The sequence below is a fragment of the Eleginops maclovinus genome, chromosome 13 (genome assembly GCF_036324505.1).
Source record: "Eleginops maclovinus isolate JMC-PN-2008 ecotype Puerto Natales chromosome 13, JC_Emac_rtc_rv5, whole genome shotgun sequence".
Taxonomy (NCBI): domain Eukaryota; kingdom Metazoa; phylum Chordata; class Actinopteri; order Perciformes; family Eleginopidae; genus Eleginops; species Eleginops maclovinus.
Genome location: NC_086361.1, coordinates 16,299,610 through 16,370,929, shown reverse-complemented (window position 1 = coordinate 16,370,929; position 71,320 = coordinate 16,299,610). Strand labels below are relative to the sequence as shown.

The following is a 71,320-nucleotide window of genomic DNA, read 5'->3' as shown; positions in this document are numbered from 1 at the left end:
AAAAGCCAAAGTTTGAGTAACAACTGAGTGTGAACTCTCACCATCCAGATGACAAACTGATTGATGTAGTCTGGGTCACTAAGCTGGTTGATCAGAGGAAGCAGCACACCACGTGCCAGCACCTCCTAAAAAGAGACATCACAGAGCATTTTCAGGTTCACTCTTTTGAATTTACACTACTAACGTGCCGTCACATGGTCCTGTTTAACAGCATAGTATATTCAGGAGCCCATTGTTGGAAAATAACTGGCTGCAGGCCAAAGTGGCAGCATTGGCCTGCAGCTTGATCATGATTCATTAACAACCCAGGTTTTGTGACATATTGTGTGACTGAATATGTGATTTTACGCCTCATATTTGCTTCTCAGATCATTGAAGTCACATGTAATTTGACCCTGTGACAGACTGTGTAAGTGAGAGTGAGATTTCGTGTTTGTTTGTGTGCGCTCACCCTAAGGAAGTATCTCATGTTCTTGTTGTGGAAATCTCCAGGAGGTAGTAACAGATACAGAAGCAACTCACACAAGTCCCTAAGAAAACCTGGCACACACAGACAACGGAGTATGTTCAGTTTTTCCGAGTTACAGCATCAAAGTGCAACACATTTCTATGAAGAGTTGGTCATGACAGTGTGAACCTTAGGAGTAGACACGTTACAAAAGTGTGTTAACCTTCTTCGTCTTTGATTGAAGTGCACACCACGTCTCGACAAATCTTCCTTTCCATCTCTACCTCGGCCTCAAAGAAAGAGTCCACCAGCTCCTCGGTTATGTCCCCTGTTGACACATCACTCCTTGTCATGTTCATTATCCAACATTATGAATCATCACCATCGGACTTAATCAAAACTTAATGGAAGAATTGTTCTGCAGCACGATTATAATCAAATCGGATCGAGTACAATCGCCACACTCAGACTGTTAATCATCGTTAAAGACAAGCTGAATAAACTCAGGCAGACAGACTAAACCGAGAAAGTGTGTGCTTACTTTGCTTGTCCTCCCTGTCTGCGAGGCGGTCCTGGGCTTTTCTGAAGACACGTAAATGGGTGGCAAAGTCGTCCACCAGGCGAGTAGTGAAGTAAGGCTGCCAGTCCACCTCTTTGGACCTTGGCACACAAGTAATACATTTTACAGGAGCTCAAAGATGCTTTAAAAAGATGAAAAGCATGAAAGTCTAAATGAAATCGAGCACACACACAACAACATCTAACACTGGGACACCACATTAATCACAGGGATTATGTAGGAGACACAAAAGAACCAATTGTGTGTTTCGAATAAAACATATGGTCAGAAACTGTATCCATTTCTTACCGTGTAGAGAACTGGACGAGGGCATTCTGCAGCGTCTGTCTGATCTCCAATAGGAAGGACTCGTCCTCGCTCAGAGTGTAGTACCAGTACTGGATATAATCTCTCAGAGCAAACTGGATCACCTTATAAAGAAGAGAAGCAAAGACATTTATCAAAGACAACCCAATGACCTGGTTCAAGCGGGTGGACAGTCAGGGAATTAGCAGGGGTTAGAGGGGTGAATAAGGGTTCCTTCAGCTACAGGAAAATTAGATTTGTTAAGACTTTTTAATACCATACAATAAAACTCTATGATTGGTGACGGTTCTTTTATCCTAATTGTAAACGCTAGAGGCATTCTGTACATTTTTAAGACTTCTGAAACACAGATTTAAGACATGCTAATTAAATGCTGCAGAAGATTTGAGTGTCAGATGGGTACATTAAGAATGTTCGTTGTCAGTGCATAACTAAAACCAAGACGACCGATTACTGGGATATTAGCTCACAGGAAACTTGGGTAAATCACTATTTAGTTGTACTGCACTGAATACAGTAGAGATAGATCTGAGTAGTATGATTTCATCAAGCAAACACATGAACTTAGCAACCGTCCGGAAAGGCTGATTATATGAGCTGACTGTGTCTATAAAGTAAATTGCGCATAAGAGAATAGAAAGTGCCATAAATGTCTTTCAGAGAGCACGGGTTTAAATGACGTCATGTTCAACAGTGCTGAAGATCTCAAGGTTTGCGTGTTGCAGAGATGATTAGTGTGCATTCCCAGGAAGGAATGGAGAACAGAAGCACCACAGTAGAGCAGCCAGTGTCATCTGACCATCACAAACTGCTGTGTCTGCACTTAACTCTAACGGGCCACGCTGCTTTACGCACGACTGCATGCTAAAAAGCTCCTTTTCTACTGGAAGTGTTGTAGCCACAAGACAGGGTGTAAAGAAATACTGTGACCAACGGACAAAAGCCACTGAGCTCATCTTCCCCGTCTGCAGCACTGATGGACCGCCTAACCATCAGTCAGAGGATTTATTTAGAGTATGTTCGGCTCAAAGATTCAATTACCAACACACTCAAGAGTGGAAATACAGTCAACAGTGTTTTACTTTAGCCACATGATGAATACAGCGCTGGGGCAACACTGACCCTGACGGTGTAACAGTACAGAGATTCTATGTTCCACTTCCTGTCATTTATTTCTGATGATCTAACACACATGTAAATATTGTTTTGTAGACAGTCAGTAATTAGAAATACTCTGAAGCATTTTATCAAACATTAAATGGAAACCGAGATGGTATGACCCTTTTGATGGCGAAGTTATCAGAGGTAAAATTAGCAAACGTAAAACAATCGATCTTGGAAGAACCAGTAATAAGTGACCCATCTCTCAACCCCATAAAGATATAAAAGCAGAACTTTAAAATGTTACATATTAAGTCCAGCAGGAGAACATGTACCAGCGAAACATGTTGTCAGTCCCCGTCATAACCCAATAAAGCTATTTATTTACTTATTTCTCTCATTTTGTTTGAAGCTTTTGTTGTAAAATGCTTATTATTTTTGATAGACATAAAGGCAGGTTCACTCAGAAGACAGATATCCTGCTCAAGACAAATCTAGTGACACGAAACCAACTGTTGTCACATTAGCATTGGTGCAATTCAATTTGCTGAACACAATGACGTCCATGAAGGATTTATTCCCGGACTTCCGTATTAGTTTTAGCTAGGGATCATTTATAAAGTGGCGATTAAATGTTTATGAATACATGACTGTTGGTTGAGCTGTTGAAACTATACAAGGGGCACTAAATATTTTACAATTAATCCGTAAAAGAACTTATGAAGCACAGAGAATTGGTAACATATATATTTCCTAATCGTGATACTTTAAAATGTAAAGGACGCAAACATGTTGCTGGTGAAGCTTTGACACAGGTGAAAAGGAAGTCACACACACACACACACCTGTTGTAATGGTTCATCTATGAAACTGGAGCCAGTCAGTCTCCTGTCTATCTTTATAGGCTTCATCTCCAACTTCATCTCATCCAATGTCTGAAGGAAACAAACAAAGAGAGACAATCAATAAAAAAGCTTATTTTATGAACTTCATGGCGACTGGCTGGCAGACTTCATCAACAAAGGAACTTGATTTACATATAATCAATACCGGCCGAAATGTGTGTGTTCTTAAGCGTGCCCTTACCTTTAGTATACCAATTTGTGTGGGAGGCAAGTAGGAGTGCTCGCACTTTTCCAGATGTTTCTCTGAGTTGATCTTTCCATAGAGCAGAGTGACCGCAAAGCCCCTGGAAGCAGAAGTGAGAATGAGGGAAAGCTAGAAACGGATCTGTCAGGTGTTGTGGTTAAAGAGAGAGAGACACAGAGAGAGAGAGAGAGAGAGAGAGAGAGAGAGAGAGAGAGAGAGAATGCTTATGTAGACGGACGGTTTAGGGGTCTTCCTGCTTACCCTACAATGAAGCAGAAGATATAAAAGGCCAGGTAGAATATGGCAAAGGGTCCAAAGGTGACCAGGAACAGCACGACTCCAAGACCCCCCCATCCCCAGATGGACAGACTGGCCTGAAAGACACGCAGAAGAAAAAAACCACAAGCTGAACATCCATGTTCTTCAGTTTATTCTTTAACCCCTCTTGATATAAAAACACTCCCTCGGTAAAGCCTGATCAAGTCTTTCACATCTTCAAATGATAACAGACTGAATGACAGATATTTTAATATGCAAACTAAGACTACACTCCATACACAGTTTTGGTTTTTGTACAATTTGTGTCTGATTTTACTGTGTGCTACAAACAGTACTATATTTTCATCATATGTTGGTTTTAAGTTTTACAATTCCCCGCATAAAATTGTTTAGGCTGGACTTCTTTAGTCCGTTGTGAAGGAAAAGCAACAGTAAATCAGCAGCATCCCCATACAGATTGAATCAGAAGGACCTTGTTACACTTTAAATGACGTCATCCACAGAAAACCCTTTGCTATACTTTGGATGTTGGCATGGGAAATAAGTATTTAAGAAGATACACACTTTGTTGTATCATAGTGAGTATCAGGCATAGGCTGTGTGTGTGTGTGTGTGTGTGTGTGTGTGTGTGTGTGTGTGTGTGTGTGTGTGTGTGTGTGTGTGTGTGTGTGTGTGTGTGTGTGTGTGTGTGTGTGTGTGTGTGTGTGTGTGTGTGTGTGCATACTAGTGTCACATCCTATGGTTTTCCTGTTATTGTCAGTTCAGGAAACCAAGCTGTCTTTTCCAGCTAGCAACTCGGTGTCACAGTTTTTTACAGGTTACTCTGGTATGTACAGGTTTTCTGTCCCATATTATGTCAAAGCTACAGATGCAACTATTGCAATTAAAAAACACCAGATTCTACATTTAATTCCCACACTTTAAAGTCACTATCGGCCTGAAAAAATCTAGTATCAGTCAGGCTACGCAGGGTTTGTGCGTGTGCACGGTGGGGGCTGTTATGTGAAGGATAAGCTGCCATAGAGCTGCATCAAGTGCAAGCTGGACAAATGAAACCAGGACATGCAGACCTTAGCAAAGTGCTAGACCTAACAGTGTCGTGAATAAATCTGGAAGATACAGTTATCTACAAAATAGTGGTTCCATGAGTAAAACTCTGACACGGTCACACGCTGTATGAAGCCCACACTCTGACCGTGGAGGCTTCAGATAGAGTTGCTGACAGACACCATGATGATCAGCCGTGATGATCTTCGGCTGCCCTACATTCACACTGGACTTCCTTAGATAAGCAGCTCCACTGATGGAGCCCAAGAGGGACAGTCAGAATGTCCTAAGGACACTGAGACACTGTTCCCTCTGCCACAGCCAGCGAGGGACAATCAGATTACACACATGCTGCCAACTGGGCCAGCCGGTTTATAATGTTTAGCATGATACAGCAGGGTCCTGACAATCAATGCACTTATAATTGACATTACTGAACCAGGCTTAGGCAAAAGAAAATGCCTTGGTACACATGGTGCTGCATAAACAGTGTTTTGGAATTTCATTTCTAATATATATATAAGTATAATTAGTAGGTAATATCCAATGTATTATCAGGCTTATAACAAATACGTAATGGCGAATATGATAAAAAACAAACTCAGTAAAATGTGTTCAACTTAAATTTTAACATATCCCAACTCCTGAGAATATGGCACATGGTACGGGTATGACATTTCTTCATATGAGGGTTCATCATGTTAAAATGAACAGTCATAAACGTGTTTCAGCTACAAAGGAGGCCTAATGGATTTTAAAGTATCGAGATGTATATCCCCTGTCAGTAGTTGCCTCACTCTTGGCATTTGTAGTCGTTGTTGTTGTGCTAGCTTGGCTGTCAGTGTGTACATCCCTATTCAAAGTGGCCACTATTGTTGGTGGTGCTTCGTGTTGTTTCTAGAGCTTTATTCTGTAGGTCTCACTGACAGAGCATCTCAGTTGCATCAGGCTTTATAGAGCCGGTACCACTTATCTAAAAAAATTGAATTGACTGGCTCCACGTCAGATCTTGCAGATTAGCTTGTGACATATCTGATTACACACTGGAGATATTACGACATGATGCTGATGGCTGTCAGTGGTGACCCTTTGACCCTGACATTTTACTCAATGCAAACCAAAGGAATAATATACAGGCTGTCAGAGTGTAGGCTGAGACAAGACAGCCCAACTGGTTTTACACATGTCAATATTACATATGTAGAACAACAGTCTCTCTGTGCAGGCCTGAAATATATGATGCACAGCAGACAGTATCATTCATTAACCTGGTTATGAGGTAAATCAGGTTACGGCAGGAACTGTTTGATCATTTATCTACATGTGCTGCAATTACTCTCAAATCCTACATTACATTTCACTGGTCATTAATCAGTTATTTTCCTCACTGTCTGCCCTATCCTCGACCAAGGCTGACATCTTTGAATTGTTTTAGTCATGAAAGACATTTCAAAGCTTTCCTTCTTTGTCAAAGCTAGGATCATTTCTTCCATTTTAGTCTTAGAAATTAAGTATGTTGGATAAAAGGAAGCACAGCTAATGTTTCATTTGATCCCTCTGTGCAGCTTTTCCTATCTGATGCATTCCTCTGACCACCTGTCTAATATACAGGGAACATATGGGAAAGGTCAAGTCTCCTAGCAGAAATTTAGCAGTGTTAACCAAGTTTCTTGAAATCCTATACCAATATTAAGACAACCGGGATTCTTGTGTACATGATGTTTAAGAAACGAGGTTATCACCTGATTTAAACCGAGTGAACTGAAGGCAGGTAAACGCACAGGTGTATGGGCTGCAGAATGTGTCCAAACTGGCTCGACTACCCCCTCTTTCACAAGTCATAACTGGCTGGGACTTAGTCGCTAATAGCAGGGTAAGGACTCTGGGAACAGAAAAGGGCTGCCCGAAGAAGAGGCCTATTGTGACAGTTTAGCTAGGAGTGGTGGAAATTCAAAGAAACACCTACTCACATTGCGGTTCATACCCTGAAACAAATCTGAACTGAACTTCAGTGTCCTTACCTCTAACACTTCTAAGTATAACTCAGCCACAATGTTGTCTCAATTGCCAAGAAAAACAAAGTAAACTAAGTAAAGACTTTCATCTAAACCTCAATGAACAGCTTGACCTGTAGTAACACATCCATTTTGTTTACCTTTCACCCACACGGTATTCACAGAGAAGGAAGTTGCTCCTTTGTTGGTTCAGAGGCTTTCAGCAGCCCACTGCAGTCATCACTGACACCTTTATTACCTGAAGACCTCAGCTACACGCTAACAAGTATTATACACACAGACTGTACACACACACTCTCAAAACTGTGGCTAGACCTGAAGCTGCAACTACTCATTTCAGTGGGAAAAGGGGTGTCAAAACCTCTCTACAGAATAACATAAACATTGGTTAGAAGGCCCGAACAGCGTACAGCCAGAAACATCATTGGGAGCCAGCTGCATTATTTGGGAGAAATATAAGAATTCCTTTAGGCTGATTCAGTGGATGTTGGCCGGGTTGGGATTGCGCAAACAAGCTGAAAGCAATGTTTTGCAAGGGATTTTTGTAAGAAAAACAACAACAAAAGAGCTGGAGAAGCTTGAATGCTTGTACGAGGTTACAAAGGACCAGTATCAGTTATATAATAAAGAACCTTTTACAAAGCTCTCTTGTCTAAACAATATTATCAGGAAAAGTCTTTTTGTTCGACGTTACAGAAATATGTTTCTAGTATACCCTACAATGAAACCATTCTCTGATGAACTCTCTGAATGTAGCTCAATGGGTAATGTCAGTCTGTTGTGATGTCCACGGTGTGAGCGAGCAGCAGTGAAGCGTCAGTGCGGCTGGCCAGGCTGCAGAGGCTGGGCTTTGTAAGAGAGACACGATAACCGACACTCTTGAGTCATTACAGCTTACACAGGGTTTTAAACATGAACCATCTGCTCTAGTGATTAACACCCAAGCCCATCGGGAATGCACACATCTAAAGATCCAGGCAATTCCTTACGCAACCCCCTCGCTGAATAGAAACACGTAAGAGTGAGCAGAACAAACAGGGACACATGCAGATAGAAACAAATGTGCTTGTGTCTTTTCTGTGGTTCAAATCTGACCACCCAACCAATGATAAGACTAAAAAATATATGTACACGTGTTAACAAAATAGCAAAGGGTCAACTATAGATGTTCTCTCTCAACATACCTTAATAACTACACTAACATAACTTCATAAATGTGTTCACATATTGACTCATGTCCTAGCTTTACTTTCTCCTTCCAGTTCCTCTCCTTCTTGCTTTCTCCCTCAAGCACAAATGAACGATTACTAGTAGCAAACTTCAATAGAGAATAATCTCAATGTTTAAAAGCGCTGCTGCGTCCTTGACTGCACACACATTCAGACATGCACACAGAGATTCTTATCAGTGACGGAGATTATTTTTTCCCAGATTTCCTGGCACGACTTGAAAACACATCCACGCACAAACTACGATGTAGAAACACACACACACATACTAGGGAGGAAAAACTCCTCAAAGGCTAAATAGTGCTATTTTTGCTATGTTGAAAGGCCATAAGTGCTTAGCTACAAACCTTAAGTGTGGGTGAGTGAGGTTAACTCAGCCCATTAAAGCTCTCCTGTGGGAGATCCATGGTTAATGCCTCAGAGGGGGAGAAAGGGAATGGGGCGGACTGATCATGTTGGTTTAATCCACCGAGACCACCATAACACAAAGAGCTACAATATAAGCTTCAGGATTAAATATCAAGAATAGACAGAATATACAAAAAAAAAAGTGTCTATTTTTGTCATTCGTTTAAAGACAGAGTGCAAATGGTCAGGATAATAAAAAGATGTAGACAAAACATTTGTAATAAATGTAATTGTCTTTAAAAAGTCTTCTCAATCAAATGATGGCAGTGTTTTGTGCTGGGGTCTATATTTTTGTTTAAACTGAGATAGATAAGATATAGCAGCATTTTCATTTTTGCAACATGTAAGTCCGTAATGTTATACACAGTAACACGTTTAATAGAAACGTTACTGTAAAATGCGCCCTGGAATGTTGTTTAGTTCACAGCATGTCAAACCTAATATGTCATCTGAAGGTGGGCAGCCTTACGTGGACAAATCACTGACAGCCCACACTAAAAAAAACCAGCACTGAGCAGTAGAGCAGATACTGGAGAATTCTATCTCCAGGGTAATTCCAAACCTGTGCTGTGCAATCTACCACTAACAAGCCTTTGGTTATTATCTGAAATAAATTAACATAAGGTGGAGCAACAAGTTCAGCAGTAGAGCCAACAGGGTCATATTTTCCACTCTTCTACAGGCCAACAAACTCATGAACCCAACAATTAAAAGTACCTACCGACATGGATAAAGAGTTCTTCTTTTGCATAGAGAAGCTGGTGTTTGACCAGCAGAAGGACTTCCCTTCCCGCAGAATGAAGTGCTGGTTAAAGTGTAACAAGTGAACTATATACTGAGTAATTACAACCATTTAAAGTTGGTGTACAGCCACCAGGGGTGATAAAATGTCAGAGATACGAACCTTGAGTAAACTATGATGGGAAACTTTACACTGTAATGCATCTTGAATCATCTCATCACTGCACAAGGAAGTACAGAACTTTCTCAATCAATGATAGATAAATGTGAGCACATATAGAGCGACAAATTAAAGAGAAATTCAAAATGATTGAGTGCAGATGTATTAAACACATTGGCTTTGGACTGGGGGGTTGAATGCTCGATCATCAAGCCACCAAACAATCTTTTCTAAGAATAACGTATGTCCAGTTGAGTCCCGAAAACTGCTAGCTGGCCCTCGGTAGGGTGATATCAGCCACATTCCTTCTATAATACATACTCCCAGTGCCCAGATTTCTCTTTGTCCTTTTCTAGTTAGAAGCTCTTCCAGGAGAAGTATCTGTACGAGGTTTACGGTGTTCACCCAGGATTCAAACCAACTAGTAAGAATCCCTAGGCCAGTAGCTGAAAAACACAAATGCCAGAGGCACACCTACTGGGAAGTTAATGGCGGCCACTGCAGAAGGAGAAGTTTGCATCACCTTGTGCTGCCCCAATTTGTGGTTTTGTACAAGTTAGCAGTTTAAAATAAATGGATACACATTATAAAGCAAAATCCAATTACCACTTGTGACAGAAGTCTAACTGTGAGGCCAAAACTGCACTGTAAGTCTCAGCATTACCTAGAAACTCTCTGGATATATCTGGATACAAATCACAGGTCTGGATGTGGCTTAATTCTTGAAAGGTGTTCGCTTGTTTGGCAGGGCAACGGCTTGTATTTACTGAAGGAAGGAGGGAGCGGTGTACTGGGTGAAATGCAGGCCTGATGTGAGAACGTGCTGGCCTTAATGTATACCAAGCTTTGATTAAGACGCCTTAACGAGATCAAGCCAGTGGTGAAAGCTCTTAGATAACTTTGTGTGATTGTGGATGAACTCACACTGCACCACATCCCCTTACAACAAGATAACCCAGTGTAACAAGGTGGTAATCAAGGTATGCCATCTGTTCAGAGAAGGAATCAAGTCAGAAAAAATAAAGTCAATGCTAATGTCTACAGTTAAACTTGATCTTACTATCAAAATAACTACAAAAAGCACATTTTGCGTTACAACTTATGAGCAACATGCATTTAATATAAAAAAACAATGATTGCATGAAGCTAACTATAATCGGAAATGTCACTAAAAGTCAAACCAAGGAGGTGATGTCAGAAGGTAGTTGAATACACTGAAGCGGGTGACTTATGATAGGTACAAAGGTAAGACGTCTAATTTGTATTTAAGCTTCTACATATTTTATAATACACTACAAAGCTAATGTGAAGCCAAACCTCATCACAGGACGATCCAATACGAGTTCAAACTCAGGTTTAACAAGGGGGAACATTTTTGCAGAGAGTTACTAAGCTACAGTTTAACACCTGACTGCACATTACACAAAAGTCCGTACTCTGTGTCAGACATGCAGGACAGTGCTAAAGCCTTATTACCAGGGCTAAACCTGTACTTAAACTGCTGGAGATGTGCCTGGATGTAGTCATCCCTCAGCTCAGGTGTGGTGGACAGTGTTTTTCTGTTTGCTTGTGAGCAGATGCCATGGTCAGTGACACATCCATCAAAAACCAGGAAACCAGTGTGCATTGAGAAACTGCATCATGTGAGCAAAACTACACCGTCATCACATACTCAAAAAGGCATTGTCAGGCTAAGCAAAGGCGTAATCTCCATAATCACTGAGCAGCAACAAAGGACTGAAGATATCATATTAATATTTGAAGAGAAGCCTGTGTTAGGCCAGTAGTTTGTGTTTGACAAAAGCAGGGAGCTTTTCTGACTGACAGTTTGTCTAAAAGCCACTGGAAACATCTCGATTGGACAGCTGTGAAGTCTCACACTTTCCCTCCAGTAAAAGTGAATAAGAAGGAACTGTCATAACACACTTTTCAAATGTGAGCTAATCCTAGAGAAAACAGTTTTGCAAGCAGTGTCAACACCTGTGCTTTTAATCAACCTTTAGTAAAGTAAGATAAACTAGCTGCACCTCTACCAGCTTTGATAAACACATTAACACGTCAATAAATATGATCACAACATATATAATCTGTTATTCTGAAATGGGTCACACAGCATAATGAGTACTGTTACATTTGGACTTTAAGTATATTTTGGTGCTGATACTTTTGTACTTTTACAGAGTATTCCTGGTAGTTCTATTTTGACTTAAGTACACGATCTGAATACTTGTCCCACCTTTGCACATAGGTACCTTTCTCTAACCTTTAATATACGTTTTTTATCCTTCTATATTTCATACAGCTACCGATCAGCTCACCTGTATTTGTTGTGATGTAGAAATTCGTTGTTGAGGGACGTTACTCATAATTTACTATGGACATTGCCTGTGTTGAGCTAATTCCAGCACGGTGTTGACAGTGAAGATATCCTGAGCTCATCGTATTAACTTAGCTTTAACTGTGTAATCCACAGGCTGCCTGCCACTTATAGCAGACAACCTTTCTGAGAGTACAAGCAGCTGTGTGTGAGCCGTTCACTCCCTGTCAGCCTGTGTGTTTACCTGAGGGGCTGATGCTAATAGCTGCTAAATGCTAACTAGCCGTGTCTATGACTGGAAAACAAAACACCACGCGTCTGTTTCTGACTTACCTCTGCAAACATCGTCTAAAAGGCTGTGCGTGCGGTGGCTCTGGCTAACCCCACCACATTGTAACATGCACAGAGGGAGGTTATAGTCTCGGTTAAAAACGGTCGTATTTCCAATCTCCGTACTCTCTTCGGAGCGTCGCCATGTTTGCAAGGTTTACGTCTCGGGTGCCCCGTTTCTGGACGCCGCCCTGTGATTGGCTGCGAGGCTATGACGCAGTAACACACCCGTGACTGATTGACAGACACAAATGCGACGATAATCACGACTGACTGACCCAAATTCAAGAACATTTCTTAACAATGTATGACATGTGAAAATTCCGTGTGCAGTGAACATCCAAAAAAGAGAAAATTCTCTTTGAGATCTTTTGTCCGTTTGTTAAAAGAAGGCTTGGCTGTGATTACCTACCGCCCATAGGCAGTTTTAGTCTTATGAAGGTGAAACAAGTTAAATTTGCGATTATTCAAATGATATTGCAAATCCATTTAGCTAAATCACTTTTACTTCTTACTTTTAGAAATGTGTAAAGCCACTTTTATCCTAATTCTAAGTAGACCTACAGTATAATGCAATCTATCATATTGTAATTGATGCAATTTATTCCATATTGCCTGTATTCACACGATGCTGGTCATGCAGAAATCTATGTCGATTCATTTTTGCAAAAACAACACCTATGGTACATTCCTGAGAATTTGAACAAGTGCAATATTAGAAGACTGCACCAGCAACATCAAAGTGCAGTCTGATCACATGTTACACCATGGGTACCTGCACACCTGGGTATTATGCATTATTTATTGCCCCAGGGGCACCATCAATAACCTGAGCTATACCTTTCGCTGCCTGGCAAAAAGAGAGATGTGAGGTGAGGATGGAACAAAGAAGAAGAAAGAAAAGAAATCCTAGAGTGAGCGAAAAAGAGTGTTAGCTACAAGAGAATCCGTTTTGTTTTAGGTCATGATACCTGTCTCCATGTGTATAGAGCACCAAAAGGATCACACAGCAGCAAGGGATGAAGCAAAAACCAGTCTGTGGCTCCTCCATGTCCAGGAGAGCGGAGCGCACATACCAGGCTGCTCATTTTTCTAACACACCAGTGCATATAAAAGATATCTCCCCTGCCCTCTCATGTTGCTTTTACCTCTACTTCCCTCTTTCTCTTTCAGACTGTCACACACCCACAGTAACCCACATGCAAGTTGTAAACGTAGACTTTATACCCACACTTTAAGAGTTACAAGCCTGTTATCAGCAAAACATGTGACAAGATTGTTGGTGTTTTTGCATCCAGTTCTGTAAGGTTAAGTGGTTTTCCATTTGATGGAATCAAGATGACTGTGGCATGTTGATCAACCTGTTTTGCAGGTGTGTTCATCATTGCACTATGAGCAAAAGCAAATACAAAAAGGATATGTGATTTGATGTCATGTATTCAAACATCTGAATTGCTTCAAAAAAAGGTCTCCAAAGACCTTTTAACTGTGTTTTTAAAGATTGCACAGACATTGCATCTCCTGACTTGCCGCGTTGTATCTTTACCGCTAGAGGTCGCTATCACTCTGTCACAATCTCCTGTAAAAGTGGTCGGAAGGTCTAAAACGAGGAATTTGTGGAAAGTCTCAAATTAATAACATTGTGCATGCCAATCTTAGTTTCACAAACATCCAACAATCCCCTTGGAGGGAGAGCACAGAAGCACAGCAAAAATTAACATACATAATTCACTTAGAGGAATTTGAGGTCTATTATTAAGTGACGTTTTGTTATATGGATAAAAGTTTGGCATCAAAGTGCAAATTGAGAATTTTGGAAGAAGAAAGCATAAATAAAGACTGCTACTACATGAGACAAAAAAGAAAGATGCTTGACGCTCAAAATAGTTTGGATCCAGACAGCTTAACAGTTGTTCAACTCTGTCTTAAAATTAAAGTCGGGTAACCATATGAACAGTAAAAATAGATTTGTATCATATCATTAGTCCCGATCACATTTGCTATTAAGACATCACTTTTCTTATTCTGTACAAAATGTATTCAAAACTTTCTTTGAATCGTCCATGTCCTCTCAGTTCTAAGAAATGAAATCAAGTGAAAACCAAAACACCTTTTTGTTGACAGCTTTCCACTGTTTTCAACTGAGGCTGTTACTTTAATAATTGTGTTATATTTCCAAAACTCAGACAGCTTAACTATACAAACTTCCTTAAGTGTATTTCTACAAAGTGCAGGAACATCATTTAAATGAAAAATGCACAGAAAAGTGTCTCTCAATGTGTAGTATGAATTTAATAATTGAATAATTAAAGCAAACAAAAACATGCCAAAGCTAATATGAGAGTCATATTATTATTTAAGAGAGACCAGTGGCTTATCTACTCCATAACCTTCAAGAGTGAGACCAAAGTTGGTGTGTGTAAACCCCTATAGCAGCACATTAAGTCATATTAAGAGAACCATTCAACTGTTAGCTTGTAATGCATTGATGGGAACATTTGGATAGTAGGACACATTAACCTGTTTCACAACTGATGGATGACTATGTCAAAAGAGTTGCTTGACTACTCAAAATGTATGCCACCTAATAGAGTAATTTACTTATTTCCAGACGTAACACACTGTTTTGCTCTGCTTAGTAAGCCCACGAGTGACCTGAGGCACGGTGTCCACGGTGGTTTGGCCTGGAGGAGGAGGACCTGTGTGTCAGAGGTCAGGGGTCAGGAGGTGGAATGTGACAGCCAATCGTAATTTAATGACAAAGGAAATGCACGTTATAGGTACATGTCATTTGTTGTTCAACCTTCAAAATGATACCGATTACAATACAGGAAAAACTGCCTTAGTTTTAAGCTTGGCATTTTGGGATTTTGAGAAAATGTACTAAAACTATTAATTGCTAAACTGTTTAACTGTAGTTAGTTCAAAATCTGGCAACAAGATAGATAAATAGTTAACTCACAGGGCTTTTTTCATTACTTTATAGAGCAGAACTGCTCTGACAAATAACTACATTCCAACAAAAGGTGTGTCTCAAGCCAGATCTTGGCACAACATGAGTGTGGAAACATATATGGACAGTGTGGAAATAAATGATGCTAAGGGAAGCCATTGGGTGTACACTCAGCACTCAGGACTTTTTTCTGTCGAAGTGTATAACCGTTTTCCAATTTCCTTGGGTAAGAGCTGGTTACTCAAAATATATTTTAGGCAGACTCATATCATTTTAGCTCATAAAAATAGATCAGTGTTTGAAGGTTTTCACCTCACAGCATCAGCAGAGAGATGAGATGTGTTCATTTGTCAGTTGTAAATTATGTGCCACAATGTGTGTGCTCAGCTGCATGTTTGTGTGTTTTTGCTGCTGCGGTGGCAGGGTGACAGAATTAGATTAAGGGTGACACTGGCTAAATGTTTGCAGATGAAGCCTCCCTATATCTAATCACCAAGGTAACAAGGGTCACCACGGTAGGCCAGTGGGCCAAGAAGCCAGAGGCACTGTGGGTATTAATGGGGCAAGATGTTTACCTCAGAATAAACCGCTCGAGGGTATGTGTGCATGAGGTTGAGTGTGTGTGCCCTCAGTTGTCCCTTGACCACTCGCCTGAGGGGAAAGTGTGTTTGCCCGCTGCGCCTCCAAACTCCACTTAACACAACCTTCTCCCCCCTGACCTCCCAATAATCCACACAGTCACAGAGCTGGCAGGAGGAGCAGAGTGGACACTTCCTGGTGCACGGCGACTATGTCATTTTAGCGCTGTGTGCACATCCCTGTGGGCCCGTACTAACCGCTGAAGCTGGAAAGCTAACTGTCCTTGTGGGTAACATATTTTTCAGTGAATAACATTTGGTATGAAATTGCAAAAAAGACATAATAACAAGCCTCATGACTCGCAGTTACATCACAGCACAAGGGAAGTTGCATGCTTATTACAATGCATTATTAAATAATATAAGAAGTGACAAAAAGAAAAACCAGTAGAAGGACATTCACTTATTTTTGAGCTATAAAAGAGGTCAAGCATTTTTAAATGTGAGTATATTATAAAACATAAGTTGAATTGACTGCATTTACATAAGATTATAAACCAGGACAAAGAAAGACTCTCATTCACATTTAAGTACACATAAACCCTGATTGGCAAGTTTTGAGGTTCAGTTTTCTTTGCTTAAGGACGCTTTACTTGTGGAGGACCTGTCCTATCAAATGAACCATATCCACTTCAAGATGACAGGTACAAGTCCCAAAAAGGAAGTATAATAAATGCACAACAGGCACAGTCCTGTAAATTATTGAAGCAATGGGTCAATGCAAGTTAAACACTAATGTTAAAATGGTGTTATGACCTGGAGATTGGCAGTCTTAAGTTGAATGTCCTCTAATGTCTTTCATTGGATATTTACATTATTTCAGTCAGTTCTCTTGATTAAGTACTGCTAAAGAAGACAATCAAACAAGGGATAATAGTAATAAAAGCTCAAAAGAAAGTTCTGCTGTTCGCTGGCTATAGTTTAAACGTATTTTTTAATGCATTTATTCTGTTGTCAAACCGAAAACACTTCTTTTGTTGACAAATTCTGAGCATGGACTTCACATGCATGGGCAGTTTTAGATCCAATGTTGAGGTGCATATTATTTTGGGTTGGAATGGTTAAAAAAAAAAAACAGTTATTAAAAAGGGTATAAAGAGCATCGTGTTATTAATATCCAAAAAGTGAACCAGAAGAATAATACCTTTTTCTGGCTTAATTCATGCTTCCAACTCAGTTTATGGTCATGACTAAACACACAGATTCGTCATTTAAATGTAAAATCTTCTTCTTTAACACCAATTATCCATAGATCACGTTTTATTAAATACAATTCTAAAAATACTTTGTTTTATCTTGTTTTGATGAGCAGACTCGTTTAACCAATTAAAGTTGCTGCTGAGGTCACTGGAAGCAGGTTTTACAGATTTGATCGCCCACATTATGTTAACTGGGTGGTTTTATTGTTTGTTCACTCTATTGCTTATAAAACCAACACTGAATCATTCCTTTTATTCTCTCCCTCAGCCTTCTCACAATTGTGTTTATACAGTAAAACAATACAGCCATGGAAAGATAAGGAAGATATGTGTTTCACTTTTCAAAAGAGTCCAAATAAAACCTGCTTTTCATCCATTTAGGAAATTCCACAATAGAGTTGTGGGGATACTGTGGGCAGGAATACCGCAAGTCTTCAGGGAACACCGCTGGAGAATATTTCCCGGAATTTGGGGCCTGAGCAACCACAGCAGCAGCTCATTTTGAGTCTGAAAGTAGCTCCTTTTGAGATAACGCAGGTAGCAGAGCTTTTTGTCTCCTTGACTGTTCCTCTCTGGAGAACCTGAAATGAAAACAATAAATGGAGAGAAGAAGAAAAGGAGTAGAGGGGGAGGAAGAAAATATAGGAGAAGAGAAAAAAGTGCATTTTTTCAAATGGTGAATAATTAATCTGCCCTGACATGATGCTGCACAGGACCACTTCCTGTAGCTCAGGTTTCAGTGTGTGAGTGTAAATGTGCTATGGGGGGAGGGTCCACTTCCTGCTCCAACTCCTGATTTTGGCGGCCTTACATTTTTGGCAAACTTGGAAAGAAGATACAGTGAAAGCAGGACTTTGTAAGATATACAAATAAACCAACTCCCTTTGGCTATAAAGAGCAGTTATGAATTTTGGAGGTGCAAATCCCTGTCTGTAAACAGCCATTTAAAACAAATACAGGTAATAAATGTAAAAGAGTTGATGACTTTGTGAGTCAGGATTTTAGGTGATTAAGTATAATGAAGGTTTTAATAGCAACATGTGGGGCCTTTTACTCACTCTGGGCAAAACAACCTGTAATACTTAACCTTCCCTACTTATTTGTGTGTGGATCTGTGCATTAGTGTTTATCTTAAAGCTGCTGAGTGGTAAGGTTGTGTTATAATATATAAAGCCTTTTCTCACATAACTCTCACCATGTCTCTCTGTTCATAACTTAAAGTTCTGTTTTGATTGTTTTCTTATTTATTTTCCCCTCCCTGTTTGTGTGTGATATGTGTATGTATGTGTGTGTGTGTGTGTGTGTGTGTGTGTGTGTGTGTGTGTGTGTGTGTGTGTGTGTGTGTGTGTGTGTGTGTGTGTATGTGTGTGTGTGTGTGTGTGTGTGTGTGTGTGCCGAGTTGGAGGCTTGGCAGTGTCTGCTCTGAGGTTTCTGTGGCTGCAGGTAACGGACCTGTTCACTTAAACACTATACCTCTAATGTACTCCAGATGATCCAACTATTTATAACCCTACCACATGTGTGTGCTCACTCTGCCACACAGACAAGCATGCACACACACACACACACACACACACACACACACACACACACACACACACACACACACACACACACACACACACACACACACACACACACACACACACATTAAACTGAGCAATTTCTCAGGCATTATTAATTGTGTATTTGAGAAGCATTATCACCACACACACACACACACACACACACACACACACACACACTTCCCATCCCTCTTTTCTGTTAAAGTCTCCGTTCCTTGCATTTTTATGTGCTTTTGGTCGAAAATGTATAGACCTTTTGCCAGTTTTTTCTTTGCTTTTAAAAGAGGTGGTGTTACTTTACACCTTTCCTGTTAGATGTGTGCCATGGCTGAGTGTGTATGTGTAGTGTGTGTGTGTGTGTGTGTGTGGGGGGGGGGGGGGTGACTTTGGAAGTTGCCAAGTAAAGCAGCCATGGGAAGAGAATTATGAGGCATTTCGGCCTGTTTTACAGGATCTTTAAAAAAAACATGCAAATGGTTCACGTGACACCAAACGCCAGGCCATTAAAATCACACAACTAACACCTTCTGAGAGAGAGAGAGAGGGGAAAGGGAGACAGACAGAAAAGCAAACATCATGTTCTAATATTAAACTCCAAAGTAAAGAAAACCCCTAAAAACACATTGGTTTAGAGGACAATTGGCTTAAAAAATGCAGGCCAGCGATAATCACTGCATCAGCAGGACTTTGTTTTCTTACAGTCCCAGCATCTTTGTTTTCGTCTCAACTTGGTTTTCTTCACTTTCTGGCACAGCAAACACACACATTTGGCACAAATTATTGAGTAAATTGTGAGTCATGATGAGTGTTTTTGTATTTGTGTGTGGAGGTAAACACAAAGCGTAAAAAAAGGATGGAGTTTGAAAAAGAGGAGGAAATGAGTGGGGAATTATTAAACAGAGCAGAGGAGATTATGTGACAGATAAGAGAAAACGTGATGAAGAGCTAGGAGATTTGAGATGGGAAAAAGGAAGAAACTAAGAGGTGGAGAGACAGAAACAGACCACCTCAAAGTAATGAGAGAAGTACAGGGGATGGAGAAATAAAGAAGGTGGAGGAAGAAAGAGAGAGAGAGACCACCCCATAGTGAAGACCAGAGTAAGGGCTGCAGATTTCAACGGCTATTTCTCTCCCAGCGCAGCTCCCCCTTAGACCAACACTGAGGCTGGACTAAGTCTTACTGCCAAGCCATCCCTCACTTTACCCTTGTGTGTGAGTGTGTGTGTGTGTGTGTGTGTGTGTGTGTGTGTGTGTGTGTGTGTGTGTGTGTGTGTGTGTGTGTGTGTGTGTGTGTGTGTGTGTGTGTGTGTGTGTGTGAGCATACTCACTTATGACAAGGGCCCTCAGATCGCCAGTAAACTACGGCTGTGCTAGGGTTATTGCTTTCAACAGAGAAAAGCTCCAAAACTTTATATAATCCAGGATGATGCAACACTGTGTGTGTGTGTGTGTGTGTGTGTGTGTGTGTGTGTGTGTGTGTGTGTGTGTGTGTGTGTGTGTGTGTGTGTGTGTGTGTGTGTGTGTGTGTGTGTGTGTGTGTGTGTGTGTGTGTGTCAGAAGCATCTCTGAGCTCTGAGACTCCATAGACTTTGTATAAGTAGTGGATGTCAGTATGATGTAACCCATTTTTTTATGTACCAACGTCTTAATAACTTTGGGCTGGACGTTTAGGACGTTGCCTTCTTAGTTTTTTGTAACTACAAGCTACACAAGAGAGTAGGAAAAATAGATTCTCTGGGCAACACAAATAATTTGCATGAACTTCAAACACTTTGAAAGTGTTGAAGGCTAGTCAACACAGTAGTAGCAAACTGTCAATCATACGCTTTCAGGCATACACTGCTATCTTTACACTAAATGGTACAATAATTAACAAAGAAACATCATGCTGTATTGATAAACTACAGTAATAAATCAGATATGAAGAAGGGTCGTTTTCTCATTTACTTCAATACAATCTGACATGTTTTTGCAGACAAAGATTAACCCCTGATGGCCATTTAAAAAAAATGCAGGCTATAGGAGAATCCGCATAGGCTTCACTTTTCAGACCCGGAGGTGCCGACTGGCAGAGTCAGGACAATTCTCTCTTCTTTTAACACAACAAGGAAACATACATTTCCCCATTGACAGACACACTCCTATCATTGTGAATGGACCTATATTCAGTCAAACAATGGTCTCTCTCTGTGGAAAAAACACAGTGTGTTGTGTGTGTGACCTCAGGGTTTTACACAATGATAGTCCATAGATGTGTGCATGATAAGAGACCACTGTGATTTCGTAAGGTAAACATGGAGAAAACCTTTCAATCTCCATCAACAGACCCCCTAAAGTTCCAGCATTTTAAGCCAAAGTTAGAAAACTCAAATCCAATAAAAGAACTTTGTAGAAGGCGAGGTAAATTAAGTTAGGAGAAAGAGACTATGTGTTTGAATGAGCCGTGCCCTGTCTTTGATAAAGTGCGTATGTTTATGTTCGTAAAACGGGGTCACTGTGATATTGTCTGGTATGTGGAGAGTTATAAGAGGCTTGCGCTTAACTCAATCTGAAAGATAAACAGCCTCTGGCAGGAGCGCTGAGAGGATTCCTATAAGTTATTCCCTCCTTCCTGCTCCTATTTCTTTGAGTTTGCTTCTTCTTTTTCTTACTTTACGTTCATTTCGAAACTTGGACATTTACCTTCCTACCCCACAATCCATTCCCCAGCTCCCTGTACTCTTCTGTCCATCCATCTGAGAGGTATTAGTGAACTGAGTGGCTGCTTTGTGGAGGTGAACGCAGTGGCTCGTGGTCCAGCTGGGGGTCACTGTTGTCTGGGTACAGGGTCACTTTGAGAGGTCAGAGGTCGGGAGTGATGGGTGAAGTTGGCACCGTCCTCAGGGAATGTGTGAGAGCTCATTATGTTACAGCGCTGCTCTGCCCCGACTTCCTTTCTGTCACTTCTGTCACTCTATTACTTCCTGCTTACTTTAACATAACCCCTAACTCTAAAAAGCAAGGCTATCTCTTTCAAAGTGTTTTATACTCTGCTAAATGCCCCCCTTACTAACTCTCTAATGATATCTTATATTTAAAGGAGGACAAATTATGCTTTTAAAACATGTTTGGATTTAAGACGCTTAAAGTATTTGTCATAAATGTACTGTAAATATGAAATAATAATGAAAGCATTTTGCTGGATTGTGATTGTTTTGCAGGATTTGTTTTGTTGCTATTTGTGCTAGTTGAGCCATTAACTTCCAAAAATCCAAATAGTTTGGATATGTTCCTTTCTTCATGCATTACAACATACTGATAAAGTGCCCCCTGTAACCAACCATTTCATATTTAATACTGCAAGCATTATAGACAAAAAGACAAAAAATGCTTGGAAAATAAGAATTCAACCCTATGTGACCTGTTTAAATATTCTCAAAAGTTCTGCTGTACGCCAAAAACAAATTAGTATCTGTGCCGTCTCTTCTCCAAGATTACTGTCATGGATGACTTAAGATGGAGATGCTGCAGTGATATGCAAAGCACTATTTAATTACATTTAACAAAATGTCCTCAGGTATGATTGGAAAACAACAGCAGACCATAAATAAAAGACTAACGCACACACACAAGACACATATACACTTGCACATACACACACTAACGGCTTTAGGTTGAGATGAAACACAGATAATTAGCTCTAATGGAAACCAGACCTGCTAATGTAGTCTCTTTTCCTCTGTGTGTGTGTGTGTGTGTGTGTGTGTGTGTGTGTGTGTGTGTGTGTGTGTGTGTGTGTGTGTGTGTGTGTGTGTGTGTGTGTGTGTGTGTGTGTGTGTGTGTGTGTGTGTGTGTGTGTGTGTGTGTGTTTGTCAGTTCAGCTTCCTCTCCCCCCTGTCTTTTGTGGTGTTGAGGGTTAATGTAAACCAGCTCTTGTTAGCCCATAATGGGAACTTCAGAGAGGGAACGAAATGAGAAAGAAGGCAAGCTGAATAAGTTTAAACAAGCAAACAAACAACGATGTAGGCCTACTATCTGTGTGGATGCATGTGAAATCAACTTTTCCAAAGATGTACAGCTCCTGGTGTTATTAAAACACACACACACAGGCCTGCACCTTTGACTTTAAGATCCGCGTGAGGACTGCAGGCCCAGAGCAGTGATATGTAAACGGTGATTAATGATCGGGAGAGAGTGTGTGTGTCAGTCATCAAAGAGTTTATCATAGCACACTTATATCCAGAGAGCCAGATGCCTTCACGCTGATAACAAGCGGTCATCCCATTACCTAAAAACATCAAAGGGGGGGCAGAAGCTGTGTTGCAGGAGTCCTCTTCTTCCCTCTCTCTCTGTGGAATTTATTTCCCTGTTTGGTAGGCGTGAGAAATCTCTCTCCTTGTGTGTATAACCTATATATGTGTGCGTGTGTGTGTGTGTGTGTGTGTGTGAGTGTATGTTTCGAAGCCTCAGAGGTGACATTCCTCCATGTCAGAGCAACAGCCTCAAGTTTAAGATAACACGGCCACGGTGATCTAAGGGTGGGAATCGATTCCCCCCCGATTGCAGACGAGGACCTCGGGTCAGAGCTGATGGCTTTACCTTCCGCACGCAACCCGTGAAGCAAAAACACAGTAATTCTTCCAAAAATCCTCCCTCAACAACCCTATGGAGAGATATGAAACGCACTATGATAAAGAGTGTGTCGGTTTCTTTTATCTGTGTGAAAGCACAAAGTGTAATAGCCAGCTCCTTAGGGACTTCACAGCATTTCACTGTGTCATCTTTAAACTTTTTTACGTGACATTTAAGTGATGGACACTTTTGGATTAAAGGAAAACTTTACTCTCAAAATTAACATTTGTACATTTATTCCTAATATTTTTTTTACTCTGAACTTTTGAAGTAAACTTTAACCCTTTTTCTCAAACTAGGAACCCCAAAACAGAGGAAAGTCTTGATGAATTGAAGTCAACGGGGCCCGAATATGACAAAAGCCAGACTATATCAAGACATCGGTTTACAAACACATGCATATGCAAAAGCTTACAATATACAGTCTCAGGCTTGATTAGATTTTGGGTCTTAGGCATGCGGGTTTGCTTAAAAATTCAAGGAAAACAATCAGTGAAATGTCGTGAAGATCTAGGGTCTAATCTATTACCCTAGTTATACAGTCCTAGACTCCTTAAAGGATCAAGTTTACGTGTGATGGATGTATGGTGATTGATATATGGTGATTGATATAATTTTGTCAGGAAGGTACACACTCCGCTTTAACTTACTAATTGTTTAAGCAGTTCTAATTTTGCTAAAGAAGACTTTTTTTCTGCAGCTTGATATGTGTGGCCTCTAAAGTCTACACAAACCTTAATTTTCCTACTTAAAATAATACTCATAATTACTTGCTCTCGGGGTACTTGTCACCGTTGTGTCTCAGGTTGGTTGTTTGGATAGAAAATGCTTTTAGTGAAACAACCTGATTGCATGTCATTCAATGCAACATGCTATGAAAGTTAAAGGAATAACAGAAAAAACAGAAAAAAGAACATTGATCATTTGTATAATTTTGAATATTTAGAAATAACCTCATAACTTAAGACCGCTGTGAATAAAAAAAAAATAGTTTTTGCATTGTAGCACTATTATAAGAAGTGTTGTTCATCAGAATTGCAGAAATAAGTAATTTCACAGGCTATTCATTTTGCTTTATGACCCGTATCCAACCCTGTTATCTGTTAGAGCTCTTGGGTTAGCTGCTGCTGCACCTGCAGAGACTCCCATGCTGACCTGTGGCTCAGAGGACATCTGGGAATATGGAGCATGCGTCCCACAGCTCCACATCCACACTGTTCAAACAGACCACCAGCTAATTATGGCTTCCCCAGATCCCTGAGCTCAAGAAATCACTACAGAATAAGCCCCGGGTATGAGATGTTTTCTTTTGCCCCCTCCACTGTGGTTCAGTTAACAGGGGATTCAGCAACAACCAATGAAAACAAACTCTCTGCATAGTCTCAAAGTGCTGAGACTATGGGACATGAGTTTGTTTCTAAAAATGTCAGGTATTTAATTATGTGTGTCGAACAACCACCCTCGGTTTATTATTTTTGTGATTAAGCTTAAGTTAAATTCTACAATTGATATCCAGACAATTGAGAGGTAATACTTTCATTTGTTTTATTCAAGATATTACCAAATATTTACAACACTCAAAAAGCGCAGATTTCTGATCCATTCGGGATTCTGGGATATCCCAAAAATAAATAACTTTTATTTGAGTGGAAGAAAAGGAATGTTGAGCCTGTGTAGAAAAATAAATACCAAATACTTCATTTGCTGTGAAACCCTGAATGAATTGTCAGTCTTTTCTCATGTTTCAAAATGGAGTGGTTCCTCAGAAATCACTTTGTTTTTACAACATTCATGGTCGCAGTGGTCTTTCTTTCTTCATATCTGTCCTGTCTGTCCTAAGTGCTCCCTTGCAAGCATTACAGTCCTTGCAGCAGAGAATATGAAAAGCCAACTCTCCTCCGAGGCCCACAGCGACTAGCCCCTCATCTGTGTTTCGCCTGTTTCAGTTTATCTGAGGGGCCTGATCCACTGGTTCTGCACTCTGGATATTCTGTAAAACAAAACAAAACATGATTTTGATTAATAAAACATCCAACACAGAAAATGGAATTAAATCTGATGTATTTAAACACAGAATGTGCAGCAGTAAACTGGTTGTGGCCTATGAGGTAGGCAATGTAAACATATCTCTTTTCTTTTCTACTGTAAAGGAAAAAAAAAGCGTATTTCCCATCTTTCAAACTGGATTGTGCAATCTTGAGGTTGTCTTACAAATATTGTGAGAAATATCTTTCACATCCTTCAGGGACCCTTTTATTATAATATAAAAACTGTTTTGGGGGGATTCCATGGAAACATTACAGCAATAGTATCCCTGCAGGGACATTCAAATAATATTACTTTAAGCTTGGTGATGCGTAAAATGTGCATTGGAACATTTTGGCACAGTGTATCTCCCTGCAGGATGAAAAGCCGCTCATCTTACCGTGCTGCACCATCCACAGCAGCCCTGCTAGTGGGACGTAGTAGTTGTAGTAGTAGTAGTAGTAGTAGTAGTAGACAAGGACCAAGAGCCCCCCATTCTCCAGACCGAGAACGCGTAGCTCAAGCGCTCGTGCGCCACGTAGCTGCAGCTGGTCCCTCGCGCGTCCAGCTCATCGCTCTGCAGAACTTGGCACAGGAAGTCGATGTACCGGGACGCCAGCTTTAGCGTCTGGATCTTGCTGAGTTTGTCCGACGGGAGGGTGGGAACGATCTTACGCAACGACGTGAAAGCCTCGTTCAGGGATTGCGTTCGTTGCCGCTCGCGGATGTTGGCCACCACGCGCTGTGTGTGTAGGTCATCGAAGGAGGGCGCGGGGCTGCTGCTGCTGCTGGCCTCACTGTCTCCGCTCCCCGCACTGCCACCTCCTCCTTCGCAGCTCTTTCTGCTTTTCTTCTTCCCGGTGCTCGGACTCTCCAAGTCTCCCTCCTCTTCAACCTCGTCATCTGCACGCCTCCGTGTCGCTCGCCGCTTCCTCGCGCCTCTCCTGGGCGGCTCACGGTCGGTCTCCTCATCGCTGTTCCCCGCACTGTCCATTGGAGAAGAGTCCTCTTCCCGCATCTTCCTTTCCAAAACTTTGCTATGGTCTGTGGGAGCGTAATAACCCCTGACCCAAATTCAGAGAACTGGCTACAACATCAACAAACACGACAGGTAAAAAGAAATGTGGCCTGAAAAGAGAGGTGGGCTGCTATTACGGTAAATCTCGTGCGCCAAAGAGAGGGAGAGGTGTCTGCCAGACTGGGACGACCGGGGCTCTTATAGAGGGGAGCGGGCAGGAGGATTTTGGGGAGCGCTGTGATTGGGTGAGGAGGGGTGTAACATAATACTGCAGGCAGTGCCGCTGCTAGCCATTTTGGTGCCCTAAGCATAATTCCTTCATGATGCCCCCCCCCCCCCCCCCCCCAATAAAAAAACATTATGAGTTGTGATGAGTGAGTGGGGAGGGGAGGGGGGAGGGGAAAGGGGGGGCACCATCGGTACCTTTGAGTAGTATGCCTAAAAAGTGCCTCATATTTCTATAGTCTACTGAAATCATTTCGGCCTTATAATTATTATGACGATTTTTCATTAGGCTATTTTTGGTGGTGCCCCCTCGACACTTGGTGCCCTACGCACAGCGCGTAATGCGCGTTATGGGAGCGGCGGCACTGACTGCAGGGGAAGGAGAGTTCTAGCTATAATATCAGAAATGCTCTTTAAGACTCCTTGAGGCTCCCTTACACAAGATTGCGAAAGAGGGTGTGGGGCGTAGTGTTATTGAATCATATTTATAGGTTTGTGCAAGGAAAGCAAGAACTGTTCCTGTTTTAGGGGATTCAATATTTCTCCATTATCTAACAGTGTTTACTTCTGCCTGTAATACACATTGTTCATTTCCCTTTAACTGTTGAATTAGTGTAAATTAAAAAGAACAACTATTTCATATCATAGCTGGAACTGTTTAACATCTTCCAAAATAACCTGAATAATATGTATTTTTAAAGAAAATCATCATAGACAAGATAGTGTATAGGAATAAGAATTTTGCACCAGCAACTTTTAACACCAATAAGTATGTTAGGATGGTAAAGCCTATTCACAATATGTATTTTGAACATAAATGGACGCATTTCACGTTTTTTGATTTCATTTTCTACTATTTTCCAAGTTCTATTCAACAGTTGCCATGCCTCTTTAGACAAGTTGAATGACATTTATTTCTTATTACAAATACATTTAGTCTGTTCTCGGCTTTTAAGTCTCCCTGCACAGGTCTAGACACTGAGATGGGAGCAGTGGTGGCTGCGAAAAATATCAGACCTACTGAAACACAGGAGGTTGTCACAGTAGGAGGGCTCAGCTCGTAAGCAGACCGAGGTGTTTATTTTCCCGTCAGCAGCCCCGCGTTGAGGTATGCGCTGAAATGGGTCTGACTCCCGCAGGGATCTGGACACCGAGGCTCAGGTTTAAAAGACGGGCTGTCCCAGGGAGCTCTCAGGGCGGATCCGAGCTCACAGCGGGGTCGCTAAAGGCGGTGTAGAGTTAGAGAGCAATGCAAACACCGGGGGTGATGAGAGAGAGAGAGAGAGAGAGAGAGAGAGAGAGAGAGAGAGAGAGAGAGAGAGAGAGAGAGAGAGAGAGAGAGAGAGAGAGAGAGAGAGAGAGAGAGACACACACACACAAAAAGACAGAGAGAGAGAGACACACACACACAAAAAGACAGAGAGAGAGAGACTTGCACACACAAAGTCTAAACATGCACACATGACCACCCAGCTGTGGGGCCTGCACGCTATAACATCAAAAACCAGCATCTAGATGTGGCTGAAACTAAATCGGGTAACTTTTGGAGGTGGTCTGTGGTGTGAATTATCCACAGGGAGGCCTCAGCTCTGATGAAGGGGAGGAGGTTCACCGCAGGCCAGGTCTGGTCCCTTTATATAAGGAGAACCCGCCACAAACGCCTGTCGGGCCTGGATCTCCCTGCACTGACTCAATTTACACCTCAGTGCTAAAGATAACATCCAGCGACACGCAGTCAGACTTGACTTTGCGATTCAAATCCGATGAATATTTGCTCATTTGCACTTGACAAGGTTGATAATGTTTAAGTAAATCTTGTTTTTGTTGTTATATCTTCTGAGCAAATCTTTAAGCTACCCTTGAAATCAGTCTTGGCTCCCATGTCTGCATCAGGACAGGTGAGGATGTGTTGCTCTCCAAGGTGCTGAAATAAATAGCACACCTGAAGCGTGTAGCCTTGCATGGCAACGTAAATATGTGATGCCAACTTTTATTGCCACACTTTTTTTTTTAATTAACCTGTAAGATTTACACGTTTTCTGATTCTACAGAATAATCGCAAATCACATTCTAATACGCCATACTGTAGGCTTGAATGATTTAAAAACAAATGTATGTTTATGTTGCAGAGCAAAGAACACTGAAGTTATAAGAGCATTTAGATTTATTTTTAAGCAGCAAAAAGTCACACATATTAGGCTTACTCAAATATTTGTAATTGTTGCTCGTAAGTTGTGCTGATTTTCAAATGTTAGTGCTTGAAAAAACAATAGATGTCACATGAACGCTTTTGAGATAGGGGATATTTTTTGAGACGTTGTAAATATGTAAATAGTTTTAAAATGTATTTGTTGTATTATAGTTATATCTTGTTTGAATAAGGCTGAAACGAATAGATCAGTTCACCACAATTTCCGTGTTAAACTCAACTTAATCTCCAGGAAAGGTTCCAGTTCATATTGGACTCTTTTAAATCAGGTGTTCTCCAGTAGGTCCGTCATGAAGGAGATGTAGACGATGGCCAGCCGGAGTGTGTCTATACGGGACAGTCTCTTCTCGTAGGCGAATGTGGGAACTTTCCTCCTCAATTCATCAAACGCCTCATTCAGGCTAAACATCCGCTTTCTTTCCCGCACATTGGCCGCTTGCCGCTGGACCACGTTGATGATCCGCCTCCGTTTGGACTTGCTGTGATGGCCGTGAGCGCCGCAGTATCTCTGTGAGTGCACGTCGTCCTCCATGTCGCTCCAGGGTGAGTCGCTCAGCCGCGTCTGTGTGTCCGGGCTGGATGCGTCATCATCCACCTGCCGTTTGGACTCCAATGCGAACTTTTGCGGAAACTCCGTCATGTTCATGTCATTGACAAAATCTATTAAAGTGGAGTCTACTAAACAGTCCTGCATGTCCACATTCAGTCTCAAACAGCAGTCTCACAGAGGATATGCAACTTTTATAGGTCTGCTATTAAGTCAAGCATACAAACTGACGCCAATCAAAGGTTTCAGGACTGGCTGAAGTCACTCACCAGACACAGAGATCAAAAGGGGAAAGCATCTCAAGTAAATCCAAATTTCTCCAAATCCGGTTTACAGGGTGAGATCCTATTTGGCTCAAGTCCAAGGGTTTTAACATGCTGTTTTAATAAGTCGCCTATGCCTCCTCACAGCGAGACATCTTTCATGTCCCCTCTCCCTCTAAATTGAGTCCATTTCTAAAGTAAGTCAGCCGGTGACTGGGTTGAATCCGAGGAGAGAGGCTTAAAAAACCAAAAGGAAGCTGGAGGTCCCTGCCAATTGATGCTCTGTCCTCCTGGAGGCCCTTAATGAGCTTCTGAAGAACGGAGGCTCTTGACAGAGGGTCATACAGTCTTGTTTGCACTCTCCCTTCTGCTTCAGAGGCTAAATAATGACACTTTTATCACTTAAACAGGCCGAGAGAAGACCAAATAGAACATTCCCTAACAGTCACTATACACCACAAGCTTTTCTGTTGCAAATTAAAGCAAATAGCTGTCCGTTCCCATGGCAGGACAGAGTCCACACTGTAGGAACTGCTGAGAGAGACACTGCTGTAACTGTGGGCTCTTTGCCTCAGTGCTAGGACACTTTAAACGTTCTGTATGACTGAGAACAAAACGTTGTAATATTGTTGGTGATAACAAAGATGTTGAGAAAGTGACATGGATACTATTAGCTTTCTAGGTAAAAAATAAGGCCTATAAAAATGCTTCACTGAAAATATTTATGAACCCAGTCACCCTTTCCCATTGTTCATGATTTTCTGAAAGCCAATAATGCTATACACAATTTGTGTTAGGGTGGAAGTAATAGTGTCTATCTCAGTTCTTATTAGGAGTATTGTTTTGCATAGCTGACCTTCAGGAGGACATTTACATAAATAGTACAAGACTTGCCGTCTGTTTTACCCAATTACAGTTTTCAAGTTTTTTATTATATTTTCTCGAATAAGGCATTTTGACTAAGAACACAAACAGTGATTTGCCTATTAACTGAAAAGGCAGGAAGAAAGGTTGCATTTCATATATAAACACAGGTTCTGTTAGGAACAAAAACAGTCTGCAGACTTTTAGTCTCTTGGGGTTAAATAACTCACTCAAGGGCAAATCAACTATTGTGGTTTAAGGAGGAGACACTGAGCTGTTCTGAAGGTTTATGAATTCAGCCAGTGTAGTGCTGGTGGTTTAAAGCCCACTCATGATGACAAGTTGTTGTTGAGGCATGCAATGTTCAACATTTCAGTTTCACAGATGTTGACTCACTGGGTAACTGATCTTATTAATACTGAATTAGGATACGTTCTCTTTTAATTGGTCGTTTCTAGGAGGTCAGAGGTTTTGGTCAGTCCCAGCACTTTACCTACGGTGCTTTGAAGAGATTTGCATGTAGCTGAAGATGCCATTCATTAATGCAGTAGGTTGCCAGGTCCCTGCTCTGATAGCATGTGATTTGTTGGTTATTTGGGTGGTGGCTTTGTGCAGTTGTCAGGTTTGATAGGTCGTATTAAGTTCTATTTGTCGCTTTTTCTATTGTGATGTAAGAACGCTCTATTAACCATATACCATTAACAGCAAGTTTGGTCACTCTTTAATCGACCGTACTTAATATTTAACAGTGTTTGGTAAAATTAATAAATGCTTTATGATCCATTATATTGCAGTATGATGGTTGCAGACAAAAAGGTAATATGTTTATTATTTAAAAAATATATGTCGAATATAAGGCAGTATAGATATACTGATAGCATTTATTAAAGGCCCAAGGACTAGGATTTGTTGACTGCAGTTTGTAAACACAGCATTAAAGAGTCTACCCGGCTCAATGCAGGTTACAGTAATTGTCAGAGGGCAATAGCAAACTACAGATTATTTTTTATTTTAGAACTAGTGTTTTCCCCATTGGGGTCTTGCTTTGCTATTTTACTTTTTGGAGGTGTCAGCTTACTTTTGGATGCTTTGTTTACAACCTGGCACTTGCTTGCTATAAGTTTTCATAGAAGTTGACGCCCAGAAAAGTTCCAAAATGAAAATAAAGCAGAGGGCTGATCAGAAGAATACTCCACCAAACTTCCAGTAGGTCATTAGTCATTAAAGGGAGTTTTTTTGTCTCTATGCACGTTCATTTAGGAAATCCTACTCTTTGTGCCTTACACTGAGTTAATTCATTGCATGTCTTTATGAGTTTTAAATACATTTAGGATCAAAATACTGTACATTTAATTAATAATATATTTCTTTGGGAAGACTACCACATTGATGCATGCACGCAAGGGAGGATACAAGACAGAATAAAACGTTACCTTATTTTAAATGTTGAATTTCTCTACATTTGAACATTTTTGGGATACTGTTCACACCAACAACACATTTAACATAAGTCTAGTCGTTTTTAAACATTATAAAGACATGTACCATGTTATATCCTCAATTCAGAGTTTTATTCTGAAATAGTTTCTGCAGGTCAAATTAATTTGGAAGTATGGATCCTCTTTTAGTAACATGTTGTCTCATAAATGACTTCTATTAGTAATTATTACATACACACAAGAGTGTCTTTGTATACATACTCTACCTCAGTGTATCTTCTCCATCTCCCTCCGCTCTCTGTTTTCCCGACTGGCAGATAAACATGATGGGACATTCCGCCGGTTGTCGTGGAAACGCTGAGAAAGCACAGCTGGGCGGGAGAATATGAGGTAATCTCACCCTGGGGCTGCTGGGTAAATATTGGTCTTAAATAAGGAGTAAAACCCCAAAAGAGGTACACACACACACACACACACACACACACACACACACACACACACACACACACACACACACACACACACACACACACACACACACACACACACACACACACACACACACACACACACACACACACACACACACACACACACACACACACACACACACACACACACACACACACACACACACCTACAGGGGTTTATCCCCAGTTTTGTCAGAGTGAAAACACACAGGACAGACCTTCACACAGAGACTCATAATAGCCCATTTCCTGCTCTGGTCTGTTATTATTGTTTACACACAGAGGGAAATGAATGATAGTTTGCGGTAAGTATATGTGAAAGTAAACAGGTTTGACAGAAACAACCTCCGTTTAAAGAAGAAATATCATCAAGAAGTCTGGATGTTAAATTCAGTTAAAGTTTGGGTAAGCAACTTTTGGGAAATTAGCATGAGTAAGGTAGATTTGAAAGTATACAAATGAAAACATCCCACCCCCTTGAGTCAGGCTTTCCTCTAAAGCCAATACTCCAAAACACATGAACGCACACAGCCCGACTACTGCTGGAGAAACAGACCACGAGCATTGGGAAGATACGTGCAGCAAATCCTTGTCATCGCTGACCGTACTTTACTACATCATGTCTTATTAACATGCAATAAAACCACTCTGTATGGGGACATTCAGTCTGGATATTGTGGAAGACATTGGTCATGGACATTGAGAGTGACTATGTAGGTATGATTGCAGGTAGATGGGCTACATGTCAACAAAAACAACAAAAAGTAAGGACATTTGTATTTGGTAGATTACTGTACTATAGATTTGCAGTCACGGTTCGGAGTACGATATGACCGACGGCTCTCTGCCCAGACAATCTTCAACAGACTACACACAGCCAATCTCCAGGGCTGCCAGGAGGCCTGCTGTGACTGCCCTCTAATTACTAAATGGTTTAATGGCCAATATGTCTTCCTTCTTCAATCATCCAATCCATCAAACAACACCAAACAAGAGTCAACAGCAATTTGCAGTTTGGCTCGGCACAGAAGATTTGGCAAACTTTTCATGGGTGCGTCCCACATACTCAGGTCTGGTTTCATCCTCTGGGGATCGTGAATATCTGTATGTAATACCAAGGCATGCCATTAAAATGTTGTAGATCGAAGATAACTGGTGCGGATAGTTAGTCAAGACCAACAAATCCAACCTAACACTTCAGTCCAGAAATTGTATATACATTATTTTACGGCTCATAGCAGAAAGACTTCTCTTGAAAACTAAACCCCTTACGGATTTTAGATCTATAAATCATCACGGTAACATCTTAATAGGCGGCGCGGGAAGAATTAACCTTAAGTCTTGTGTGTGGAAAAATAGGATTTCACTAATTTCACAGGAGGATTGAGGAAGAAAAAGGGTGTGGATTTTGAATATGCAAGTGATGTGTTTTCATGCTGAAGCAGTAGTCACATAGTAGTTTGTTTTGTATAGATATAGAGATCTATGCAGAACAGTAGGCTCTGTGTCTTGCAGTGTGGTACTCCAGAGCAGCCAGGGCTGTTCTCACCATGTAAATCTGTCTTCCTCCTCCTGTGGCTTGTGCACAGCCAAATCTCTCCCACCACCACCACCACCACCACCACCACTGTAAATCTGAAACAAGACACTTCTTTTACTTTCTGTTTCTTGACACTGTGTTTGGTTTTCCTCTCTAAATGAACAAACAGTCACACTATATGTTGTGCAAATCGCTGAAAGACAACTAGTTGGACAAAGGTCTAACCAGAGGCAGAATATTCAAATTACATTATACAACTTTGGCAATGCTGTCTGTTATCAGGCTCTTTCCAATAAAGCAAATTTGCACATTTGAGAGAAGGGGGAGTCAGTGGGAAGCAGGGGGAGTAAGAGAGATGAGTTTAACTCCTGACCTATCAGCCTCTTTTTCATTGTGTCACTGGGACTTTTTTGGCCTTTATTTCCTTCTCTTTCCCCACCCAAAAGCTGACTCATTGGCTCACTTGTCCCAACTTCCTGCCTTCTGATTTGCTGGGCATTTAAGCCAACATACAGTCATGGTGTGTTTACACTGCCAGCATGGTTCATGCGTGTGTGTAAATTGGATAAATCCCAAAACCACATCATATATCTCCTTTCTCCCCCCCTCCCAACTTCCTCCCCTTCCCTCTCCAAAGTTAAACCTCCCAGACGCCAAACCGCTGCATGCCCTCAGCTCCTCTTTTCCAAATGACTCTCCTTTTCTTAATCCAACGTCTCAAACCTCTTAGCTCTCCCTCTCCACTGCCACACTAAACTCCCCCACCCACCTTCACCCATGTCAGCACCTTGCTTCAGCTCACACCCACCCCCATTCTGCATTCTGAATGATGTCTGTGTTTATTTTCTGAAAGAAGGTCAACCACTCTTTGCTGTGTTGTTTTAAGGGTGCCATGTTTCATTTGTTTTAACACTCATATTCTGAGCTGGTGTATGCTGAAAGGCTAGGCTGCAGGGAAAGATGCTACTTGATGATGATGAGGACTGATGATGAGGTAGAGAGGTCCATTGCCCAATATCACTTTTGCACTATAGGTTTAACCATAACCATAAACCGTGTGTTTGTCATGGTTTGTTCTGGTTTACATCATAATCTATTTAAATCAAGATTATGCAACTTTTTTACTGTAAAAGGGGGGTGATGCTTTTTTTCTCACCACTGTGCCAGAACTGCTTTGGAACAGAGGCGAGTTGGAAAATATGGACAGCAGTTTTGAGGAAAAACGTCACCAATTCTCTTGGTAACAATAAAACAGACTTGTGAATTTCAGATTACTGATCAAATGTAGTTCCTAGAAGCAGCGCTGCTTCAGAAGCCCTTCAACTTCTAGCAACATCCCAGTAATGGCATCCAAAAACACAACAAAGTACTTGGGAAACAAGACTTGAGAATAAGTAAGTATGCACTTCTATTGGCTAGTGATCCAACACATTGTACGTGATATACTAAGGGCCCGGGACAAGTCCAGCAGATCCACATAAGAGGTTGACTAATCACAACAGAGCCGGCCTGCTATCCAATCAGTGGGTGAAAAGAGCTGATGCAGCACAAAAGTATGAAAGAAATAAAGACCTTTTTGAACATTAAAGCATGTAAACATGTCACAGTAGAAACACAAAATAGTAATATAAACCTAAAAATGAGCATAATATGTGCTCTTTAAGACAGGAACTGAAGAAGCACTTGACAACACAACAGCCACCGTGAGCTTTTGCAGTTCAACAATATCTTTTCTGTTTTTGTGTGATGACCATTTATAATGCTTGATATTTAGATGAATTGTTATTTATTAATGTGCGTCAATGTTATTTTTATTTTAACAAAGGTGTTGGGGTTTTTTCTCTTCTGATATTTTTTCTGTTGGGTGGCTCTTGTTTGGACGAAACAGGGTAATGTAAACACTTGAATACACAACAGCTGGATAACAACTTCATGATTTACATTTTACCAAATCCTTTGGGAAATTTTGGTGAATCATGTTTAAAATATGTTCTTGCTTCTCTCACACAGCTTTAAAATGAAAGTAAATAAAGAGGTTTTGTTTTACACAATTGCAAAGCTTAGTAAAACCCCTTCTCCACCCCTTCTTTTTGTTTGTGGTAAAACTGCGGCATTCTTTCAAATGCTCCTGTAAAATGGTTAATATGTACCCAAGGTTCAGGAGCAACTTTGTCCGCATTGTCAAATAAGAAAATATTCTTATTTAACAATGCTGATAAAGTGGCTTCTGCATCAGCTCTCTAACTTGGTTTAAACATGAAGAACATCATGAGCGTTTCAGATTTGCCATGAGTAAGTGCTGCTGTCTTTGGCATGGATCTCTAAACTCACTTAGGAAAACTTGAAGATCTCAGTGTCTTTGTTTTTATATTCAACACATTTGTCATATGTAGCCTTCGGTAATTAAAATGATCCTTCTTAGCAGAGACAGCGGATGGCTCAATTATAAGGGGAGTATCCTCGATCTTCATGCCAATGGCTTTTTCTGTGTTTTTTCCAGCATTCAGGTCTAACCCACACATCATCAGCAGCACTTTGGCCACCCAGGTTTCGTATTTTAATTTGTTCCTGTATTGCTATCATGCCCTCTTTCCTCTATCTACAAACAGCTCTGCAGTCTGACAAGGTTGTCATCAACATATACTGTAATAATAAAATATTTAGTTGTGTCCTGTGTATTCTCCTGTAAAGCTACATGACTAAAAATGAGATCATTTGTTCCAGAGATGTACGTTTTCTTCCACTTCATTCGGCTTATTTATTTTTCTGTGGTTTTGGGAGGTTGTGGCAGAAAGTCTGATGATATGCATTCGTCTTCTTAACCCTCCTCTACTCCTCTCTGCATTTCTGCTTCAAAAGGTAAAGGGACTGATAAAAAAAAATGCTTTTTACATTAGCTTGTTGTTCCATAGTAAATCAGTGTTCACTTTTATGTGTATGCTCGTAGGATTTGGCCTCATTCTTTCAATATTAGCTCTGTGTCTTTGGATGATGTGGTTATCATAATAGCGGCATACAGTTAAGATTAAAAAAAAAAAAGTGTTTACTTTTTATCTTTGGTCGTGACATATTTCTGCAGTGTTTTTGGGTGTAGGAGTTACAGATGGACTGAACACTGTCTAGACGTGTATGAGCCTCCCATTACCTCCTGATTACACTGAGCCCTATTAATCTCACTGGGCTGGCCAGCCAGGGCAGAGCATGCACACACAGACACACATTGCAATACAATACAAATAAGCACACAACTGAACGACTGAAAAACTATATTATATAAATCCGGCATGTAATGGAAAGGAACACAATGAATGCTAAATATGAACAATGTGACTGTGTAGATGTCATATAATATTAACATGTGATATATTTTGAGTATCACATTTAGTTTCAGAGAAAAGCCTTTATCTATGCGTCATTCTGCCTGTATGGATGAGAAGTACAACTAGATACTTATAGAGGAAGTGATGGACACTATTTAAATCCTTTGGATGGGTCACAAGAATACATTTAACACATGAAGTAACAGCTATTTCGTTTTAGCAGTAAATGTACCGAGTCAAAGTACTCTATCTGATGGTGGTTGCCAACAAAAGCCTCACTTATTGAGTAGAGCAATATGGTTCAAAAATGACTTTGCTGACATTAATGATGACTTAGTTGAAATAAAATTCATTGTCACAACTAAATAAATGAAGTTTACCAGTGGTGTCCCTCAACGCTCTTCCTATGGCCCCAGATTTATTTTATCTAATATAACCTATGTTTTATATAGATATAAATTGTGTCTGTTAAAATGTACTTTATTCAGACAGATCATATCAGGTTTAAAATGACATGGGAATAAATCTGTAGACACATTTAAATTAAATTGAGGCTATCAAAGCATAACTTTTGGTAATCGTAACACTGATACACGGAAAAAACAACGAATACAACCAGGTTTAAACTTCAAGCCCTATCTTTTTCATTCTACACACAACTAGTTATACCAGGTGACCAGGAGACACTGTATATTGTAAATATCAGGTTTCATTAACTAGACTTTCAGAATAACGAGTTGGTTTGTTACTAACTCATTCCACCTGCACAATACAACACACACAAACAGCGGTCAGGTGAACAAATTGTTCAGTGATCACTACACCTAGAGGTAACACAATCCTCCATTATCTGACCTTATTTAATCAGTCATTTCATTTACACGCTTACTGATGACTCCCTTAGGAATCTAAACGATAATAAGCGTTTCAAATTGGACAAACACACAGAGACTCAAATACAATTCCCTTGAGGAACATAATGCCCGTCTGTCGTCGCCAGGGTGACTGAGGGCAGGACGGTGAGTGTCTGCTGCCAAGGAAACAAACTATGGGAATCTGACTTACCAACCAAAAGAAATGTTTACTTTTGGGGTTAATGTGTGTGAGCATGTGCTCTTGTTTACAACTGTGTGGACACTGAGTCTTTGGGAAAGAGTTTAATGCGGAGATGCTCAACTGGATTTGCACTGGGAGACACTTTTTTTTTCAAAATGACAGGAGGTCAGGGGTCAGTTAATAAAAAACATTAATAATATTTATCAGATAAAATGGATTTCCTACTTAGCCTGGACTTCTATCAGGGGGTCTGTATGATCTTTCCCTGGCACTTTTTTCAATAAACAAGCTCCTTATTTACATTTGACAGTATGTCATAAATTAATTCATTTTGAATTAAAAATATGGTAAGCTCGCTACTCTGCCTCCTATTAGAGGACAAATTCAGCCTGAAGGCCATATCTTGAGTATCCTTTCTTTAATGCAGCCAATCTAACTCTATGTGAGCTTGGGCTAGTTGCCTACTTGAGGGAGCACAAAACACTGAGATGCAAAGCAGGAGTGCCAAAAAACTCCTAGAAATGCCTTTGAAAATGCCATAAAGGGATTACATGGATGTCAGTAGGCCTGTGAGAGATGGGCCTTGATACGAGTCAGCCCTGGCTGGGCCGTGTTGGAGGATATATGGCCACAGTTGCACGGCTCTGACTGGTGGAACACTTAAGATTTTATGACCTGCTGCCATTTGAGGCTCAGGGACAGAGCAGAGTGCTGACCACATAACTAATTAGGCCTAGCTGACTAGGGTGTGCAAGGTTAGGGATTTGTGGATTGTGGGCTGTGCATGTGGTGTATCTGCATGAGTGAGTGGGCCAGAGAGTGTGTGGCATGGGTCCCTGTGTGCCTTTGTGTGTTTGTGTGTGTCCTGAACCTGGAGCATTGCGTCAGGGAGCCGTTTGTTCTCCATAAAGACTTCAGGGGCTCTTTCATGTAGGAGCCCCCAGGCCTGGAAACTTTGACACAGGAGATAGAAAGAAACACAGCCAATCTACACACACATTAACACACACATTAAAACACACACACACACACACACACACACACACATTAAAACACACACACACACACACACACACACACACACACACACACACACACCAGAGACCACTCCTTGAGAGGCAGCGAGAGGTGTATGAAAAGATGGCCTGCTCAACAAAAACAACACTTCTGCTATTGTCTCATCTCTCTAGCACTCCCTCTTCTTCTCTCCATTTGAGGATCATGAAGATAAACGACCGTGCGCAGATATGAGGGTCCAGTGGGGGGGTGGGGGGGGGAATGTGTAGTGGAATGTGTGTGAACTGCACACCGCCTCCTATAAATCAGGGAGACAAGTAGGAGGAAGAGAGAAAGCAGGATAGGAAAAGAGGGGGAGTCGGGGTAAGGGAGTGATATGGGGAATGAAAAGATAAATGAGTGGTGATGGAGGGAGAGGGTACAGGTGCAAGAGAGGTGCACACAGACTGCGGATGAATTTGGGGAAAAGAGTGATAAAGCTGGAAGGAGCCCTTAGAGGACAATAACAGTGATTGATTTAAAGTCTACTTTTACTTTTGCAGATCACATTTTTATGTCTATTTAGCTTAAGATTCCATGTAACTGTATATGAATTTGTACTGTTGAAACGGTGGATGTTACATGTTATCAGATCAGTCAGCGTTGTCTTAGAGGGAAACAATTTTGAACTTTGGATAAAGCCAAGCTAGCTTTTTCCAGAATTTATAGTTTGCCAAGTTACTTAGTTGCTTGCAGCAGATTCACAGGAAGTGAAATCAATGTTCTTATCAACCTCACTGAGAAACTGAATGCCTATGACTTCAAATCTACAGGTAAACTGATGGGACTTAAAGGTTTAAAATTCACAGATGTGAAGGATCAGGTGTGAATGATGAAGATGAAGATTAGTTAATTGCAGCTCCTTATCTGTCCTCTTCAGGCAGCTCCTGATAAGCTCTCCAAGTCTTAGCACCTCACAGCTAATGAGACTCCCCACTGAAAGGCTGGCTTGTGTGTGGTGTGTTGGTAGGGGGTGTGGGTGGTGGCGGGGGTAAAGAAAACACAAAGATCTTTAGGCTGTCTCTCAGCACTTTATCACTTAACACCCACTGGCAGGCGTAAAAAAGAGTTTGTTGTAAAGGAGAATGAAACATTTTGTTGTAGAGGAGAATGAAATTTTTTTTGTCCAAATGAATGTTTTCTGTGATTTCTGAACTCATAATTCTAACACATTGTCATTGTAAATAAAAAAAAATGGAAGCAGGGTCAGCTTTTCCAAATATAGAACTCTTTAATCAGGATGAGTTATGAATATTTAACAAATGCTTATTTTGGTTTCAGTTACAACTATGAATGAAACCCTGAACATAAACACAAATTCTTGACTGCATCGTTTTGTTCTTTAACAGAGCGAATATTTGAGAGTAAAAGGATTCCTCCTTAGACTGCAGCCATTATTCAAGACAAACTTTCCAAAGAGGCACATCAGGCATCAGAAAAGTTGAGTTCCTTAAACTGAGTTTAGCAATCTGAGGAGTTGATCAGTCCTTTTTCAGAATCCAAGCAGGAGAAAATGTACCAAAGCAGATGCGGATATCATTTTTTGTTGTTGTCCTATTTGGCTCTATAAATTCAATATTCAAGACCTTTTTGCTCTCTGTTAAACAATGGCAGTGGTTGAGGTATCACCCCTGTGCCTGTGCCCCACTGGTGAGGTATGAAGCGGTGTTGCGCCCTCTTCAGGCTGTGTGAGTGAGTTGCAGTCTCGAGTCTGTCCTGTGAGCTTTAAAAAGCTTCAACATGCGAGTGTAGAAAGGCTCCTTCACAATTTTGACCCACTGTAAAAAAAAACGTAAGGAGTTTGAGAGGAACCCACCAGAGATTTTGCTTGCTAAAAATTGTGTTTAATCCGTAAGGCACGTCCTTTGCTGTCATTAATGTTGCATTGCCTGAATTATTACACACAATCAACCTGATTTCCAAACAGCGAAACAATTTTCAGGCAATGTTACTTTTTCTCTTCTTGGATTTTGGTGCTTCAGGATTTTCAATTAAGCTAGATCGGACATCTGTGTCAGTTTCAAGTTTCCTCTTTGTGCTCGGCTTGTCACTAAGGTATCCGCTTGAGTCACTGCCATTGACCCCCATGCGAGAGAGCTCCACCTCCTTCATACGTTTCTTCTTTTTCTTCTTTTTCTCACCGGCTTCATTGCCATTTTCGTCGTTCATTGTTCCATTCAGCTCTGCTGTTGTGTCTCCGTCCAATTGGCAGGAGGGTGTCGTCATCTCCTCTTCTTTGACTTTGTCTTTCTTCTTCTTCTTTTTCTTCTTCGGGGTGTCTTCAGGAGACTCCTCCATGGGTTCTGGTTCGGGTTCTGGTTCAGGTTCTGGCAGTTCTTGCTGGTCTGTGGGGATGCTGGACTCCGAGCACTCAGCCATAGCCAGCAGCTCTTGAACCCTGAAACACAGTAAACCAATCAAGTGTTTAATCACACATTTCAAAAGCTACTTTGAAAGTTACTATTTTTTAGTTCAACAAAAAGGTTAGTATTTAGTATGTGAAGTAAAAAATTCACATGGGTAGTGAAAAGAGACATCCCCTCACACCAGCATAATGTTTATAAATCAAACAGGTTTCATAACATTGTAACAAATATATTTTATAACTTTTAGACATCACCGTGGACCCTCGAATCAAAATGGATGTGGCAGACTTATTATGATGATGTACCTCTTTTGACCGTCTTTCTTCCTCAACCACTTCTTCTGTGTTACACGCGAGGATGACAAGCAGCAAACTTTGGACTCTGACAGAAGTAGCAGTCAGAGTACAGAAGCTGAGACGCAACGCTGCAGGGCGCAGGTGTGATAAAAACTGCAGCTTCTCTTGAGAATCAACATGCACCCATACGCCGCAGGACATTGTGTAGGAAGAAAGACGCCGCCTTGAGATGTGAATATCTCTCTAACTGCAGAGTAATATTATGATGACAAAGTATGCTTCGTGTTGGCAGATATTGCAGACAAAGCTAAAGTTAGCTTGACTTTGGACAAGTTACATTTCTGTATCTCAATCGGACAGCAAAATCAAAGCAGCGAAAAACTTGAATTTGTTCTTTCGATTATTTGCACTTATTGTAAGTCGCTTTGGATCAAAATGTCAGCTAAATGAAATGTTATATTGTAACTGTGAATGCAATAACTGTGTGTCTGAGATTTGTTGAGGTGTAGCGTGGACGGTCTGGCAATCCTGTATGTGGTCATGTAGTACAAGAGAACCCGGATTAGATTTGTTCCACTGTAACAGCCACAATCACGCTCTTACCTGGTCCTGTTCAGTCCTCCTCTGATCAGCAGCACCCCCGCAGTGTCAGCATCGAGTGCAGTCACTTCAAACTCCAGCTCTGCTCCGATTCTCGGTCCTGCGTCCCGCCACGTCTCCACAGAAACCAGGTTGGGTCTAGGGATGCTGGCGTTAAAGCAACCGTGCACAAGGCAGCCCACATGGCTTACTCCTAATTTGTTGACGTTACCCTGGGAAGAGAAACACACTAGGGATAAATTGACATGCAACAGATGTGGTGAGAGTTAAAATTCTGCATGGGACCGGTAGTTGGTTGGACTATATTGTTTTTGCTTTCCAGAAAAATTACATAAATCATATTGACCCCCAAAGCAAGTACGGCACATCATTTTAATTATACAGTCCCCTGAATATTTAATCACACGAACAGACTCCACTGCACATTTTCTTTACACAGAGAATGTAAGAATTTGTCCACATGCCAAAAACTGAGAATCACTGGAAGCCACTCGGAATAAATGCAACTGCTGAGAGCAGTACATGTAAATCTTACCAGCAGTTTTTGTCCTCTCTCGGGCTGAAAGACAATAAAGTTAGCCTCTATGTTCATGTGGATGAAGCCGCTGTCGTCGTAGATGCATCCATGCTGGCCCAATATGCTGATGTTCTCATAAGCCAGGGGGACTCCCTTCAGACTGCACAGGAAAAACAAGTACATCTGAATTAGTTTGATACACAAAAACACATTTTGAATTTGATGGTCGGATGGAACAGGTGTGACGGTTCTGTCTTCCAGATGATAATCACAGTTGAATAATCAATGTGTGTGTGTGTGTGTGTGTGTGTGTGTCCGGTAAATCTGATGGGAGAAGGACTGAAACCCACTAGACTATTTACAGTCATGCTGAGATTCTGGATTTATTAGTGGAAAGTTAGCAACTAAATGTAGCTTTCCACTAATTTACATTAAATGGGAAGCTTTATTAGTTTGATGGTGGATCAATGCTTACACACAACAACTGAAGCATTGGTATACATTTAAAATAAACTCGTTATAAAGTAAAGTAGTTAAATAGGCTTTACTTCCAACTACCTGTGAGACAAAAATGCTTTGTGGACTCAACGAGCGCCCTTACTTTAATACTTTAAGTAGTAGGTCAGTGTTTTGTTTTAATGTACGCTATGTTTCATTGAACAACATATCCACAACTGCCAGAACCAAGCTTTGATTTCAGGTTATTATCAATGACAGAGAGGTAAAAGCTTGTCCACCAACTGCAAAGCTCAATTGTTTATCACACACAACACACACACACACACACACACACACACACACACACACACACACACACACACACACACACTAAAGTACAATTTTAAGATACTAGTACTTTACTTGAGTATTTGAATGTTTACTGTACTTTTTACTTCTATCCCACTACAATTCAGAGGTAAATATTGTACTTTTACTCCACTACATTTATTTAATACTTTTAGTTACAGGGATGCAACCCACCAGGTATGAAAACAGGTGACAATGATCCAAAACACATCATATATTATTCGGAAATAGGACAATCTGCATAATGAGTACTTTTGCTATTTTGACTTGAGTAACATTTTGATTGCAGGACTTTAACTTGTAACAAAGTATTCATACACTCTGGTACTTCTACTTTTACTTAAGTACAATATCTGAGTACTTCTTCGACCTCTGGAAACGAAGGCTTGCATGCAAGGCAATGGCTAGCATTTCGACAGAGCTGAAGTGGTTGTGTTGAATAACCCGAGTCCGGTGTTATTACCTCTGTGAGAACCTGAGAAGCTCTCCCTCCAGCTCCTCCTGGATCCCTGTCCTCTTCTTGCTCAGGTACATGGGCGGCAGTGCGATGTGTCTCCGGTGCGTGTTCATCACCAGACACGAGTACGGCGCTGACAGCAGCTCCGCAGCGGCGGCGAACGACGGGATCGAGCCCAGGAGAGCACCCGCGTCTCTGGCCGGTGCTGAGGACCCCACGGCCGGCTGGACTTCAGCACTAGTGGTGATAATTTCACTAGACATTTTCACATGTTGCTGGTCGTCTTCTGCATGCTCTAAATTCGCCATGCTGTTTAGGAAGACCGGAACACGAATTTACGTCACTTCCGCTTTAAGAAAGGCTCAACTGCTGTCAAACTGGTCTTTATAATGCCGCCTGCTGGCCAGGAGGTGAAGATACCATTGAAAATGAATGATACAAAAGGAGTGACAGCCTATAACATCTGACTTAAGTGTAATACTAACCTTTAAAAAACCCGTCATATTTTCCATTTCACATTTTGCATAATGTCCTAATAGCATTGAAATAAGCAACAAATATTAAAATGATAACAGGAAAATGACATTTTCAAATAAGACAATGTAAAACTAAGATAATGTAATTAAAAAATGCACTTTAATATCTTGTAGCTCCCCATACGACACTACCTCTTATCAAATGTCTTATTTTGTAACCCCAGAGAATACTATCTCATAGATATCCTGCATTATTTAATGCAACAAGTTGTTTAGTAAATACCAAACAACTTTTTACATCTTTCATTTGCATGTCAAATCTTATACCATGTGACATGTTGCTTTACTGACCATGAGTAAGCAAAGGGCACACACACACTGTTCCCACAGAGCAGACAGTGTAAAGTGGGCAGCTCTTTCAAGGCCACGTATGGAAATTGGTTTGTGATTCAGACAGTAAAGATTTGAACATGTAATATTCCAGCATAGTGTTCCTGTTCACACTGCAATGGGAGGGACAGCAGGTGTGTGTAAGTGTGTATTATACATCCAGCACTTTTCAAATGAAATGTTTGGTAAAGCTTTGATTACTCACAGGCATCTTTCATGTTATGTAAAACCCCTGAGTATGATGCATTTTCTCGGCAACGTGCCCTTCATTACGTAAAACTGCAGGGTGTGCATCGGTCACACTGGCAGGGTTGCTGTAAATCTGTTCATCTGATAAGAGACGGGTTAGGGTTATTGATTCTGTATCCTGTTCTCACCTGCCATGGCATATTCAGATCATAAGGGTGACCTGAGGTGTCAATTAGATTGCACACACACACACACACACACACACACACACACACACACACACACACACACACACACACACACACACACACACACACACACACACACACACACACACACACACACACACACACACACACACACACACACACACACACACACACAAACACACACACACACACACGAGTGTAATCTAATGTTACTGTTTTCTGACAGATCAGCACACCAGGATGTCACATGATTCAGCATATAACACAAAAGCACGCACGGTTTAGCGCACGCAAACACACACACACACACACACACACACACACACACACACACACACACACACACACACACACACACACACACACACACACACACACACACACACACACACACACACAATGCTCTCTTGGGCGCCATGTCCCACTCCAGCTTATCGTCTCAGTGATATATTGCGACGTGGTTTCTTAGTCAGCAAGAGGGAGTGGCTACAGTATGTTGGCTATATTTAAAACACACACACACACGCATGCACAAACACACACAAGGCAAACACCATAATAAGGTATTGAGCAGCGGTGATGTTGCCAGAGTAATTGAATATCTTCATTAGAGGTCACAGCTGTATGTCTATCCGTTTGAATGTATATGATACTGTTAATTATTGCCTGAGAGGTGCTATTAAAGAGATTTACCTCATCACTTAGCTTTACGATGAGTATGTAAACTTTGAGCAGAGCACAAATCCACCTCTCAGCTCCCAGAGGAATGAAGAAACTTCCTAAATCTTGCTCCACATTGATTATAAGTGACAGCCTGGTGTGCAGGTTGTCAATAATATCGTTCACTTGGTTTTTAATGATTTACTGAATTTATTTATTAAATATTAAACTTTTACTGTATTGATTAAAAGGCTGTCAGGGGGCAACTTGCTATGTGATAACTCAGAACACCTGCATATTGACAGAAACATGCAAAAGTCACTATAGGCTTGTTCAGTGTAAAACATATTTTGGATTCACAAGACTAAACTCATTTTTCTGCATCCTCTGTATGTGTGTGTGTGTGTGTGTGTGTGTGTGTGTGTGTGTGTGTGTGTGTGTGTGTGTGTGTGTGTGTGTTTGTGTGTGTGTGTGTAAATGAACCAGAATCTCAATTCAACTGACAATCCATGCAAGATAAACCATCACTCAGATTGGTCATACTTTAATTCACTTTTTATAAGAAGCATTTATAAAAATATGTATTTATAGTTACAGCTAGATTCCTGATATATAAGCATGGATATACAATGCAGTACATTGCGCATCACCGCATTTCATATCAAAGCATTCCTTAATCAGACGATACATACGGTTTACTGTAGGCTATCTCAAGGTCTGCATTCCATAAACCCATAACAAGACACAGAGAGAATAAAGACATTGAGACTGAAATAGCATTGGCTATTCAACTGAATCACTTGCATGCTTGGATTGTGCTCATTACTTTGAGGCATCTCATGGATAAAATCTATCCTTTCAACTCGTTACTTTAAAGGTCAGATACCAAACGCCGATGTTCGTCACCTGAATTATGATCCTAACAGCAGCTCTCCGTCCCGGCTTTGGTTTGAGTTGATCATAGGGGGTTTGAACCCGTGTTTGCATAATCATTCAGAAGTTCAAACACCTTCCTCTTGTTCTCAAAATGTACTTCTATTAAACAGGTGGCAGAAAAGAGGTGTCCAAGGCGAGAGACCTGGTCTCACCCCCTGCGGCCAGGATGTAGTTACTGCGTATGCCGAAGGATGTGTGGAAAAAACGACATGCAGTATTTGTCATCTGACAGCACAGCGAGTGATCCATGAAGCGTCCCTGTGTCACTTTTGGTGATATATCGTCATGGTGATGCTGTGGTGTGTCCGTTGTAGGAGATCTGAGGGATGCCGTTACTGGAGTTGTCCAGGATCTCCTGTTAGGGGGAGACACAGACACACTTGGTCACTCAAAGTAACTACAAGGAACTTATATTTGGTTGTCACTGTGGGCAAAATGGGTATTATTGTTTCTGACAAAGATCTGCTTATAGGCCAAGAAACATACACTCTTGGCAAACCGTTGACAAGATGACCAATTAGAAGCTCTGTTTTGCGATCATGTCCTACCTTCTCGGTCATCTCGTGCGAGTGGTGCAGCGAGTGCTCCCTCTCCAGGAACATCCTCTGCTGCTCAGAGCTGGCCAGGCGACAGGTGAGCCATGTGGATAAGGTACAGGAAGAGATCCCTGAACAAGACAGGAAAATGGAAACTGAAGAAACAATGGAATAGATCTTTATTTTAAATGAAAGAGGGGTTTTCTGTGGTGAAAATGGTAGACATTATGCCAGTTTAACATCAGCATGTTAGCATGTTCACGGCAGTTTCTTTAATGTGAGCCCAATCTTACAGAGTGTTACTGTCTTGTTAAGACGAGGGAAGAAAACTGTAAGACAAATTGTAATGGAGGCAAAAAAACCTTTTATGTGGAGAACGAGATGACTGTGACACATCCTGTGAGCTATGATGTCTGATTTATAGTAGCAGGATATGTTTGAGTTATGAATATACATATGAACCCCTTTAACAAATATACTTACTAACAACATTCCTTCATTATGGTAGCAAACATGTCACATGCAGAAGACATTAACAATTGTGTTATGTTATATGTTACCCAGACAGGCTAGTGTCATGGCAGCCAGATGGATGGAGTGCATGGAGTCTGGTCGTTTGTTCAGCGCCCGGACAAACTGGAAGTTGAGGATCCCACCAATCAGACCACAGATACAGCATGCCGAAAATAAGATCATCTGGGGGACAGGGAGAATGGTTTATGTCAATGCAAACGGCAGAATTGATATATTCTCCACAAAATTGTAAACAAACTGACAAAAAGTGATGAGATGGGAGATATACAAGCTACTGTTGAGATTCATCTCCATCATTTTCTGTTTTGGGCGACGGTTGCTGTGATGAGTAATGCGTATCAGTCAAAATAAATCTAATTTCCTATTAGAAAATTGGATCGCTCTCAAAGCATACTGTCTCTTCCAGAAATATTGCACAGCTTGTAAATATGCTTGCATCACTCACTTGTTTTGGGCTTGTGTTTGTTTGTCTGATTTGTGTGTGTTAGACAGTATGTGAGATTTTCTTTTCAGTGACTAATAAATCACATTTTATGGATTACCTACTAAGAAAAGCAGCTGGAATTCAAACCCAGTAAGAGAATCACATTTCTCTCCCACCAGGATGAGATGGGAAAATGACTGCAGTTGCTTTGCAATCAGAATAATAAAATCCAATCGATTCACTTCTTCTCCCTGTGTATTGTGCAGGCATGCTTGTGTTTGTGTGTGTGTGTGTTGTGTCAGGACTTCAGGTTTTCTTATTGCTTCCAGTACAGATGCCTTTAGTGCCTTTAACCGCATGGAAAAAGGCTTCTCCAATTTCAGTCATTACCCGGTGAAGTGTGGAAGGTGGCTGGCAGGACTCCGGAGCTAAACCAGCATAATGCAATCATCACCCCGCAGGCAAACAAGGAGGGAGGAGATGGAGAGAGTCAGAGCATTGAAACGACCAGGGAGGATGAGATTGGACAGAGAAGGTGGAGGGATGAGAGCGAAGAAAAAGAGGAAAGTCAAAAGGGGGCAAGGATGGCGACAGAGACAATAGGCGGGGATGGATAGGGTGAGACAGAGGGAGAGAAAGGTTGAGGGATGTCTCTGTTACAGCAGATTGTGCTGACATTGATCCATCATTAGTGCCCTCCCTGTAGGAGAGAGTCAGAGGACCAGCACACACAGAGAGGCTGCGATGCGATCACTATGTATAAAAGATGGAAGGAACGACAGAAAGAGAAGAGGAAAGGTGACTGCTTGTCTCCTCTGGTTTCCGCAAATGTCTTTTCAGAGCACACTGTAGGCGTACGCACCTGCAGGACAACGAGCACCTTTGGGTGTTTCACATGATTAGAGAGCCATCACTTGTAAACTTCCAGGGGAAATTATGCAGGTCTTGTGCGTACAGTCATACTTCTTTACATTTTTTATTTAATTTCTACGTTCATGTTTGCTCGTTCGATTGTTTGTTGATGAGAAGATTAACAGCTCCCTCATCTGTTTGTTGTATTTGAAGGTACAGCCTGCGGGCGGTTAATGTAGCTTAGCATAAAGCCTGGAAGCAGGGTGAAACAGCAGCACTGTGGAGTTTGCTCATCACAACTGTATCTTTCAGGGTTATTTGCCGGATTTTTTTTTTGGACAGTTACCAGTTTCCAGGCAACCAGCTGTCCAAGAAATATTTGAGCACAGACTATTTTTTTGTGCAGATTAAACAAACATGTTGCACTGTTGGAAGAGCTCGGGACCTAAGATGTTCAATGCCATAACTACACTGTAGCGACTATGCACATGATAATAAAAACCCTTGAACCTTAAACCTTGAACCTTGAACAAGATTTAGATTAATCTGTGAACTTTAGAGGTGCCGATAGTGAGACAGGGACAGATTTCCTTTTTTTCTAATGTTTATGCTAAGCTAAGATATGCAACGCTAGGATAATCAGATGCAGGCTGTAGCCAAATTGTAGATGAGTAGTAAGGATCTTTTCATGCAACACTTTACCCCAAAATGAGGAATCTTTTTTATTTATATCACTTTTACTCCCCATGTGTCACTAGAGGGCATTTCCTGTTTGCCACAGCAGCAGAGACCAAAACAGATCACATAAGGACAAAAGATGCCACTGGGAAAGTAACCCACTAAATATATACTTACAATAAGACCTGTCCTCTTTCGAGCACACAGCATCCCGCACATCCCACAGACCAGAAACTGGATAGAAAGGGAACAACAAACGAGTAAATGAGCAGTTTCTTCTTAATTTGTAGTCTTAAGAAAGTTACTGCTTTCAAACTCTTTGCAATTTAAACTGTTTGCATCACCCCCTCCTCCATGTGTTGACAACAGGAAAGGATGATTGTATTTTTGACACCCGGATATTCAGATAAAACTTTCTCTCTCTAAATTTAGAGTGTGTTATTGTGGGATTAACGCAGGAAGCCACATTTTCCTGGGCGTCAGTGATTCAGGCTGAGCAGGAACAGCACTGTTTTACGCTGGCAGAATATATGCTTACAAATGAGACAGTACAATGAGAAATGAGCTGCATTGTTATGCTGGAAGTAGCTGGAGGCATAAGTATGTGTGTGTGTGTGTGTGTGTGTGTGTGTGTGTGTGTGTGTGTGTGTGTGTGTGTGTGTGTGTGTGTGTGTGTGTGTGTGTGTGTGTGTGTGTGTGTGTGTGTACTGGGTGTACTATATATACCTTTTGAATTAACTAATTGGAAAGTTGGAAGCAACTTAAAATCACTGTTCTTCAGTTCAAGTAGAGGTTTTGAGGTTCACCTAATAGATTTCTTTCTGACCTTATTTGTCTGCCTTGATCAGAAACAATTGACTGTGTGTGTGCATCTTAACTGAAGTTGTTTTGTCTCAAGTTGCTTTCAGGTCATTTTATTATATCTTTTATAAAGTAAATGTGAATTCAAGTGTCTCTGTTTCACTCAAAATATTCTTATTATTTCAGGACATATGGACAAAAATATAATTCCTTACATTTGTATATGTCACATCTGAATGCTGTCTAGATTTTAAGCTTCTTTCTGCCATTAAAGGCAAACTTTGAAGGACTGATTAATTTAAACAGAGATTGGTTCTTTTGATTTAGAAATTATGAACTCCAAATCATTATGGATGTTTGTAACAGGTGACAATTTGGTTATTAAAGGACTGCCCAAAAACATTGACCAATATATGATAAAATGAACTAAAGTAATCTTATGAGTAGCAAAACATTCCTAACTGAACATTTCCTGATACATATATATTTAGATATAAAGAGGATCATTTTCCAGATTCAGCATCAAAAGTCGGACATTCAATCTACTTTGGGGGGAACAGTCAGTCACTACGAACAGCTCTCAGTTCCTGAGAGGAGATATAAAACCTCTTGATAATCACAAGAGACGGGGGCTGACTGAGCAGACAGCTGTGAGGTTAAACACACAGATGTCACACTGAATGACAGCTTTTTACACAAGCACACACTGTGTATGCACCAAGACAAAACACATATAAAGTAATATAACTAAGTTTTTCTTTGTAGATATTTACACACACAGCAAGAGATACTGAAATCTGTTTCAGATATTTTAATATATGACTTCACTCACAGCAGTAATACTGCATTCAAATTTGATTTAAGCCTACATTTATAAAGCATATCTTCCTAAAATGTCAGCAACTGAACTTTTCATTGCTCTGCAGAAAACCAAGAAAAAGAGGAAGAGAGTGGGACTGTAACAGGAGGAGACATATGCGGAAGGGAAACCTTGAAACCTTGAAGGGAGAGGGGATGTTTGTGCGTAAAAGCTCAAGAACCGAGCAGCAATTCAAGCATGAATGAATGAAACTGATCCCTAACTGCGGCACAGAGGAACCTATAGACAAAATGTCTGTTTGTATACATCAAACATGTAATTGAACTAACTAACACATTAAGTCACAGAGAGGACACATATTATATAACCAACACATAATGTGGTGTTATCCACATCCTAGGTCTTAAAACTGGCATCTTCAGCTTCCAGTTAGTGATTAATATTAGATAAACCACCTCCAGTATGAAGTCATATCAGTTGAATATCTTTAAAAGCTTTATACAGTGACCTCAAAAGCAACTTACTTGTGATGTAAAAGTTAAAATTGTCCTGACCCCCAAAAAAACCCAACTTAATTGGTAGACTTTTAAGGAAAACCTTTATTTGTAGCCTGATTTTTTAGTTGTCGTTGTACATTTTGTGTTATTGAGAGCTATTTAGAAGAAATGTGTCACACAGGAACTTCTATCATCCATCAAAGTCATAATAACAAGCATTATTTTCAAACTACTTATCATGGCTTCCCTTTATAAGGCCAAATTAATTTAATATGCCTGACTTTAATATATAGAGATGTAGAGTCCATTCTCTGTGAACAACGTTGAAGAAACATTCAATGTTGAGTAATAACAGACACAAATAGTTCCCCTGAGTTTTTGCCGCGCATTTTCCTTTAACAACACCACTGAGACATTTATCCTAGCGTGACGTGGATATCCTGTGTGAAAAGTAAACGCAGGAAAGAAGAGAAGTTGTTTCCAGGACTTACACAGAGTCCGCTCCACACCGGGGACGCGTCGCCTTGCTGGGGCTTGTGCTCTCCCCGGACCCAGCTGATGCCCACGGCTCCCAGGACAATGCTTGCCACACCCAGGCCGACCTCCACCACGGACAGCAGGAGCAGGCTCCACAGGATCTTGCGGCTGGAGCACATCCCGCCCCGGGCATCTCCTCAGCTCCAGCCGGAGGGCGAGAGAGGAGTCCGCGTCTCTACTGCTTCATACCGGGCTGTAAAAGAGGGGTTATCCGATAAAAGTAGGTCCCAGTAGAGTAAAAAGGTTAAAGTTACACTAAACTGGATGAGGGAAGCTGGCTCTGCGGTTGTTAAAATGTTTTAAAAAGAGAGTATCTCCGCTTGCCTAAGTGCGTGTGTGCCGCCTGGAGCTGTCCAGGGTACCTTTGCATCACCGCGAGCACACGCTTAGTGTGGAGATTCGCGCGCACTCTCAGACACGCGCGCAATACCGGGCCAAAAGAGTAACAGCCTCCGCCCTCATTTGGAAACATCCAAACAGCATGATAGTCATAAAGATCACATTGCTCAGGTTCATTGAGCTGCTCATTAAATGCATCAAATACACGGTTGAATAACAAGTGTTTGGTCAGGCAAGCAATGCTGCCTTTCAAGGCTATTCTTCTAATCATGAGACATAAAAAGGCATGAAGAGGGGATAGAAAGCTAATACAAAATCATATTTATACACACGTTTTTTTCAAATAAATAAAATAAGGTAAAAGTATTGTGCAGTGCAAATTACCAAAAACTTGTTTTGATTAAACCAGTACTTTTCGAGATAAGCCTTCTTTGCAGACTCCTGGGGAAGGAGGTACACTAATCTCATAATCAAGGAATGATAACGTGTGACAGGTAGTTCTTGTATTCTGTACAAAGCATTTAATATTAATACAAATAATAAAAGAAAAGCACACAATCACTTTAACACAGAAGTTTAATACATCTTATTGTAATTTCTTATTGGCAGCATTTATATCTTGTTTTTGGCATTCATTACCTCAGCAATCATTCAGTTTTGAAAAATTCAACAAAATCCTTTTTCCAAAAACAGTGCCCCAATAACACCCTGTATAATTCACTGAACACACTTGTGGCAAATAAATAATATGAGTAACCGACCCTTTAATAGTTATAATGTTTAGTTACGAGTTCAATAAAAAAACCCAAAAAAACTAAATAGCTTTTATTAAGTATTTTCATGAAAAGGTCTGGAATGTCTGGTTGAGCCAATAGTTGTATCGTTTTCACATTACACTTCCTTTAGGTGATGCTCTCAAACCGTGCAAATTACCGTGCAATGAACCACGGAGGATACCCATTCAGAACAGCAAGAATCCTCGTTAGCTTCAAATGAGCCAAGCCATTTTAAGAGCTACATAGAGCAATGGACAGTGTGCTTTGCTCTTGTTATGTTATTGGCCAAAGTGCAATCCAAACAGGTGAGTTTTAGTCTGTGGTGGTGTTTGTAGGCATGCAAATATTTAAAGGAGAGCTTGTTTCACCCTTTCTATGCATGAAAGCAAACATGTGAGTTTCTGAACTGGGTCCTACGCATAGAGGCGGGGTTAGCGAAATATATCCTGGATGTAGTTTGTACAAGAGTATTACTCTGTACGTAATGATTTAATGAGTTCAGAGGAGCAGGGGATAACTACAGCATCAAATTAAAAACCACTTGTACAGATCAGGTACGACTCTGTACACCCTGTTCTTGCCCACATGATCGCAGGCCTGGCAGATAGCGTGTGCAAACTGACGATTCTCCTCAGTAGGATGACGTCTGGCTGTATAAAATCGCCGCCAATCAAAGTATCTCATATAAGCGTCATGATCCTTATCCAGCCTCAAGAGAAACTTAACCAGTTTTGTGGCATTAGGAAAGTCATCCACATGTATGAAGGAAGAACCTGGGGCTAAATCCTCATAGTTCCTTCTCGGGGGGCCAAAAGCTATCGGTACAGTGCCAGCCGCAAGAGGTCCATTGAACGATTCTGTAATGTAATCTCTGTGAGTTGAAGTCTCAAAGGAAAGGTAGAATTTGCAGCCGCTGACAGTTTGGAAATAGCTCTTACTCTTTGAAAAACTGGCCGATAAGCTGGAAAAGACATCCACCTTTATGTGTTTAGTAAGATCTTCATAGTAGCTCTTCCATGGTTGTGTGTGGGGGTCACCTCTATCAATAATCAAACAAAGTAATCGCTCCTTCTTGGGTAGTACAAAATCTGCATCCACGTCCTTCTTAAGAGTCAGTCTCCAGCAAACATGGATATCTGCATCCCTCCTGTAGCTCATGGTTAAATTAAAAAGGCCTTGAATGCCTGTTATCCTGCGAGTGTTGTTGGGCGAGGCCGTGTTAAACCAGATCCACCTCTGAAATCTGGGTCTAGGTGGAGTGGGAAGGTTGGAAAGGTCATCCTGGATAGCATTGTGAAATACCAAAACTTCCTGAGCTGTGGTGTATAAAGATCTATCATCTGTGAGGTGGCAGCTGTCAATTTGAAAAAGCGTCTTGCAGTCTTGAAAGTCAAATCTTTTGTTTTCAGGCCAGAACCACAGCAGCAGTACAGGCTTGTCCGTGTTTTGTATCACCTGTGTGCTGTTTGGCTGTTTTCCAACCACTGACGTGCTGGGAGAATGATCCTGCTTTGTCTTTGAACGAGCCGGGGCAGGATATGATAATTTTTTATATGGAAATGATATGTGGTACATCAAAACCACAACTAGGATTACAGCCAGCATGATAATTACTTTCCCCTTGGTTTGTAAATCACGAAAGAGTGTAGCCATATTAAATCTGTAAGGAAAGAAGAATCCTGCATTACAATAATTGGCAACACATTCCCTCAGTATTAACAATACATCATTTTTAAGTTCTCAAAGACGTTATTGGACAGGGTAAAGAGGAGTCTTAAATAACAGGAAATATAAAAGCAGTAATCATTCAAGAATTCACAATCAAAAACTCAAATGAAGAAATCTGAAAAAAGTATAACCACGTCTATAAGGAAAATTAAATTCAGTGTATTAAATAGTCATACAATTTACCTTACTTTAAATTGACACATTTTTTTTTTTTGAAATGTTGGTTCAGTTACTTACATTTGTGTCTGCAGGAGCTAAGTTCAGGTCCATACGAGCTTAATCTCATCCATAGAAAAATGTTCCTACCTAAATCTTTTAAAGTGTTTTGTAATGTACTCAAATTACTTGCTTGTCCCTTGGAACTGAAGGCGAGTGTGTAGATATTCTTCAGGATCCACAAGAAAGCTGCGCAGGTCTGACAAGTCCAACTCGGCTCGAGAAATCTTGCTGTCTTGATGCGCCACCTACTCCTACATTAGCCTAACAAAGCAGACAGATTTAATTGCATCCCCATCCATCTTCTTCAGCTCTACAGCTAACCTGCTAACCGACAACACATGACAAACTAACCTTAGCAAATAATGAACACACACAGCATCTTTGTCTCTATGCAGGCACCAAGTTACAGGAAGACAGATTACACGTGGGCTGGATGGACATTTTTTTCCTATGTTTGGAAAACCTTAAAGAGTAAAAAAAGAACACCAAAAAATGAAACCATACCTTTGATGGACAAATAATTTCACCATTTATCCACATCCCAAATTAAAATATGGATAAGATTACTTTAGATTGAGGTAATATGACTGATTTAAAGAAAGTTATGGTGACCCCTTGTTCTGTTTTGCTGTTTGCTAGCAATATAAAACTTAACCTGTTTATAAAACTAAACATTATTTGGGATTAAGGAGCATTTTGATGTCATGGGAAATGCACTAATTGGCTTTATATAAAAAGATGTATACTACTCCCTGTTTGAAGCCACAGCCAGCAGCAGGTTAGCTTAGCTTAGTTTAACACTAAAACAGATGAAGCAGCTAGCCAGATTTAGTCTCAAAGACTAATCAGCATTAGAAACACCTCTACAAATTACAACTTCACAAGTAATATCTTGTTTATTTAGAATAACAGAAACGTTAGTGCAGGATTCTGGAGTTTATCACTGTCTTAATTGTACCGCTTGTTGGCTTTACAATTAGTCATTTAGACCAATACAACCAGCTTTTAACAAATACTTTAAACAAAAGACAGTGTCCACAAGTGCTCGGCTATAGGTACAATATTTGAGAATTTAGTAATAAATCTACTTGTGTCCGAGCCACTTTCAAGTGATGTTTTTATTGACATTTTCACTTAAAGTACCACTTATAAAGGTCATGAACTACATGGAAATCCCAGTCTTTTGACATGCGGTTGCAGGCGAGGCAGATTGGCTGAAGGAATTCGTTGTACAGCGACAGGAGATGAGGGTTGGCTGTGAAGAACTTCCTCCACTCAAAGTAACGCATGTACGCCTCGTCGTTCATGCCCAGCAGAAACTGTGCCAGTGACTTTGCGTCAGGGAAATCCTTTATGTGAATGAAGGCGTCGGAGGGAAGGAATTGCTCGTAGTTTTCTCTTGGCGGACCCAATACTACAGGGACCGTCCCGGCCACGAGGGGCCCGTTAACCTTCTCTGTGATGTAGTCCCTGTGGACTGAGTTCTCAAACGACAGGTAAAACTTACAGCTGGCAATGGTGGAGTAGTAGTCCTCGTAGTGCAAACGCTGCCCTCCAAAGGCTGAACCGAAAACGTGGATTTCAATATGTTTGGACAGTTCATGATAATACTGTTCTCTCACAGCTGTTCCAGTGTGTTCGTTGTTGTTACTGACAATCCAGCACACCAGTTTGTCTTTCTTGATGTCAGCATCTCTCCTGTAGCTCAGTGTTAAGTTGAAAAGGTTGTCGAGACCAGGGAGCTTTGCTGTATTCGTCGGGGATTCAACGTGGTACCAAACCCACTTCTGAAAAGCCGGACGTGGACCCTTCGGCATGTTTTTTAACCCCCAGGATATGTCTCTGTGGAAGAAAATGACTCCCTTGGCTTCGCTGTAGAGGGATCTGTTATCTGTCAGAACACAGCTATCAATGTTGAAGTGGGTTAAGCACCCATTGAGATCAAACTGGACACCGAGAGGCCAGAACCACAGCAGCACAATGGGCTTTGTAGGTGTAGGTTGGCTAGCAGGAGATTGAGGGTCGTAATACAGAGTGATTGTAACAGTAGAGCAGATAAGGCATAGAGCTGCTATATTTGCTAACCACAACTTTTTCTTATAGTCAGGTCCCAACATCTGTTGAAGCAGAAGAGAAACGGATGTGATCATGAAGCAAACAAAAAGTTAGAGAAAAAGGTACAAGCTTCTGTACATAAAAACTTCTGGGGAAAAGGACAGCTCCGGAGGTGTATTTCTACTGTGTAAACTCACTCTTTAATTTAGCAGGAATTATAGCAACTATCACAATGTGTTTGTTTACGAATGAAACAACCAAGACATTTGAGTTGGCCTCTGCCTGGATTCTTCAACATTGTAAGAAATGGTCAAGCCTTATTGGTATTGATCGTTTTTAGACCTGTCAACCGAGACCAAATTACGGATTTAACATGATCAAATTATTAAAACTGGTGTCTATAACATAGTGCTATAGGGTTGATATATTAACATTGCAAGTGACATGTTTTCTATGTTAAGTAATATAGAGGATATTATTTGACAAAATTAAGAATGCCCCTCCCACACATTTGTTTACCAGCCACCTTCATCTATTAAAATCTGCTTGGGACCATTGTTAATTCAACCAGAACAATTAAGGGTTGTTAGTTGTGACCCTCTCTGTAATAAGGGAAACAACTCCATTGTATAAAATACATTCCAGTTTTTTAAAAAGTGGGGCAGGGGCTTATCAAAACAATCAATTATGACACTTTGTTGTCTAAATAAATGTGTCCGAAATAATCTGTATGCAGAACACATCTATTTAAATTCAATTCAACACATATTTACATTAAAGTGCTAAAGCTTAACGCTTAAATTCGACCTAAAATTGACATTTTACTTCATTAAGATCATCACTGCTGAATAAACCATAATTTTCTCACCTTTCCACAGCGAGTAGGGGCTGGATGTCTCTTTCAGGAAGTCAGTGGAGCAACTGTGGCTTGCATTTGAGGCTAGAACTCATATTTGAATACTTTCACGTGGAAAACCCTCCTGAGCCCAACAATAGAAACCAGTGTATGTACGCACTGAGCTTTCCATGTTTCTGACCACGGCTTTGACGACCATCCTGCTACTCCTCTAATATTTAGTGTGATAATTATTAAGGTGGTCCTGAAGATAGCGATCGTACAAACAAAAATAATCAATAAACAAACTGGCACAGAAAAAAAAACATGGAAAAACAAATGGCAACAAAGCTGGGATTTGGTTTTTTAGGCAGAAGCCAACCAAGCCAGTGTTTGCATAATGTATTTACCTACAAGAGTTAAATTAATGTTCCAACGTGGATGAAGTTGCACTCCATTCTTACCTATTTAAAAAAAAAAAGGTTTTTATGACTTGTAGACAATTCAAGAGCAATGACTTGGGTTTAACTCCACACAGAACAAACAAGGGAGGATCTTTAAGCAGCAAACAAAGCCTGACATCCCTGTGATGGTTCAACTGGTGGAGCAAGCACCATGGGTCTGTTTCTGGCTTGTGGTTCTTTGCAGTGTGTTGTTCACCCCTTTTCCTGCCTATCAATCTGTGCTATCCAAAAAAAAAAGAATTCAAACATTTTTATATATATTTATTTTTAATAATCAAGGTGGTGCGCAGACAGCCCACTGAAAAACTGAAACGTCGACTTTAATTAAATGTATTATGTCAACAGATTTCACAAAACTGTATTAGGTTAGATGAAAGCAATGATATTAAGTTGAAATAAAAGAAATCAAAGCATTTAAACCGAGCCGGTAGAAAACACATCCCAATGAACATACATCTGATGATTCACGCTTTCTAAGTATGTGTATTTTTGTGCATGTAGAGGAACTGATCAATGATCATCAATCAATTATCGACAGAGGGTAAAAGCAGCTTCAACTGGAGGCTGGATCTTCGAGCAGAGCGTAACAATAAGCTTTAGTATTTCAGGGGTGTGTTTGCATTTAGTGTTACGTTGGCAGCACCAGTTCCAGGATTCTTGAAGCAGCTGGAAACGTAAAAATAGAATAGGTTTAGAAAGGTCAGAGCAGCTGCCTTTTCTATGTGAAACGTAACTTAAGCAATCATTCAGAGTGTAAAATTGTACAAGAATGTTCAAACAAAAGTCGTAGGAAAGCAAATTGCAGAAAAGAAAACTGCCTAACCTTCTAGCTTCTATCTCTGGAGCTTCGTCCACTCTCCACTTTATGGCCCAACTGAAGCTTGTAATCACCATAAGAACTAACAACAATTGCCATTGCCTCTTATATTCAAAATGGCTATGGAAAACCGTTCATAACCCCTCTACTCTAATTCTCTTAGTCGGCTGAAGCCTTTAAGCTTCTGGAGATAAAAGAAGTGCCGCAGACAACATTAAAACCGAGATATTTACATCCATGTGTTGAGGCATGTTTTGTTACTCTTTCTCAAGTTATGACCAACTCAATGGCTCTCTGTAGGTGAAATACACTGACTTTATGTTCCTACATGTATCTTTTTCAGAGAGTACAATGACAGCAGGTTTAAGATGGATAAGCATGAGGATTATGAAAATGTCATCGACGTACTTTGCTTCTGTTTCTTTTGAATCTTGTGTCTCTCTCATTGTCTCCCATTGATGCCTGCAGAAGGATTTTCTATGGTGCATATTTGTCCATGTCAAGCCGACGATCCATAATTTAAATCCTCTGATCCCCTGATGTTGCTCAGGTCATGACACAACAAGGCTTCTATTATGGGGCAGTAAGACCAAGAGGTGATTGATGTTAGCGGTGTCAGGCTAATAGATATACCACTGGAAGAACAGAAGAACTGGATGTGGAGAGCTTAAGATCCAGAAATATTAATGCTGAAAAGTAACCACATTTTATTGTCAACAATTCCAATAAAGGCTCAAATCAACAAGACAGTGGCTTTCTGACAAAAGCCCATTTGTCCCTACTGATAATACATTAAAATAAATGAAAGGAATATATGAAAATATAAACCTTGAACTTTCCAAACATGTACAGTGTAGTTTTACACAAATAGACATGAACAGTGCATGTGTTGTGGACACATGGCCGGGGATGAAGTACAGGCAAGTATTAGAAGCTATTAGTAGGCATTCAATTTTCCAAGGTCAAGAACAAACGTCCAGTATTAAGTTGATTGTTGTTTAATTCATGAGAACTTAAAATGCTAATGAAAAGACTTGTATACTTCTGGATCTATAAGGATTGTAAAACCCAGGAAAATGTTTCTCCTTTGCCAGAAAAAAACTCAATAAGAGATTTTATCAAGTCCCTTTTGTTCCGGCCTGAAAGAGGCGTTGAGAATTTGGCACTCTGTCATTGTTTCTGGAACATTTGGTTACATAAGCATGTTTTATAGCAGCAGCTTCAACAGAAAGTTAATGTTCACAGACTTTTATTAGTCTGGGATGAGATGCAGAGTTTGGCCCCATGCCTGAAGCGTACAGTAGCTTCTAATCAATGGCAGACTTGATGACACTGAATTTCTCTCTCTCTCCTTTACTGCCTTTCAAACCAACACCCATTCATCTCCTCTGTTTCCAGCATTTCAGCCCCCTTTTTATTGTTCTAACGGTCAACAGCTGAGTTTTGTGTTCATTTTCTATCATTGGTATTACGTTAGGACTGAAGCATTTTGTGTACACTTGAGTGAGTTAGAAAAAGTGCTTAGAGTCTGGTCCTCTGGCCCCCATAAATATCCCATTGACAAAATGTCAAAGACAGATAGAAATGTCAGACAGAAGTCTCCATATTGAAACTATAAATACATCTGGGTAGTCTTTTTCCCTCTAAGGCAGGGGTTACTCAAGGTTAAAGGAATGGTTACACATTGAGTAGGTTTCAATTCACCAGTTTATAATGCATGTTTTAGTTTGCTCATTAAGAAATGGCATATTTCCACCTTGATTTCCTCATAGTTTTCCATCAATTTGACTGCCGCTCTTTTAATGATATATTCAGTTTATACTTCCTTCAGGTCATGACACAACATGATGTAATGGCATCCGACTGGGGAATAATGACTCCAGTCTATTTTGTCCAACTGACTTATGAAATGAAAATCATAGGAGATGACAAAGTTATTAATAATGCATTATGTACACAGTGTGTAGTGTATAGAGAGAGGACCCCTATTAACTGTAACACTGCAAGCAGCATGTTGTGTACAACTTGCGCTCCGTTGCTTGCTAGAATTTTACGGTCGCTCTTGAGAGTAGTCTACGAACTTGTACATTTTGAACAGTCACTGCATTTATCCCAACAATGGCAGAAGCTTTTTTACTTCAAATATGTGCTACATGCGGATGGTAAAAAGGTGAACAAGGATACTTACAATTATTCTATCAAGTCTAATAGTCAAAAATCAGGATGAAGAAGAAGAAAGCAGTTTCAAACATCAGATTTATTTATCAATCTAAACTTTATTTTTATTAAGTTGTTTAGCTTTCACTCAGCAGGTTAGATTATACATTTATTCTCCAATGGATTTCGATAAATATTATCACTGACAGGATCGCACTGTGTGTGTGTGTGTGTGTGTGTGTGTGTGTGTGTGTGTGTGTGTGTGTGTGTGTGTGTGTGTGTGTGTGTGTGTGTGTGTGTGTGTGTGTGTGTGTGTCTTTGTCTCACTGAATCACATGAATGGGCATCTTGCTCTTTACCGAGACTTGTGTACTTTTTTTAGAGCTATAATGTTTTCAGTTTGGCTGTTGTCTCCTTCCCATTAAACTCTGATTCACGAGCGAAGTTGAGAGCAATGATTGAAATCTGAGATTCATTTGAGCCATTTCAGATGCTGATGATCATTCCTGCACTTCACAGTATTGTATTATAACAATGAAGAAAGCAGAGACTCTTGGGAAAGAATGACACATACCAATCCTGCTCTCCCACACACATATCTTTACTGTTGGCCCAAGGCAGCAGATTGAAGATATATATAAGATATATAAACTTCTATCCAGCTAAGTGGATAAAAAGAAGAGGTGGCAAGGACTACGGTGTCCCCTGAGGCCCATTATAAGCTTCTCAGTGGTGCCATCCATTCTTAGCGTGGCTCTGCATCATTAGGAGATATATGGTTGCCGGCCCATAATGAGTGAAGCAACCGGCAAACGTCAATCTGTCATCGCTCCCGGGAGACGGGAGGACTGAGGGAGATCGAAGGCACCGCGGGCAACTTGGAGATTGTCTTTGTATCTCAGATGACTCAGTGTAGGTGTGACAGCATCAGGTTGGACAGGCGACTCTGCTGGTGAATCTTTTCCTCAAGGAATATTCGAAGTGCTTTGACAAGGTTTTTTCTGACGCTGGATCGTTACACCTTTGTTAGTAAATTGCACCAATTTCATTTGTTGTGCACAAGGGACAGGAGCTTAACACCCACTGCAGAAATAAGATCTCTTAAGTTTAAAAAAAAATGTTTCCCTCCATAGTGTTGTTTACTTCATGACCTGCAGCTACATGTTTAACTAAGTATTACGATTGTGATGTATTTTCTGCATTTACACAAACCTGAAACAGTTTATTCAGTAGAACCCATTTTCAGTTTAAGCCTCAATTGAATGTTAAATACATTTTGAAATTTTACCTTTCCTCAAATTGAGTATTTTATTGTATGCTTAATGGTATAGTGCAAAGGAAACTAAATAACACCGCGAACAGGCCACAGGATATATACGTTTTTCACAAGCAGTTTTGGAATGCAAATAGCATAGACAGCAGTCTGCTACTGCAGTCAGCCATGTGAGAAGACCCTGTTGCACAGACCTCATTGACTCACAGTATCACATTATCACACACACACACACACACTGAAATAAACTGAGCAATTTTTCAGGCATTATTAAATGTGTATTTGAGAAGCATTATCACCACACACACACACACACACACACACACACACACACACGCACACACACACACACACACACACACACATATTTGATGGTGTGTAGCCATGGCTCTTTCTACTCGGTTGGAGCAGAGGATGGGAGCTGGCAATCCTGTGCTCCAGATGTTTCAATTCCAATACACAAACACGCGCACACACACACACACACACACACACACACACACACACACACACACACACACACACACACACACACACAAATGCTTATTGCTTGTTTCCTGTTGTACTTTTTCTCTTTCTCGGGTTCAGGAGTGCTGTAGTAAGAGAGGAGAGATTGTATTTCAGTTCCTACTGATGACTTAGGGAAAGGGCGCGAACCTGAGAGCATAGTGTGTATCCGTGTGTGTCTATGTGTGTGTATGGAACGAGGTTGGCAGGAAAAGCAAGAGAAGGTAAGGAAGCAAAGCAAGGCAGTGTAGAAAGAGGAGTGGAAAGACGATGGAGGACATGGGTAGAGCAGAGGAATGAAGCAGAGAGGTGCTGAAGGATGAAAGAGAAAGCAGAGGAGGACGAGATGAAGAGAGATTATGCAATCAGTCAATACCATGTGAGCTCTGACAGAGAAAACCAATTCTAAAATCAATTCACCTTCTGGGTTTCACAGCAATTCAAGACACTACACTGTACAGCCATCTCTCCTTTACTGTCTTTTTTGCTCTTTCTTTGTCTCAATGTTGTCTTCTATAAACATTGTACTGTAGTAGACTACACTCCATCCTGCACTGCTTTCACCTCCTGACTCAAAGCTGTAGCCAGATCTCCCTCTGTCAGCTCTGGATAGGACAGCAAACTTGATAAGCACACGGTGAGACAATGTTGGTCATGAAAGGTCAAACATCACACGGGTGGCTCGCTTAATTAGTGCCTTTTGCAGTTAAGGTTAACCAAAAGGACCGATTTGCTTGTGAGAAAAGGGGATGTGGTATGACTAATTAGTGTGTGCGTGTTCATGTGAGTGTGTGTGTCTGTAAGCAAGTGTGTGGAGGGAGAAAGAAAGTTTGGTGTTTGGTCCATTCATGTTAAAAAATCTGTGAGGAAAAGCATGCAGAAGGGCAGTCATTTCCCATGCAACTTGTGTTGCAATACACTGTTGTCACAATAGTGTGTGTGTGTGTGTGTGTGTGTGTGTGTGTGTGTGTGTGTGTGTGTGTGTGTGTGTGTGTGTGTGTGTGTGTGTGTGTGTGTGTGTGTGTGTGTGTGTGTGTGTGTGTGTGTGTGTGTGTGTGTGTGTGTGTGTGTGTGTGTGTGTGTGTGTGTGTGTGTGTGCTGGCTCAGGCATTGAGCATGCAGTGTGAAAATGGGCATTTCTTCCGACTGCTGGGCATGTTGCTGTAGTCAGTGCCAGAAGACTGCTGGAGGAATGCCCTTGAACTCACAGATGGGTTGGTTTCACTCCCAGTCTCCAGAAAAAGAAAAAAAAACTAGAGTCAAAGAAGAAGGTGAGAAAGCCTCTAAATGTGACAACTTTCTCTTTTTGTTTCCTGTGAGCGAACAAAGCAGTGGGAAAGTGAAACAGAAAGAAGTAAGGCACAACTGAAACGGAAATGGAGAGGATGTGGAGAAAAGGAAAACTGGTTAAAGAACAAAGCTTTACTTTAAGAATGAACTATTTGTGGGCCAACACCAAGTCATTGCCAAGAGTTATGTGGGAAATGTGTCTGCGGATCTTATTTTAAGCTTAGTTAAGCATGAAGACTAAAGGGATAAACAACCAGCCGGTTTCTAAAACTCACTAAATTACTTTAAGGTTTTTTGAAATGCATGTTTTCATTTCTTACAATAACTTAGCTGAGAAATTGTTAAAATGTCAAACAATTCCTTCAATTTACTCTAGTTCACTCAGATCTACTAGGTCAAAGTTGATGTTTTCCTTGCATTGAGTTTATTTCTCATATTGTGGGGCTATACTGTATGTGGCTGTGTAGTGTGTATTGTCTTACATTCATTTAATACCTCCCTGTGACACACACAGTCTCAGTCGAGCAGCTAACAATACAAAAAGGTATAAACGTTGTCATTATAGTAAATCAATGCGGGCACGGTTTTCACTGTACTCTCCTACTTATTAAGGTCATTAATCAGAGAGAAAAGGTGCTTGTTAGAAGGTCAAATGTGTGTTAAAATATCACAGTAAGGCTGCAGCAGTTTGTAGGCATTCTGCTGATACTCAGTATACTGTTTGAACCATACAGAGAGTTATTAAAGAGAGGGAGGTATTCACTTTTGTAAATATTCAGTAGTCAGACAACAGTGTTAAACCTCAAACCCATCCATTTTATTAAAGTTATCGGTCCTATAATGCATCCTTTCTGCATTTAGGTACGACAAAATTACAATTTCAACTTCTAAGAAAGAACTCTTACACTGTGTGAATCATCCTGGTGAATTTCGTAAGATAAAATTGTAGTTAACTTTTATTTCATCAATCTAGATAAGTAGAAAATAGTTCAGTGTTTTAATCAAACTGCAAAGAGAAACAACAGCAGCAGCAACTTATCAGCTCTCAGTAAACTGCAGCTGTGTCAGATACGAAGAGTTCAACAGGGAACCGACACTAAACTGAAGCACAATTGGAGAGGACACCTCTGCACCTGCACGTCTATTAGCAAGTCATGCCTGTCTGTCGCCTCTTTGCATGTTGTGCTTTTGTTCCTCACATTTTATTTGTTCATGTGTCTCTCTCTGTTCCCTCCTTTGGATAATGAGAGCTGGCTCATCCGTCAGTAAGAGGTGATTGTTTTGCTGTCACATCATCACCCTTATATTTTACGGTAATGAATGCAAAATCCATCTCAACAGACAAACATGTTGCATGTCCATACATGACCCACCGTGTACGTGTTTTTTTAAATGCTTTTACTGTTAAACTCTTTATGTTAGTCTTTATTTATTGGGTACCATGTCCTACAGCATATTTGACTGTACACCAGTCTCTTTTACATTTGGTTTTGTGGTGCTTTGATCCAAGCTGCATAATATGAAAATCAAGTTTCCAAATGTCTGTACTCGAAATTTGCCTTTCTCATTTAATGAGCAGTGGAAGTGGATAGCAAGCCAAACAGATGCAATATGTTAGCGCTTTAGAAGATCTCGTGGGGACACATATTGATTAAGAGGCCAATTGATTAGAAGGATTCATTATATTTTGTGACAACTTTGTGTGTGGAGAGAAAAATGATCCTCATAAAAGGACTTGTATGTGTTGCTTTCATAGCTTTCATTACACTTCAACTTGAATTATGAGCTGGATGGGAGAATTGATCTTTGTCAACAGTGGTAATTAAAAAACATCTTTCTTGGTATTTTTATCACTTTTCCACTATTTTAAAAAAGTACATTTAATATTTTCTAAATTGTTCTCAAACAACTGTGGTACTCTTTCTGTTCAAATATTTATACTACTGTTTTGTATCAATTTCCTGTATTTCTAAAGTTGTAGCTCTCAGCATTAGAGCAGCATATGCTGTGTGGGCAGCAGCTCTGCCAAGTAAACACAGCTCTTATTAACTATTAAACACTTCACAGCAGGGGCCGCAAACACACACACACACACACACACACACACACACACACACACACACACACACACACACACACACACACACACACACACACACACACACACACACACACACACACACACACACACACACACACACACACACACACACACACACACACACACACACACACACACACACACATGCATGCAAAGATGCACAAATGCAAGTGCTGTGGTAAGGTTTGTGAGAGTCCCAGTGCACAGTCAGTGGCCTCTTTTTTTTCTTCCAGTCACAGTGAAATTGGATCTCTCTGTCTCTCCATCCTGCGTAAGGAGGTTGTACACCTAAACAGCAGCCACTCTGCATCCCTCTTGGCCTCTAATGGACGGACAGATGAATGACTTAGTAAGCAGAGTGCGAGCTGTCCTGATTCAGCTTCACTACAGACATCTGAGACCTTTAAAACATGCTCATATATAATGCGTGTGTGGTCAAGACAAACTTTATTTTCACTAAAATCAAGTGTTTACTGAACCTTCTCAGAAGTCCTGCACCCTGAGCTTCGACCTGATTCTATGAAGTCAACATCAATGTTAACAATTGAGCAAAAGCAATCACACCCCTCCACTTCTTTGTGTTTTCAACCTGAACCGCTTTGTTAGCATGACTAACCATGACGAACGGAGAAGAGGATGTGAGATCCAGGACAGTTTTGTCCCTTTTCCTCTCATCCTGTCATGACTTCTGTTTGCCAAGTGGCACCACAAGAGGGCCCTGTCACACAGTCAATGTCACCAATGTCCACAACAGGAATATTTATTAACAGCAGCTGCAGATCAAAGATGAGGAACACTGCAGTGTAGCAGAAGGTTGACTCTGCATTGATCAATGACTGTGCATCTATTCTAATACAACTTGGAAAGTGTTCAAGCTGAATTAGACATTGGATTTGTGCTTTAAGGCTGCTACTAAAAAGTATATCCATTATACAAGTGCATTTCATCTCAATCTCGTCAACTTAATCTGGCCTTTTGATTTTCACTGTGACTTTACCTACGACACACATCATACAGTGTGATGCAGATGTGGCTGAAAATCACGAGTGTGTGCGCTTAGGATGAAAAGTTTGCCTTGACATTTTTATTCTCCACCCCTGAATGAATCAGAAAGTATTTTACCCTGGAAGGAAACTCCCTGCTCTCCTGAAGGACGTCAGTACAAAGTCCACTACAGCGGCTGTGTGTTTGTATGCATGTGTTTATAAAACAGAGAGACTGAATCACTACACACACATTAGCTGACTCAAGCGTACCGCAAAGAGTTTCATAGTGATACTGATGGCAGCAGTTTATTTTAATTAACAATCCCCCCCCTATTCTTCTCTCACAGCCGATTATTTAATAGTTCAAGTTCTGCTGGCCACATGAAGGAGATCAGGGAACTGCTGAACGGCAAAATGAGAATTGAATATGACACATCCATGAATGACGCAAAGGGAGGGGGAGGGACACACACATACATACACAACTCACACGCCATTAAGCTTATTTGGAGACATACTGTAAGTTAACGAATGGAAATACACTCCCAGTCACAGTTGTGGAGGTGATGCAATAGCTTTCTGGAGCTGCCGTTTACCAGAATGTTGATGTACTGTAATTGTTGGCCTGACACAACTTCAGTACAGTACATACATATGATATCACACAGAGACAAAAGCACAAATCTACTCAGACCCCTCCCTTCCAACACTCAAAACACAATTCTCTGTCATCACATCCGCATCAACTGCCAAGACTTTTTATGATACAAACCTTATTACCTCCTTATTTATTTGACATTTTCAGTAAACTGTGTGTTGCACTCTTGGCAGGGCCTGAGACATGCAAGATATGCATTGCCAACAACTACACTGTAGCTGTTGTGCACATGACGAGAAAACCTTTGAACCTTCAACAAGGGAATACTAAATGCTTAATACAAAACAAAAAATGAATCCAAAACAAGAGGCAAGTCAATTATCTGATGAACAGCGAGCCAGTGTAAAGATCTGACAACATGAGGGATGTGATTTTCTGTTCTCAGTGAAGACTTAATCAGCGTCAAGCGTTACAGTAAGCCTACAAAAGACTAATGAATGATTTATAATTCCTGCTGCGGCGTAAGTCATGTAATTGTTGATATATCTTACGTTAAGGTAGGCTTAAGTGATTTCTGTTTGTGTGGATTATAACATTTGAGTCCATAAGTACAACAAGATTCAGGCTTGGTTTTTAATCTTTAATGTTACTGACCTACAATCAGTTTGGTTGAAAACAAAACACTTTTTGATATTAATTGATCATCATAGACCTGATGTTTACTATATAACTAAATGTAAAATACGATTTCATCTATTCGTGTCAAATTCACATAGCACTTTATGTGTTGTTAAATATTGATGTAAGCTATGTGAAACTGTCACTGATATTGGTTTGGTAAAGAAAAATACAATGGGAAGATTAGGACAAAGCATAATGTGACACAGTGAGGTGGTTTCACATGACGTAACATTGTCAGTGAGTGTGTCATGGGGAAATCAGAGACACATTGTAGGTAGAAGTGGGGCCACGTACAGATTTTGGTGAGCCGAGGCGGTGTTCATCTGTTTTCCAGGCGCTGTTACTGTATAAACTATGAAATCAGCCAGTAACAAATGCTTTTGATCTCGCTCTTTAAAAACAAACTGATGAATGGGAAACTGTAGGATATCAATATCTTTCTCGATAATCTGGTTATTGTTCAGAGACCAGAAGCTACTTGGTATCAGCTACCATGGGAAATAACAGGAAGTGTTTTCTGAGAAGTGGGAGAAGGTGGACCACAAAACTGATAAGGATGATAATTTGATGGGTTTCCCCTGAATCATCATCCCAATGACACTGCTTTCAACATCTGTTGCAATGACGCCCAGCCAAGATGTTATATTTTACTTGAATCCCTTTCGTTCAAGTTTTAACAAGGCCACAAAAATCCTTGTATTCCCTTTTGTTTTCCAGGTGTTTGTCTTTGTCTCTTTTTGTAACAGGAAATAAAAAGACAGCCATAAGTTGAACCCAATGAACTAAAAAATAACTTTTTTCTTTCACCATTATTTAAAGAACTTTGCTTGTGTCCAAATGACCATAATACACACTGAAACCAACTATTTCTGCAGGTCTAACCTGTTATTGCGTGGCCTTCTGGGAATAGGACTCGTCATTACTAGATGGGACTGAGTTAGAAGTGGACACAATAACACTGGCGAAGTTAGTCATTTGCAGCAGTGGGTGTGTTACCTGGAAATCAAGCTACTTTCCTCACAACTTCACGTCAAACACAGCACAGTCGTGTCAGGGAAATATGAACTGGGTGGAGATTCAGAGGAGTGGTGAGCGTGGGTGTGCACCACAGGACGTATATCATTGTTTCTCCTCCCTGCTGCAGCCCTGTAGTTCAAGACGTTATTCCCCTGAATACAGCTGTGTGGCAGAAAGTCCTTCAGACAAGTGACCTTTCTCCCTCCCACCTCTCCACGCTCGACTTCACTTTCTCTCTCATGGTCAGGCTGGCACTGAGCCGGAGAGCAGCGCTGTTGGCCTTGATAGCATTACATTTGCACAGTGGCTGGCACCCAGGATGTGGGTGAGAAAATCAGGGACTCTCCAAGACTCCCTGGTGAGCGGGAAAGGCAGTGATGAGGACAACCAGGCTTCCCAAGCATTTCACTTTCACATTTCAAGGACAAGTGAGTGAGTGTTTTGGAAATGTGCTGCAAAGGGGGCTGAAACAGGTAGCCATCCGACATGGTTTCAATGTGAGGAATCTAGAGAGAGCATTTTATCTAACACTTCATATTCCGTTAGTAAGGATCTATATGAAATATTGTTAAAAAAGGTATGTATTTATCAGATTGATTGATTGAGTAAATACCTTAGACTGGCTTCCGTCACTTGGCCGTTGGGAGAAATTCAGATCTTCTCACCAAGACCTGCATTTAAAAAAAAAGCTTATCATCTCTTTCCTGCCTTCCCTTATATTTCATCCCATGTTTTTTGCATAGATCATAACGACATCAAAGTCGTCATCCAAGTAAGCACTGACCAAATGCAAATACTGAACAAATGTAAAAGTATTTGTTACTCTCTTGTTCAACCAACTTTTAAC

The 71,320-nt window shown here is 40.7% G+C and overlaps 7 protein-coding genes across 12 annotated transcripts in view; all 7 read right to left on the bottom strand.

Moving 5' to 3' along the window:
- snx13 (sorting nexin 13) overlaps window positions 1–13,209 on the bottom strand; it is a 21,388-nt gene extending 8,179 nt beyond the window's left edge. For 2 of the 6 annotated variants that reach the window (XM_063899466.1, XM_063899467.1), the window contains exons 1-9: window positions 12,054–12,212; window positions 3,786–3,898; window positions 3,522–3,624; window positions 3,281–3,370; window positions 1,317–1,438; window positions 990–1,108; window positions 672–776; window positions 452–540; window positions 42–125 (exon numbers count right to left, since the gene is read on the bottom strand). In XM_063899466.1, coding sequence (XP_063755536.1) covers window positions 42–125; window positions 452–540; window positions 672–776; window positions 990–1,108; window positions 1,317–1,438; window positions 3,281–3,370; window positions 3,522–3,624; window positions 3,786–3,898; window positions 12,054–12,065 — 837 coding nt within the window. In that variant the 5' untranslated portion in view covers window positions 12,066–12,212. Of the gene's footprint in view, window positions 1–41; window positions 126–451; window positions 541–671; window positions 777–989; window positions 1,109–1,316; window positions 1,439–3,280; window positions 3,371–3,521; window positions 3,625–3,785; window positions 3,899–11,721; window positions 11,935–12,053; window positions 12,213–13,021 lie in introns of those variants that run through there. The other 4 variants (XM_063899461.1, XM_063899462.1, XM_063899463.1 and 1 more) reach the window with 4 other exon arrangements.
- An 11,564-nt stretch (window positions 13,210–24,773) lies between these two features.
- twist1a (twist family bHLH transcription factor 1a) lies at window positions 24,774–26,220 on the bottom strand. The gene is made up of 2 exons (XM_063898537.1): window positions 25,442–26,220; window positions 24,774–25,006 (listed from the first exon to the last, which is right to left on the bottom strand). The coding sequence occupies exon 1, from the start codon at window positions 26,057–26,059 to the stop codon at window positions 25,469–25,471; it is 591 nt and encodes a 196-aa protein (XP_063754607.1). The 5' UTR covers window positions 26,060–26,220; the 3' UTR covers window positions 24,774–25,006; window positions 25,442–25,468.
- A 2,538-nt stretch (window positions 26,221–28,758) lies between these two features.
- LOC134874616 (fer3-like protein) lies at window positions 28,759–29,458 on the bottom strand. The gene is made up of 2 exons (XM_063898686.1): window positions 29,449–29,458; window positions 28,759–29,213 (listed from the first exon to the last, which is right to left on the bottom strand). The coding sequence occupies exons 1-2, from the start codon at window positions 29,456–29,458 to the stop codon at window positions 28,759–28,761; spliced, it is 465 nt and encodes a 154-aa protein (XP_063754756.1).
- Window positions 29,459–40,259: 10,801 nt separating this feature from the next.
- Window positions 40,260–44,429, bottom strand: polr1f (RNA polymerase I subunit F). The gene is made up of 4 exons (XM_063898425.1): window positions 44,098–44,429; window positions 42,846–42,987; window positions 42,314–42,522; window positions 40,260–41,446 (listed from the first exon to the last, which is right to left on the bottom strand). Exons 1-4 carry the CDS (start codon window positions 44,397–44,399, stop codon window positions 40,987–40,989), a joined length of 1,113 nt encoding a protein of 370 aa, XP_063754495.1. The 5' UTR covers window positions 44,400–44,429; the 3' UTR covers window positions 40,260–40,986.
- Window positions 44,430–46,618: 2,189 nt separating this feature from the next.
- On the bottom strand, window positions 46,619–52,982 carry LOC134875278 (transmembrane protein 196). Its single transcript, XM_063899783.1, has 5 exons — window positions 52,585–52,982; window positions 50,153–50,209; window positions 48,048–48,183; window positions 47,500–47,618; window positions 46,619–47,306 (listed from the first exon to the last, which is right to left on the bottom strand). Exons 1-5 carry the CDS (start codon window positions 52,747–52,749, stop codon window positions 47,235–47,237), a joined length of 549 nt encoding a protein of 182 aa, XP_063755853.1. The 5' UTR covers window positions 52,750–52,982; the 3' UTR covers window positions 46,619–47,234.
- Window positions 52,983–54,270: 1,288 nt separating this feature from the next.
- Window positions 54,271–55,398, bottom strand: LOC134875276 (4-galactosyl-N-acetylglucosaminide 3-alpha-L-fucosyltransferase 9-like). The gene has a single exon (XM_063899782.1). It carries the CDS (start codon window positions 55,396–55,398, stop codon window positions 54,271–54,273), a length of 1,128 nt encoding a protein of 375 aa, XP_063755852.1.
- A 1,424-nt stretch (window positions 55,399–56,822) lies between these two features.
- On the bottom strand, window positions 56,823–57,809 carry LOC134875147 (4-galactosyl-N-acetylglucosaminide 3-alpha-L-fucosyltransferase 9-like). The gene has a single exon (XM_063899591.1). The coding sequence runs from the start codon at window positions 57,807–57,809 to the stop codon at window positions 56,823–56,825; it is 987 nt and encodes a 328-aa protein (XP_063755661.1).
- Between the last annotated feature and the right edge of the window lie 13,511 nt (window positions 57,810–71,320).

What these genes read in the sequence shown, in the direction of transcription:
- twist1a (XM_063898537.1), bottom strand. Translation starts at nt 26,059, where the DNA reads ATGCGGGAAGAGGACTCTTCTCCAATGGACAGTGCGGGGAACAGCGAT.
- polr1f (XM_063898425.1), bottom strand. Translation starts at nt 44,399, where the DNA reads ATGGCGAATTTAGAGCATGCAGAAGACGACCAGCAACATGTGAAAATG. An exon ending in CTTCTCAGGTTCTCACAGAG is followed by an intron (nt 42,988 to 44,097) that starts GTAATAACACCG and finishes TTTCCTGTGCAG; the next exon opens with TCTGAAGGGAGTCCCCCTGG. An exon ending in AGAGAGGACAAAAACTGCTG is followed by an intron (nt 42,523 to 42,845) that starts GTAAGATTTACA and finishes TTCTCTTCCCAG; the next exon opens with GGTAACGTCAACAAATTAGG.
- LOC134875278 (XM_063899783.1), bottom strand. Translation starts at nt 52,749, where the DNA reads ATGTGCTCCAGCCGCAAGATCCTGTGGAGCCTGCTCCTGCTGTCCGTG. An exon ending in CATGACACTAGCCTGTCTGG is followed by an intron (nt 47,619 to 48,047) that starts GTAACATATAAC and finishes TGTCTTGTTCAG; the next exon opens with GGATCTCTTCCTGTACCTTA. An exon ending in CGCACGAGATGACCGAGAAG is followed by an intron (nt 47,307 to 47,499) that starts GTAGGACATGAT and finishes TCCCCCTAACAG; the next exon opens with GAGATCCTGGACAACTCCAG.
- LOC134875276 (XM_063899782.1), bottom strand. Translation starts at nt 55,398, where the DNA reads ATGGCTACACTCTTTCGTGATTTACAAACCAAGGGGAAAGTAATTATC.
- LOC134875147 (XM_063899591.1), bottom strand. Translation starts at nt 57,809, where the DNA reads ATGTTGGGACCTGACTATAAGAAAAAGTTGTGGTTAGCAAATATAGCA.